Consider the following 72,089-nt stretch of genomic DNA (forward strand, 5'->3'; position numbering starts at 1 on the left):
GTGAAACAAGCAGTATAATATCAACATGAAATGAAATTAAAATCACTTATTGCCACAAGTAGGCTTCAAATGAAGTTACTGTGAAAAGCCCCTAGTCGCCACATTCCGGCACCTGTTTGGGGAGGCTGTTACGGGAATTGAACCGTGTTGCTGGCCTGCTTTGGTCTGCTTTCAAAGCCAGCGATTTAGCCCTGTGCTAAACAGCCCCCTCTAAACATCAAATCACTGCAATTTAACTAACATATATATTCCCTACCTCTTACTACTTCTGAAATTGACCATATTAATTGTGTCCATATAAGTTAGGATTTAATGAAAAACCCAAACTACAGTTAAGTTCTAATACAGACAATGTAAATATTTTATAAAAGTGTTGCCAAGGAAAAATTATTTGAAATGTAATTTCACCTAATCTTTTGTAAGCAGCCAGGTTTCCACTGCCCATGCATGGATCCAAGTATTTCCTAAACAGATGCCCATTTGTACTCACTAAAGACGGTGCCTCAAGTTTTCTTCTGGCATTTGAGTAATTTATTTGTCCTCCGAATCTAGAGGATCTGCAATTTGCCTCTTTGGGAAGTGAATCTTATTCCTACTTTCTATCACTATTTTGTACCCAATGACACCTAAACAATGCAATGGATCAATTCCAAATTACATTCCTACACATGGATAATTACAGCATATATATATATAAGTTGTACAATGAAAGAAACTGTTGGAATAAAATAAAGTTTTTTTATACATTTCCAGATCTGATAAGAATGTGAAATAACAGTTTTTACCATCTGACTGCCGGATCACACTGGCATCTGCACATAAATAAATGGAAAAATGATCAGAATTCAGAGCAGCACAATTCACAAAAGGGCTTTTCATAACCCTGAAATAAAATACCTCACTTGACTGATGCCAACATGGCATTTTAGGATTCATCTAGGTCACTGAGCAAAATTAATAAAACCAGCTTAGAATCACACTGGATAATTTTAAACTGTCAACATTAACTTTTCAAGTTAATAGCAATTTTGAAGTTAAGTGAAGTTTCTGAAATAGATTTTATTAAACTTACCAGTTAGTATGTTGAAGATGAGAAATACAAAGAGCCCAAAACAGACAAACCACTTCATTGTGACTGTTAAAACAAAATTAGACATCCAATCAGTCCCAGCTTCTCCAAATATTTAACAGTGGTTGCAAATTAAACTTTTTACATGGTTTGCAGATAAATTTGCAAACATCAAGTAAAATCATGTTCTCTTCATTAATCTAACCTTCAACTTACCCTTAAAGAGTTCCAAATAGATTATTGCTACTTACGTATTCTGTAATGGGTTGCAGTGATTAAAAGAAAGGTTTAAAACTTAAAAGTCAGCTTCAGACCTTGAATGCGCTGCTGGCTAGTTGTGGGACAAAATGTTTAAATTGGCTCAGGCTAAATTGCAAGACAGAAACGTCACTTCTCTGACTGAAGGAATTTTATAATGTGCCCATTCTGTAAGCCCTGCTGCCATTTGAGAACTGACCAGTTTGATTTTAACCCAACAGCGCCCTCTTATGCTAAAGCAGGAGAGGTACATCTGTAAGGAAAAATAGAATTTGCAGTAACTTAATTTTTTTAATTCATTTACGTGATGTGCATGTCGCTGGCTGGGCCAACATTTACTGCCCATCCCTAATTCCCCTTCAGATAGTGATGGTGATCTGCCTCCTTGAACAGCTGCAGTACATGTGGTGTTGTAGGTACACCCATAGTGCCCAGCAACAAGTTAATAGCCCAGATTTTGCTGGAGCGAGACATCTCACAGTGTACTTCGTTAGTTAGAACTGTTCATGTACGTTTATATTTTAAAGTATTTTGCTGGAGGTGTGAGCCTATAATGGCAGAATGGAATGCTGGTTGGTTTCAAAATGGAAAGCAAGAGGTGGGGAGTAAAGAATAGTTATTCTGAGTGGCAGAGCTGGGCGGTGGGGTTCCACAAGGATCAGCGCTGAGACCATTATTATTTGCAATTTACATCAATGGTTTGCACTTTGGAATCAAAGCACAATTTGAAATTTAGTGGATGACACCAAATTGGAATGGGGGGATAGGCAATGCTGAGGAGGGCTGCAATAAATTATCGGAGGACATTAATAATGTTGCAGAATGGACAATAATTGGCAAATGAAGGTTAATGGAAGTACACGTGAGGTAGTATATCTTGATAGAAAAAAACAGGAGGTCACTTATTACATTGAAGGTGTGAGTCTGGTTAGGGTTGAAAAATGAAAGGAGCTCAACGTACGAATGTACCAATCATTAACACATGTGCCATAGGTTAGCAAGGCAAGAAACATGAGATTTTATTTCTAGAAGGATAGAATTGGAAAGTAAGGAAGTGATGATAAACTTGTATTGCACCTTAGTTAGAATGCACTCAGAGGGCAGCACGTGGCACAGTGGTTAGCATTGCTGCCTCACGGCGCTGAGGACCCCAGTTTGAATCCCGGTCCTGGGTCACTGTCCTTGTGGAGTTTGCACATTCTCCCCGTGTCTGCGTGGAGTTCACCCCCACAACCCAAAGATCTGCAGGTTAGGTGAATTGGCCACGCTAAATTGCCCCTTAATTGGAAAAATAAATAATAAATTGCCCCTTAATTTATAAAAAACAAAGAATGCACTCGGAGTACTCAGAGTACAGTTCTGATCACCATATTATAAAAAGGATATAAAGGCACTGGAGAGTGTGCAACAAATATTTACAAGGATGATACCATAAATGTGTGGGAATAGATATCCGGAAAACATTAATGAGCTGGATCGCTGTTCTCTTTAAAACAGGCAGATGGGTGACCTAATGGAGAACGTTAGAATTGTGATAGAATGGATTTAGAATCAATGGCCGAATTTTTCGGCTGTTCACGTGGGTGGGGTCTTCTGGTCCCACAGACGGGGACCCCCGCCTTGGGCTTCCTGTTGGTGATGAGTGCATTCAATGGGAAACCCCATTGACAACATTAGGCCAGAAGCTCCCGCCACCGGCAGGATGCTCGGTAAAACCCGCCCAATGTTTCCACTTGTGGGGAAGAGCATAGCCAGAGTCCATGAACTCTATTAAGATTCAGAAGAAACTTATTTACACACAGAGTGGTAAGAATGTGGAACTGGCTGCTATTGCAATGACTGAAGTGAATAGTTGGGTTCCAATGACACGAGAAGAAATCCAACATCGTATGTTCAAAATGTTATCCTTATTACTATTTTCAATAATGGATTTCTTGCTGAACAAAAAAGATGGCTGTTACAAGTTACATGACCACAGGGTGGCCCTTTGTCTGAGAGCTACGTCCAGGAGTAACATGAACAAAAGTATGCTTTTTGCAGTTGTGGAATCTCACACCTAATTCTCCAGGTCCCTTATAATCATGAAACCAGGAGACTCACAAATCAAAACTCGTTATATATGCAAAGCTGCTAACAGACTCATATCATGCCTGGGACTGTCCATGCCCATTTCAAAAGGGAACAAAAAAGAATTCATTTGCATCTGATAAGCTTGCCTTGTTAGCAGAGTCAGTGATTCTGCCTAGATAATAACTTCCCAACACCAGATACTCAATATGGTTGGTAACTTTTTCAGATTCCATGGCATTTTACGCTGGTCGGAATTGCATTTCCCACTGGTTGGAATTGCATCCCCCCACCAGGGTGGCACAGTGGCGCAGTGGTTAACACTGCTTTCTATGCCACTGAGGACCCGGATCTGGGGTGAAATTCTCCCGAAGCGGCGCGATGTCCGCCGACTGGCGCCCAAAATGGCGCCAATCAGATGCTCCGCATCTTTGGGGGCCGAGCCCCAACATTGAGGGGTTAGGCCGGCGCCGGAAGAATTTCCGCCCCGCCAGCTGGCGGAAACGGCCTTTGTTGCCCCGCCAGCTAGCGGGGAAATGACATCCTCGGGCGGCGCATGCGCGGGAGCGTCAGCAGCCGCTGACAGTTTCCCACGCATGCGCAGTGGAGGGAGTCTCTTCCGCCTCCGCCATGGTGGAGACCGTGGCGGAGGCAGAAGGGAAAGAGTGCCCCCACGGCACAGGCCCGCCCGCAGATCGGTGGGCCCCGATCGCGGGTCAGGCCACCGTGGGGGCACCCCCAGGGCCAGATCGCCCCGACCCCCCCAGGACCCCGGAGCCCGCCCACGCCGCCTTGTCCCGCCGTTCAAAAGTTGGTTTAATCTACGCCGGCGGGACAGGCAATTTATCGGCGGGACTTCGGCCCATCCGGCCTGGAGAATCGAGCGGGGGGGCCCGCCAACCAGCGCGGCGCGATTCCCGCCCACGCCGAATCTCCGGTGCTGGAGACTTCGGCAACCGGCGGGGGCGGGATTCACGCCAGCCCCCGGCGATTCTCCGACCCGGCGGGGGGTCAGAGAATGACGCCCCTGATCCTGGCCCCGGATCACTGCCGTGTGGAGTTCGCACATTCTCCCCGTGTCTGCGTGGGTTTCACCTCCACAGCCCAAAATGTGCAGGTTAGGTGGATTGGCCATGCTAAATTGCCCCTTAATTGGAAAAACATAATTGGGTACTCTAAATTTATTTTTTTAAAGAATTGCATTTCACGCTGGTTGGAATGTTGGGAAATTGCGCCCAATTTCATACTCGGAAGCTCATTTATTAGGTGAGTAGCTCCCGAAATCACAAGGCAAGACAGGAACTAATTCATCCAGCTTGCTGTCACCGAATTAGGTCAAAGGTCCGGCCGCCATATTTCCCCGAGTGCACATTTAGTTTTCTCCGGCTCAACTGTACTTTTGTAAGTACATTTGATGTCAATGAGAATAGTTTGGCCATTTGAAGGCACCGTACACATTCATACAGGTGTCCTCTTATTGTAATATTTGAGACATCCTCCCACTAACGTATCACCTCCCTTTGCGAGCCTCACATTCATATGATGTTAACCTCATTCAAGGTAGTTACTAAACGCATGTGTGATGTCGGGGAGATGTGTCAAAATCTTTCTTGGAAGTGTGAGCTAGATGAGTTTGTAAACTTATTACTTGCAAGACAGCATCGTGTGAGGGCTGCTCAGCACCGACCAGAGAGAGACCCGGTAGGGTGTATGTATCGTTATTGTAAATAAATCAAAGTTCTTTATTTTGCTTGGTGTGTCCTTTATTTTGCTTGGTGTGTCCTTATTAAATGGCCCTCCTGTACTTCATCATCTGAGGAGTTCTCAGTCTCGTCCATTTCTCCCTCTGGCGAGGCATTTCCCGCTTGCCAGGTTGTGAAGGGTGCAAGAGATCAAAACTCTGCAGGAGACCCTCTCAGAAGTGTTGTAGTTGTGTCTCCTCAGTGCCAAAACACAAGAGCTGACAAGGTAATGAGATCTTCAACCATCCGCTCAATTCACTGTCAGCAGTGATGTGATGGGTATGCCAGGTCTGCGAGGACTGTGTTTACTGCAGCAGTGAGAGAGACAGGCTTCCAACACTTGAAGAAATGCAACTCGATTTTATTGAACTCTTAACTATCATACATACTTTATCTGTAGGTTGACACTATGCTGACTTGACTGGAGACCTGAGGCTAACCTGACCAGACTATCTTACTACCACATGGTGTATGTTCTAGTTGCTGTTCACGGGCTCTAACTGTCTCAGAGGTTGGATCCCAAGAGAGCGGGAAAACTAGTGCCCTCTGGCTTTATAGTGGTCGTGTCCTGTCTAGTGATTGGCTGCTGTGTTCTGTGTGTTCACTGGTCATCCTGTGTGTCAATCACTGCCTGTCTGTCCACCATCATATATCTGCGTGTATATTATGACAAGCAGTAGTTTCACATTAAGGTGATCATGATTGCATCAGGTTCTTTGATGCAGTGTTAGCACAGTTGTGTTGACTTTCACACCCCAGAGTACACTGTACAGTGTTCCACATACAGTCTTGTGAATCATGAAGGTTGAAGGTACAAGTGCAAAAGCAGAACTTGCTGTCGATGTAACTGATTGTAAATCTCTTTCAGTCTAATGGCATGGCACTAAGGGACAGGATGATTGTGGCTTTCTCCCTTCTACATCTCTCTTCTCCTGGAATCTTGTCGCCATCAGTGTAGCATGGGTACATCTTCCACATCAGGTTTCTTTGATGACATTGTTAAATGGAAGCTGACCGTCATCTCTCTCTTCAGGCTCCTGGCCTGTAAAATCCCACCTAAGACAGACGGGGAGGGAATGATTGTCTTCCCCGTGGTTGTCCCGGAGTACGAGCTCCCCCCGCTGAGGGGCAGGTGAACTCCATTTAGCATTGTATAATAGGCCGGCCGGTAAGGCACCGAGCAGAGAGAGACCCGGTAGGGTGTATGTATCGTTATTGTAAATAAATCAAAGTTCTTTATTTTGCTTGGTGTGTCCTTTATTTTGCTTGGTGTGTCCTTATTAAATGGCCCTCCTGTACTTCATCATCTGAGGAGTTCTCAGTCTTGTCCATTTCTCCCTCTGGCAAGGCATTTCCCACTTGCCAGGTTGTGAAGGGTGCAAGAGATCAAAACTCTGCAGGAGACCCTCTCAGAAGTGTCCGCACCTGAATGGTTCAAACAGTGGAAGCGCACCTTTAGGATGTCAGTGGTCTGTTCAATTTTGGATGGTGTGAAGCTATGCATTTCTTGGGGCTGCAGAGTGGGAAACCTCCTCACTGGCCTGCTCATGGGTCTGAACAAAGTAGCTGTGATGAATGATATCTGTATACACATGTACCTTTAATGCGTAGACCCCTTTAAGACTGGGTTTGGAACCCTGAGGAACTCCGCCTCCGGCTCAGCCCCCAGGAAGCTGTATATAAGGTTACGTTCAGTAGGCAGCGTGCAGTGAGCACACTTCTCGGCAGCTGTCTGGTTCTCTGGTAATTAAAGCCTTTGTATTATCAAACTCCTCTCCTGAGTCGTAATTGAGGGTATCTCAGTAGCCATTAACAGGTTCGGAAAATGGGCAGTTGAGGAGACCATTCAACCCAACTTCATGTCTCATTTCATTGCTTACATCTGCACCTGGGTATCCCAGGAATGGGAGCATACAGTGTCCACCCATATGCTTGAGGTCCTCCATGACCTGAAGGCGCTGTAGTGACTTGAGTGCATCATTAAGCCAGAGAAGATTATTTCAATTTGATAAATTTCCATTGTGTTTTGTTTTAGTTGCAGTACCCCTTTAAGTGGCTGTTAATTTGTTTTTAGTTTATTCAAAAGGAGTAGAAACAGACACATCCCCTTTCAGGGTTGATCACTCATATACTTGTTTATTTGATCATTGTTCCTTTCAAAAGAGTTTAAAATGGAAACTACGTAGGACAGTCTTTCCACTTACTTGATCTTTTCTTTTGAAGTGGATGTATTTCTTGAACTTGTTGCAAATAGCTGCTGTGTTTGTTTTCCCTTATTTTGATGTTCTAAAAAGGAACATGTGCGTCTTAAAACTGAATCCCGTTTGCTATTTCTGCCTGTTTTTGCCTTCTGGAAATATACCTATTTAAATTTTTACAAATATTTTTATTTAAAAATTTTCATTAATAATAAACAAGACATATATAGCAAACAGCCTAGAAAACAGCTAATATATGCATTATCATGATAATAAAAAAGCCACAAAAGAAATCCACAACCGATCGTGTAACTCCCACCAGTCCAACAAAATTAACCTACCCCCAACAATAATAATAACTGCGCCCCCTGCCTCCCCCCACCCCAAAAGCTGATGGTGACTAATTCTTTAAAGTATAAGATAAATGATCGCTGTCTCACGTAGAACCGCTCCACCGAGTGAAAGTACTTAACCTTTACCAAATATAGAAATTCCATGAGGTTGCCTAACCAGGCCGAGGCACTAGATGGAATGCTGGATCTCCATCCCAGCAGAACCCGCCTCCGGGCCATGAGCAAGGCAAAGGCAAGAACATCCATTTTCACTCTGGTCTGCAGCCCCAGCGGGTCCGACGCCCCGAAAATGGCCACCAACAGACAAGGCTCCAGATCAATGTTAAGAATTGCTGGCATTGGCAGCACGGTGGTGCAGTGGTTAGCACAGCAACCCTCCCCCTGGGGACAATCCTATTGAACGTCCTCATGATGCTGAGTATAATGCATGGATCAAAATAGCTGTTCCCATTGTCATATGTTTGCAACCTCCATATTTGACTTATTTTGTTCATTCATGGGATGTGAATGTCACTGGTAAAGACCAGAATTTATAGGCTATCCTTAATTTCCCTTGAGAGGGTGGTGATGAGTCAACTCCTTGCATTGCTGCAGTCCATGTGGTGTAGATACTCCCACTGTGCAGTTAGGAAGGGAGTTCAAGAATGCCAGCCACAGTAAAAGATCGTCAATATATTTCAAATTCAGGATGGTATGTGGCTACGGGGGATAATTGCAGATGGTGGTGTTCCCATGCGTTCTCTGCTCTTTGTACATTTTGGTGTTTGGGAGTCACAGATTATCCAAAATAGACGGTTAAGAATTCATAAATAATTTTATGGGAAGTCATTAAGTTTATTAAGAGGCAACAGTTTGGGTATGAAAAATAGGCAGAAAAAAACGTATGACCCGTCACAGGTGAAAGTGGTTTACTGGTCCCGGATCAGACAAAAATATGAGGGTGCAAGGGGTTTCTGATCTCTATGGCTGAAGGTAGCAGTCTCTTCGGGATGGTTAACTAGTCCCAGATCGGACAAATGGATGAATGAGGCTGATCTCCATGGCTGGAAGTGACAGTTTCTTCTGTTTTCTTCCCTCTTCATGATCTAACTAAAGTGTAGGGCTGGTGCCAACCTGGATACTTTGACAAGCTCTCCTCTGTCCAAAGCCTTTTAGAGCAAATCAACATGTTCGGCCGGAGCCAAGACTGGTCCAACACGTGAAGCTCCCTTCCATCCGAAGTGATTTTTCTCTCTCAAGAATCTGTTCATATATCATTTCTGGGAGACGTATGCCAATCATTTATTCAATGAGTCATTCGCAAGGGATAAATATTCAAGGTAATACCTCCTATTTCCATTGGACCCCCATGAAGTCACCTTGTGGCTCACTGATTGCTAGGATGCCTTGTTTAACCTGTGGACAGCAGGTTTACATATGGATCATGAAGGTTGGCCCAGCTCTCTATCAAGATTAGGGAGAATTTGCGAATGATGAGTTTGAGGATATGTGTGAAAACGTGAATATCACAGTTATGAATACGGCTGCGGAAAGTCCATTTAGTAATGGTGTCTGTGAAAGAAATCATGCTGTAATCAATGACATGCTCCGGAAAGTTTTGGCTGATAGACCGAATTGCAGGTTAAATTCAGCTTTAGCATGGGCGGTACATGCAAAGAATTCATTGCAGATGGTTGGGGGGCCTATCAATTAGTGTTTGGTAGCAATCCTAAAATTCCGTCCATTTTGGATGACCAGCCTCCAACTTGAGAAGGGACTACAATTAGCTCTGCCTTTGCTGAGCATTTAAATGCATTACATAGCAGTAGAAAAGCCTTTTTGGAAGCAGAAGTCCCTGAAAGAAACACCGTTTTTCAGCAAGGAGACATAGTACACTATAAGAGAGACAATTTTAATGAATGGAAAGGCCCAGGGAAGATCAAAGGCATGGATGGCAAAACAATTATTTTGCAACATTGCAATCTAACTGTTAGGGTACACTCATCAAGGATAATGGGTACAGATTACAACTTTTCAAATTTAGATTGAGCAGACAGACATGACGAGGAACCAGGGTCATCTGGTATGTATGTGTTACAGAACTATGAGGACCAGTTAACTGATATAGACAGGGTTTCTGTAGAGGAACACAACACTTCTGATGAATTAGAACAGGCCATTTTTCCGAAAGAACAACTGACAAAAGTTGGTACAAAAGTGACATACTTTCCTGAAGAGTCTAGTCAATGGAAGGATGCAACTGTTATTAGTAGAGCAAGGAAGGCCACTGGAAAGAATAAACATTGATTGAATGTACAGCATTCAGGGGAGGGAGTCAAGACAATGGATTGGGAACACGAAGTTCAAAAATGGAGGGCACAGAAACACAGTGCCAGTTCTGCTAGTACATTGGACAGTGAACAGGTCCACTGGAAAAGGTCGAGAACTATTGAAAGGACATCCCACAGCAGAAGGGAAAGATCAAGCAATAGCAGTACAGAACAAGAAACCAGCCGGGCGAGGGGACATAGTTTATCAAGATCTCGGAACATGAGTAAGTCTACAGACTCTAATAGGAATAGAAGCCCACATGCACATGAGGTTTTGGTGGCTTTCAATAAATTAGATGTAAAAGTTATCAAAGATGCCAAACAGCAAGAACTGCATAGTTGGAGTGAATTTGGGGTATACACGGAAGTACCGGATAGGGGACAAAGAGCTCTATCCCACAGATGGATTTGCATGGAAAAGGTTCTTCCGGGTGGAACTTATAAGGCAAAGGCCAGGCTTGTGGCAAGGGGATTTGAAGAAAACTTTGAAGATCAGGATTTAAGGGTAGATTCACCTAAGGCAGGAAAGGTTATTTTAAACATCTTCTTGCCTCTATTAGCCACAAAGGCATGAGAATGCAAATCTATAGATATAAAAGCTGCCTTCTTGCAGGGGCATCAGCTCCAGAGAGACATTATTCTCCAGCCTCCTAAAGAGGCAGCTAACACAGAAGGGGTGCTCTGGAAGTTGAACAGATGTGCATATGGATTAAATGATGCGTCTAGAGTCTGGTATTTTTTGGTAAGGTCAGTTTTGTTAAAGTTAGGCTGTTGCCAGTTGAAAGCAGATCCGACAATGTTTTACTGGCACTATAAAGGAAATCTTTCTGGCATCTTTATGATGCATGTCGATGATTTTTTGTGGGGTGGGACTAGTGATTTCGAAGCTATTGCAATCTCTGGTTTGAGGAAAGAATTCAGGGTTGGAAGTCAGGTTTCTGGTGCATTTAAATATATTGGACTTGAAATCGGACAGACTAAGTTACGGGCAATCTTATTCAACACATCCCAGGTTCGCCCTGCCAAAAGGGAAACGCGAACTGTTGATTTTTTCCATACAAAAACATTGTCTAACAAGTGGTAAAAAATCTCTCGGTAGGACAATAGAGGCAGATGTCACAGGATCAATTAAATTAGAACAGTAGACTCTATGAAGGAAACAGGATTGACTAAAGGGACAGCTTCCTCGTTCATGTTTATCGCATTGATCTTTGGTACATTTGTTTATGACACTTCAAATAGCAGAGATACTAGTCAGGTAAAATTTCCTTTCTACCAAATTAAACACAAAAATGTGATCTGATGAGGAAATTTGGAGGGTAAACTGACCCGCCACGGCTGAATGAATGCACTGGGAATTCAGCTATGCACTCTCCATGATTATTTCCCTGTTACTATGAATAAGATCATCGTGAGTGAGATTGAATATCACACACAGATGTAAAGAAATATGTATTTAGAGGATTTTAGGGGGAACCTCAGTCCAAAATATTGAAAAGTTAGAGCCTTGACTGAAACATCTTAAACCATTATAATTGATGGCATGCTTTTGAATGCCAATGTACATCTATTTTGATTAGCTTTTAATGATAGGGCTTGGTAAACTACATTTTAATTTCTCAGCTTTAATATGCCATGGTTACATTCATTCCCCTAATAAAAGTAGTAAAAAGCAAATGTTGTGAGCTTGATTGCAGTCAGCAAGGCCATTCATTTCTAGGTCTGCACCTGTATGATATATTTGGGGTTGTTGTTGAGTTGGTGCATAGTCACTTTAAGAGTTTAGTCACATAATAGTTTGTGACAACATCAACTGCTTTACAGGCTTTGCCTCAGGCTAGATCAAGCCTCTGTACAGTTAAAAATTATTTGGTAAGGTTGTGGGGCAGAGAAAAGAAAAGCCCATACCAAAAGTTAAAACCGTCACCCAGAGGAGTTCAGGCTGCAGAGCTCACCTCGTGCACAATTAAATTAGAGCATTTAGGTAGAGTGAGACAGAGAGATTTCTTGCATTGCAAGACAAGCTGCTACAATTATATTACAATATAAACTGCACCATTTATATAAGGAAAGCTCCTGAAGGGGGGTTGCGAGCAATTCTTGGTATCAATGGCACAACAGTTTGGCGCCATTGGTCCATTCGTAGAAGAATCTGAAAATTGGAATCTTAGCCAGAAAGATTTCATTACTATATTTTAGCTAACAAGATTTCCAAGAATGTAGTAGTCCCTGCTTTCCTTAGCACTATTGGCAATAAAACTTTAAATCTACTCCGAAGTCTGGTCCAGCCCAGGAGTCCCGGTAGCAAAACATATGCAGAATTAACTAAGATACAGGAGGACTATTATTCACCCAAACCATGAATAATTGCAGCGCATTTTAGGTTTCACAGGAGAAATCAACTAGAAGGAGGGAAATAGCAGTTTGTTGCAACCCGAAGGTGACTCACAGGTAATTGTGAATTTGGTGACTCTGGATGATACGATTACAGACCGCCTGGTTTGTGGGCCAAGGAATGGGGCCATACAGCAGATTTCTAACTGAATGAAATTTAAGTTATAAAACAGCCTTAGAGAGTCGTTTTGATGGTGCTTGTTACTAAGGAATCTTTTCAATAGCTATGTAGCCCAGAAACCACATTGAAATGCTTTCAGACGCATGGTCTTCGTGTCAGGAAAGATAAAGTGTGACTTCTTTCAGACATCAATACAATATTTTGGACATGTGATGGATAGCAAGGGTTTGCACAAGTCATCTAACAACATGGCGGCTATCTTGGAGGCAATTTGGTGGTATCTGATCTCATAAAAATGTGCAGATATATTAAAGACCATCTTTGAAATTTGCTTGCTGTCACTGAAGGAATACCCTTATAGAACCATAGAATCCCTACAGTGCAGAAGGAGGCCATTCAGCCCATCGGGTCTGCATTGACCCTCTGAAAGACTATGCTGCCTAGGCCCAGTTCCCTGCCTTATCCCCGAAACCCCACCTAACCTGCACATCCCAGAACACTAGGGGGAAATTTTAGCATGGCCAATCCACCTAACCTGCATATCTTTGGACTGTGGGAGAAAACCATCATGGCAAAAACTTGGAACAATTACATGAAGGAAACTCAGGTATAGTTTGAATTAAGGAGTTTGCAAGGAGTTGTTTCTGGTGGCTAGGAATTGATACCCAGATCGCAGAATAAGCAGGTCTATGCCAATAATATGTGCGGGTAAGGAATGCCCCGGGTTGCCTCCACTGCATCCATGGGAGTGGCCTAAAATGCCTTGGCAACATCTACACAATTACTTTGCAGGTCCAAACAAATGGCACATGTTCATGGTTGTCGTAGATGCACACTCCAAATGACCTGAGGTGGTCCTAATGAAGTCAACAACTGTGGAACAAACCATGCAAAAGCTTGATGAGATTTTTATCTAATTTGGGAAACCAGAACAAATCATGAGTGATAAAGGTCCACAATTCACGGCTCAGGAGTTTGAGAACCATCTAAAGATGAGTAATATCCAATTCATAAAATCAGCACATTACCACACATCCACGACTGGTTTTGCTGAAAGTTTTGTCCAGTTCTTGAAGCATGCACTGAAATCCTTCAAGGACCAAGGTTCATTAAATTGCCAACTAAACAGTTTCTTGTTGAGGTATCGCTACACCACACATGCAACGACTCAGTTTCCCAGCTTTACTACGACAGAAGAGGAAGCTGAGAACTGCATTTGATCTATTTTTGCCGCAGGAGACATCCAAGATAGTAGAATGCAATCAGCAGTCACAAATCTTAAGAAGAGAAGGTAATTCCTAAAGGCACTTGTTTCGATACGGAGAGCAAGTATTGGCATGTAGCTATACCACCAGCGAGAAGGGGGCCCCTGTGTAACTGTATTGGCTGAAATTGGCCCTGTCTCCTATACAGTACAAACAGAAGATGAGTTAGTGTGGAGGCGACACACAAACCAATTGTTATCTACACAATGTGCTAGTACTGTGTGTGCCAGAACTACCTCAGGATGAACTGCCCTCCATAATACCAGATTGTGTGACTGCTACTTCTGGTCAATCAGCAGTTACCAAAATTGCCAAAGAACCCCTTGCTGCTATTACTCTCCCTTCTACAAAAGAAACTGTGAGGCCTTCCTGGGTAGTGGCATCCTCTGAATGAGAGGTGGTACCTCTCAGGTCAAGAACAACTAAATCCCTAAAGTACACAGGCAACCAGTGTGGTGTAAATGCCCACCAGATTGTCTTTCCTATTAGCTGTATTATTACTATGAAATTCATTTCCTGCCCTCGTATATATGTTTTGATCACCATATAAAAGTACTATGGTTAATTGTTGTTCTGGGACCGTGGGAGGAAAGGAATGTTATATATGTGGGGTTGTTGTTGTGTATTGAGTGATCACTTAAAGATTTAGTCACATGATACTTTGTGACATCATCGGCCGCATCCTGAGTTTTGCCTCAGGCTAGATCAAGCCTTTGTACAGTTAATAGCTATTCAATAAACCTATGATGGTATTTGCATTCAACCCCACGAGCTTCATGTGGTAGTACCAGGTATTGCGGTACCTGAGAGGCTGATGACCATTGGTTAGACCCTGGAGTCTACCATTGGCTGAATTGCGTAGCTCCGCCCTGAAGGCGGGGTATAAGAGATGGTGCCGTCCCAGCAGCCTTCACTTTCTGTATCAAAGCTGCTGGGGAAAAGGTTCTAGCAGATTAAAGCCTTCAGTGATGGGATCACTTCGTCTTGAGTGTAACTGATTGCGCATCACTTCAACTTCATGTTCTTTTATCCTGAGAGTTCAGGACATAACAGTCTGAAGAATGGACTATTAAACAAGAGAAATAACAGTTTGTGTTGAGACTGAAGACAGAGATATGAAGGGGCCCAAGCACTGTCAGTGCCAGGACATATATGTCCGTATTTTTATGGTTTATTTATAACTACGGCATTGGCGTGGCTGCCAAGTAATTTCTGCATTATAATACCTGAATTTCAAATAAACCTAGAGTCAAGGATTCATACTGAAACTTCTGAGTTATAATCAAGTATTTGATGATGGTTGGAGTCATACTTGGCACAAAGAAAAATGGCTGTGTTTGCTGGAGGACAATCATCTCTGCTTCAGGACATCACTGCACGAGTTCCTCAGGGTAATGTCCTCGGCCCAACCATCTTCAGCTGCTTCATCAATGACCTTCCTTCCATCATAACATCAGAGGTGGGGCTGTTCGAGGATGAATACACAATGTTCAGCACCATTCGTAACTCATCAGATACCAAAGCAGTCCATGTCCAAATGCAGCAACACGTGGACAATATCAAGGTTTTGGACTGACAATGGCAAGTAACAGATGCCATATAAATGCCAGGCAATGCCCATTTCCAACAAGAGAGAATCTAACCATTGCCCCTTGACATTCATTATTGAATTCTCCGCTATCAACCTCCTTGGGGCTACCATTGACCAGAAACTTAAATGGTCCAGCTATATAAATATCATGGCTGCAAGATCAGCTCAGGGGTTAGGAATCCTGTGGTGAGTAACCTCCTGACTCCCCAATGGGCGGCACGGTAGCACAGTGGTTAGCACTATTGCTTCACAGCGGCAGGGTTCCAGGTTCGGTTCCCAGCTTGGGTCACTGTCTATGCGGAGTCTGTACGTTCTCCCTGTGTCTGCATGGGTTTCCTCCGGGTGCTCCATTTCCTCCCACAAGTCCCAAAAGACATGGGGTGAAATTCTCCCCCAACGGCGCGATGTCCACCGACTGTCGCCAAAAGCGGCGCCAATCAGACGGGCATCGCGCCGGCCCAAAGGTGCGGAATGCTCCGCATCTTTGGCGGCCGAGCCCCAACATTGAGGGGCTAGGCCGGCGCCGGAGGGATTTCCGCCCCGCCAGCTGGCGGAAATGGCGTTTGTTGCCCCGCCAGCTGTCGCGGAAATGGAGTTTGGTGCCGGAGGCGGAAGGGAAAGAGTGCCCCCACGGCACAGGCCCGCCCGTGGATCGGTGGGCCCCGATCGCGGGCCAGGCTACTGTGGGGGCATCCCCCGGGGTCAGATCGCCCCGTGCCCCCCCCAGGACCCCGGAGCCCGCCCACGCCACCTGGTCCCGCCGGTAAATATCAGCTTTGATTTACGCCGGCGGGACAGGCAATTTCTGGGCGGGACTTCGGCCCATCCGGGCCGGAGAATTGAGCGGGGGGTCCTGCCAACCGGCGCGGCCCGATTCCTGCCCCCGCCCAATCTCCGGTACCGGAGACTTCGGCGGGGGCGGGGGGCGGGATTCACGGCGGCCAACGCCCATTCTCCTACCCGGCGGGGGTCGGAGAATGACGCCCCTGTTGTTAGGTAATTTGGACGTTCTGAATTCTCCCTCAGTGAACCCGAACAGGCGTCGGAGTGTGGCAACTAGGGGATTTTCACAGTAACTTCATTGCAGTGTTAATATAAGCCTCCTTGTGACACTAATAAAAGATGATTATTATTATCTACAAGGGACAAGTCAGGACTGGTAAGAGAGACAGATAATTCTATCAGTAATTCTGGTGTGTCTATGTTTTAATACCAAGTGAGAGCAGGCTGCTTGACCTTCATGTCTGACGTCTAAACCAACGAAGCTCAGTGCAAGTTTGAGGACCAGCACTTCATCTTTCAACTCGGTACTTGGCAATCTTCTGAGACTCAACACTGAGTTCAATAATTTTTGATCATTACATTTGCGCCCAGTTTGTTTCATGGCCTTTTGCTGGTTCAGTTTTATTCTCTTGTTAATCTCTTTACTTTGCATTTGGACAGCTGTTATCTTGACATTCATACCTAATTTAGACAAACCTTTTGTTTCTTTACATCTTCCACTGTCACTCCCTCTGTTTTTTTGTATATTTTATTATTTAATCTATCCTGCCTTCCACCCCTCACACACCTTCCCTCTGTTGTTCATCCCCATCCCCTTTGCTCAAAACCTATCACTTTTTAGGTTTTCTCACTTCTGATGAAAGGTGACAGATCTAAAACGTTAACTCTGTTTCTCTCTCCACAGATATTACCTAACCTGTGGAATACTTGCAGCACTTTCTGTTTTTATTTCATTTTCCAGCATACCTAGTATTTTGTTTTTCCAATAGTATGGGTGGTGTTTTCTGTTTTCCCACAGTCTTAGCAAAAAGCGTCAGCACTCAACGTTTGCAGTACCCAAAATATGCAAAGAATAAGCTGGACACCAAGTCTGGTTGAACATCAGAATATGTTTTAACGGAGGAGATCTCATGTCATTTGGTTTGAATGCGCTTTAATGCACCTGAAGTCCAAGTCATACTGTCAGGCTTGCAACAATATCTACCCAAAACATCTCCATGATAGAGAATCATATCCAAATTATTGGATTTAAAATCCAGGAAGCAGTATATTGCATTGCATTCTTTCTAATTATACTTTTCTCATATTCTGTGAATAATTTATCTTCAAGATAGATTTACTTCATAACACAAAAATTAGTTGCACAGAAAATAATGTGAGCCTGAGAAGCTATTTATTCTTTGTTCATAATAATCCCTGAAAATTCTTCAATCCAATTGATAGCTTTGGTGTTGATTTGGGGTCCATTTAGGAAAGCAGACTTTGTTGGTTTGGTTGAAAGGAGGAATACCACTTTGAGTTCTTAGTTCTTAGAATCCTCTGTGAATATTCATAGAGCTGGGAATGTGGGCCAGTTTTTCTGTGTCACACTGTAAGTGCACATTTTATATTATTGTGTTCAAATGCATTCTTCCAATGCCTAATTTAGTGTAAAACAGATCAGTGTCTATTTCTTTGGAAATGTAATGTTAACGTGTTTAATCATTGTTATTGTTTCTTATTTCTCCTCCACTCTGCAGTTACCATTACCCAGTTGCCTAGCAGCACATCACTTTATGAAGCCTAGACTTCCCATTGCAACCTGTAGGCTTTTGAAACTTGTCACCATTTAATGATTTCTTCTTGATTAGCCTACTTCTTTCTCTGATTATAGATTATAGGAAATGTTTCTCTTTTCCTCAATGGAATATTCTCCACTTCCCTGAATGAGCGAAGCTTCAACAAAACTCAGACGCTCAACACCTTCCAGGACCAAGCAGTCCACCTGTTTGGCACCTTGTCATAGAATCATAAAATCCCTACAGTGCAGAAGGAGGCCATTCAGCCCATCGAGTCTGCACCAACCGTCTGAAGGAACAACCTATCTTAGCCCACTCCCCCGCCCTATCACTGTAATCCCACCTATCCTGCTCAGCCCTGGGCACTAAGGGGCAATTTATATCATGGCCAATCCACCTAACTTGCACATCTTTGGATTGTGCACCTTAATATTCACCCTCTTCACCACTGCTGCACAATGGCAGCAGTGTGCACCATATAAAAATTACCCTGCACAACCTGCTAATGCGCCATCTGTCTTGGTGCTATGGCCCTTTATCTTTTCAGCTGACTGGAAAGTTTTGCATTTTGAACTGAGACAGCGCAAAGTGCTTTAAAATGCTTTAAGATCCAAAGCAACGGAGAAACCCTCCTGGTTGCAAGACAAGTGGCATCTCCGACATCGTGAAAACACCCCGGAACACTCTGGACTTCACAGCTGGGAAAGATCAAAAGTGCCCAGATTCATGGGCGTCATTCTCCGACCCCCCGCCGGGTCGGAGAATGGCCGTTGGCCGCCGTGAATCCCGCCCCCGCCCCCGCCGAAGTCTCCGCTCCCGGAGATTGGGCGGGGGCGGGAATCCAGCCGCGCCGGTTGGCGGGACCCCCCGCTGGATTCTCCGGCCCGGATGGGCCGAAGTCCCGCCCAGAAACTGCCTGTCCCGCCGACGTAAATCAAACCTGGTATTTACCGGCGGGACCAGGCAGCGTGGGCGGGCTCCGGGGTCCTGGGGGGGGGCGCGGGGCGATCTGACCCCGGGGGGTGCCCCCACGGTGGCCTGGCCCGCGATCGGGGCCCACCGATCCGCGGGCGGGCCTGTGCCGTGGGGGCACTCTTTCCCTTCCGCCTCCGCTACGGCCTCCACCATGGCGGAGGCGGAAGAGACTCTCCCCACTGCGCATGCGCGGGAAACTTTCGGCGGCCGCTGACGCTCCCGCGCATGCGCGGGGAAACTGACAGCGGCCGCTGACGCTCCCGCGCATGCGCCGCATTTCCGCGCCAGCTGGCGGGGCAACAAACGCCATTTCCGCCAGCTGGCGGGGCGGAAATCCCTCCGGCGTCGGCCTAGCCCCTCAATGTTGGGGCTAGGCCGCCAAAGATGCGGAGACTTCCGCACCTTTTTGCCGGCGCGATGCCCGTCTGATTTGCGCCGGCTTTGGCGCCAGTCGGCGGGCATCCCGCCGTTGGGGGAGAATTTCGCCCCATGTTTCTTACTGAGATGGTGACAGTATCTGCAATTACCTACTTCACTATTATTGTGTATTCCATCACACACCTGACTTGTACCTTGTAGATGGTGGACAGGCTTTTGGGAAGCAGAAGGTGGGTTATTTGCTGTGGACTTCCCAACCTCTGACCTGCTCTTGAGTCACAATATTTATGTTGCTGGGCCAGTTACGTTTCCACCAATTGTGACCAGCAGGATGTTGATAGTGGGTGATTCAGTGGTGGTAAAGTTGTTGAATGTTATGGAGATGTAGGTGGCATTATCTTTCATTGGTGATGGTCATTGCCTGGCAATTGTAAAGCATGAGTGTTGTTCAGATAGATCTTCCTAACTACCAAGATACAAAAGCAAAAAATAAATCATAATAGTGATATTCAAAAACGATACATCTTGCTTTGGTAAATAAGGAGAGATTGTTTTCAGTGGCAGAAGGATCAGTACTAAGAGGGCTCAGATTTCAGGTAATTGACAAAGAACCAGAGGCAAAGTTGAGGAGGCATTTTTTTACCTCTGCCTGTTATGATCTTGAATGCATAGCCTGTAAGGGAGGTGAAGGTAACTTTCAGAAAAGAATTGTATAAGTATATGGTGAGGAAGAATTGCAGGGCCATAGGTAAACAGCTAAATGGACCTAAGTGAACATCTCTTTGAAAGAATTGACACAGATGTGATGGTTTCCCTTCTGTGCTGGATCGTTCCATGATTCTATGAGCAAACACTGGGTATATTAATAGTTTTATATTCATTAACTGACACCCCAGGAATTATAAATCACCAGTTCTCATTTTTATAAGTTATGTGGAAAATGTCATTTTTCACATGGTTTAGTTAAACACTGTGGTTGTATCTCATACTTGTTTTTTTTAATTCATTCATGGGATGTGGGCATTGCTGGCTGGGCCAACATTTATTACCCATCCCTGAGGGCATTTAAGAGTCAACCACTTTGCTGTGGATCTGGAGTCAACATGTCAGCCAGATCAGATAAGGAGAGCAGATTTCCTTTCCTGAAGGACATTAGTGAACCAGATAGGTATCTACGACAATCGTTTCATACCATCTTTAGATTTTTAATTCCAGGTTTTTATTGAATTCAAATTTCACCATCTGCCATAACGGGATTTGAACCCGGGTCCCCAGAGCATGATTCTGGGTCTCTGGATTGCTAGTCCAGTGACAATACCACTACGCCGCTGCTTCTCCTGTACTTAAAAGGTAACGGCAAGAATGCTACCAGAAATGACCAGCAGTTCTTGGTCACCAATAGCATTGCAATAAACAACAGCCATTTTTCATTTTTTACCCTAATTTTAAGGTTCTTTTATTTTCCTCTTTTAACTTTAACCTTATCACACGTGATTTCCTTAATCAAATAGCAACATGCTTACAAACATCTGTCATGTCCCTCTGTAATTGGGGATGAGATTATGAGTCAAGCTGACATGCTCCTTGATCTGCCTTGTCCCCTTATATAGAAGTAAGAAGTCTCACAACGGCAGGTTAAAGTTGTTGCTCTTTTTAGCCTTAGTTTTATTACCTCTGATTATGTCACCTTTGCTCACGAGTCGCCAGGTATCTTTCTGATACCGCCACGTGGTTCAAGCTCGAGTTATGATTAATAAGTCAGCACACCGTTTAGTAAGATTGAAATCAACGGTCATTTATTATATACAAGAAGTAATGCTTACACAATAATCCTACTATCTATATCGAAACCTACCACTACTGGCCAATACTTAACTTTAGGAAGGGTCCACCAGGTCAGGGAAACAAATGGCTTATCAAATCGGATCTGGCCCGCGGGATTCAAAAGGGTGATACGGGTCGATGGCTAGGAGTCTTTATCGGGTAGCGATCGCTGGAGTCAAACTTACAGTTTCTGGTCGATGTTCTTGCGAAGGTCGCGAGCAGGAGAAGAAGGGAGAGAGAGAGAGAGATCTGAACTTGGCCCCTCACTTTATAGGGCCTAGGGGCTTCCCGCCTCTCGGGGCGGCCCTTGACCCTGAGTCCCAAGTGATTGGACTTGTTCCCAACCACTGGGTTCGATATGCTCCAATAATGGGGCGATTCCTCGATCGGGGGGTGGTCGTTCTCCTGTCTTTGTTTCGGCCACTGCAGGCGCCGACAGGTCTGGCCCGGCATTCAATTGCTAATATGTTGCAATTGTTCCCGGGGATAGCCGATTAAACTGCAGATGTCTGGGTTGATGTGCTGCTAATAGTCTTGAGTATCGATCTGGGCCGACTTCCCCAGAGCCGAATACGCTATTCTGTCTGCAGCTGTCCGTTTGTGTCCTGTTGGCTGCTTTTCCCATCAGCCTTTTCGGTTAGCCATTTTAAATCGGGTTTTGGCCAAATTAATAGGGAATCAGCCATTTTAGATGGCTACAAAGTCCAAGAGGTTTATTTGGAATCACTAGCTTTGGGAGCGCAGCTCCTTCATCAGGTGAGTGTCGAGGTGAAAGCTAGTGATTCCAAATAAACCTATTAGACTTTAACCGGTGTTGTAAGACCTTTTACTGTGCTGATCCCAGTCCAACGGCGGCGGCATCTCCACATCATTACATAGAAGTGTCAGACCCAAGAAATGGAGATTTGACAAGGGTGGTTTGAGGGGCTCAAATGTGTCAGCCCCTCTCCAAGGAATAAGGACTACCACTCCTAGGAGTGGTCTGCCTACACTCCGACATGGCACCAATGGTTGGCCTGCACTGTGCGTGGTGACATCCATTATTTTCAATTTTAACCAAAAAATACCTCAAAAATAATTACATAACTGGCCTGAATTGATTGAAAATAAAATAATTAACAGTAGTTTTGCATGTTCTCAAAGGAACACATTTAGATCGACTGAAATTTGTCTAAAACTGGACATTGTTTATAGCTTTGTGTGCAAAATAAACATGTCTAATTGTCTCATATTAGTGTGATGGAAAGCAAAATATCCTCCCACACACACTCTCCGTGGGCAGCATTGGTGGTCCTATTTTGTTAATGTATTTTCAAGAGCTGAATGGAAAATGTGTAGGACAGTAAGTATACTTGCACAATCAGATAGCGGGGTTATTCTACAGGAAGTGGCTGGAAAGACACACTTTCTTAAATAAGAGCGGCTTTTGTTTTTTTTTTAACAAAAGATGCTGGGTGCTTATTCTTTGTACTGTCCAGTGCAGCAGGAATTGGTGTTCGCACTCTGTAAACATCAAATCAGCCCACACACCAGCGAAATGTGGCGAATGAAGAGATGAAAGATAGAAATCTCGATTCGCCCACACCAATGTAGAAAGTTTGTAGATGCACATCAACACGGCAGTGGGTGAGACGGCATTTTTAACATTTAAGATTTCCACCACATTGCATTTTGTTGACCTGTTGATCAAAATAATTGTTTTGTATAATTACACAATTCAAATTATTTGACAACTTTAGCAAGTTGATACAATATCCAAAGGAAGGTCAGAAAACGGATAATAATCACAAAGCTGGGGGAAAGATTTGACCCAGAATTTACCACAAGATAAACGAGTTTCCGAAGTTAGTAAAGAGCGGGAACAAAATTAAAACAGTTTGGAAATCTCCCGTGTTCATTCAGATTGAAATGAAATTCATTCGCCGATTTCCCGGTAATGATTTTTCAAATTACTTTTACTGTTAAAGTTAGCCGTGTGTGAAGTGTGGGTGGTGAAGTGGGACTCGCTTCAAATCTGGGTGAACAGTTAAAGAATTGAACTGGAGCAAAAACAAATACAGCGGATGCTGGAAATCTAAAATACAAACCGTGACTTTAACTCTTTCTCTCTCCACAGATGCTGCCCGACCTGCTGAGGATTTCCAGCATTCTCTGTTATTCCTTAAGGAATTGATTTGTTCTGAAGCGTCGGTCAGCAGATTATTGTCGCGTTGCCAGTAGTGACTCTGGGATTTATCCAGACTCGGCCAGAGTTTGCACCGTGATTACAGCCCAGTCTTTATTTGCTGCAAACTCAGGGTTATTATGAGAAGGGAATTTTAGACAGTGTCTATCTCCAGGTAAGTGATCACTGGGGATCAGTGGAAATGTATTTAGGGGATTGCGGGCGCGGTTCTCTGGATTGTTGCTAAAGGATAAATGAGATATTTATATGTATCAATCTATAATTGATTATATGTGAAACTCCACTTGGTAAATTCAAGCAGGTTTTAAATGTGAACTGAAAATTAAACTGCAATAGTAATTAAAATTAAAAAGGAATATGGAAAGATCCCTATGTTTAAGTATGCTTTTTGCTGTGGACCTGTTTGGCACCCTTGTGATGCTCGCTTCCAGCAGAGGGTATGCGAGATGTCCTGGGTTCAAATCCCAGGGCACCACCGGTTCAAAGACGATGGGCCGAATGGACTCCTCCAGTGCCGGAGCAATCCTGCTCCGACTGGGTTGAATTCTCCCCGTTTACTTTATAAAAGGAAGTCACAAAAACGGGGTAAGACTTTTTTTATCCTAAATTCTGAACTTTTAACAAACTACTGAAATTGAAATGTATTTTTGCAAGTTGCAATTCGCGGTGAAGGGCAATTTCTAACTTCACCTCATTATATCTGGCCGTCCATATTCGCCGTTCGGGGTAAATGTTTTAAGTGAATCCTGTTTTGATTTGGAATTTATATTTTTTAATGGGACGATTTCCTTCAGTGAATGAACATTTCGGCCGTGCACTGACCACAGCAACCTCCTTATAATCGCCTTCAGAGCTTCATTTAATTTCGTTCACGGACACATATCCTTTGCCTGATGTATTCTAGTTGAAAATTTCTCGGAAGCTTCCATTATCCTTGTCAATATTCACTTCTGCCTGAAGTTTCCGAACTTCGCTAAATGCCACAACGTCTTTCATGTTAAAAAGGACAATTATTGTTTTCTCTCTGACTGCATTTTTGTTGTCAGCCGATCCTGGAAACACTTAAAAGTTGTGATCATAAAACTAATGAGTTTTTAAAAATCGGGTGAAACGGGAGACAGTTTGCTCCACCTCGCTTTCTCTCTCCTGCAGACAACATCTGGAAAATTAGTAGGTTAAGGATATAAATGCTTTTCTTAAAGGGCTTGATTATTGGGAGTTGGATTATTAATACTGAATGGGGATTCCGGGCATAATGTAGACTTTGATAATTAAATATACACTTGTACACACCACCCTGTTAGAATCAGGAGAATGAATGACCTGTAGAATGTAATTGGATCCTGGGTGGATTATATACATGTTAGATTGATCTCCCTGAATTTCTCCCTATATTTCTGTGACTGGTAATTAAAATGTATAATTTGTGACAAGTTTCTTTTTGTAATGAGATATTTCTTTGCCATGTTAATGACTGGGTTAAAAACATAAGAATATCACGCCTGCTCCATTGTTCAATAAGGTCCTGGCAGAACTGAGTGTAATCTTACCTCCACTTTCCTGCCTGCTCTCCAAAACCCTTGACTCCCTTCCGGCTCAGCAATGTCCAACTCAACATTCAACATAATCAGTCACCCAGCCTCCACTGCTTCTTGGGGAAGAAAATTGCAAATCTTCGGAGAGAGGAAATTCTTCCTCATCTCCATTGTGGATGGGAGACACCTTGGGTGGGATTCTCTGACTCCCCGCCGGGTCGGAGAATCGCCGGGGGGCAGTGTGAATCCCGCCCCTGCTGGTCGCCGAATTCTCCGGCGCCAGAGATTTGGCGGGGACGGGAATCGCGGCGGTCGGCGGGCCCCCCCTGCCAATTCTCCGGCCCGCGAAGGGGCGAAGTCCCGCTGCTGTCATGCCAGTCCTGCCGGCGGGAATTAAACCACCTCTCTTACAGGCGGGACTGGCAGCACGGGCAGGCTCCGGGGTCCTCGGGAGGGGGGGGGCGATCTGGCACCGGGGGGGGGGTGTCCCCACGGTGGCCTGGCCCGCGATCAGGGCCCACCGATCCGCGGGCGGGCCTGTGCCATGGGAGCACTCTTTTCCCTCCGCCTCGGCTTTAGCCTCCGCCATGGCCGACGCGGAAGTGACCCACCCCTGCGCATGCGCGGGGATGACATCAGCAGCCGCTGATGCTCCCATGCATGCACGGACTTCCGCCGGCCGGCGGAATCCCTTTGGCCCCGGCTGGCGTGGCGCCAATGGCCTTTCCTGCCGGCCGGCGGCGCGCCAACCACTCCGGCGTGGGCCTAACCCCTCAAGGTGAGGGCTTGGCCCCTAAAGACTTGCCAACTTTGGGGCGGCCCGACGCCGGAGTGGTTCCCGCCACTCCATCCCGCCGGGACCCCCGCCAGGTAGGGGAGAATCCCGGCCCTTATTTTGAAACTTAGGCAAACATCCTCTCATAGAATCATAGACTTTACAGTGCAGGAGGCCATTTAGCCCATCGAGTCTGCACCGGCCCTTGGAAAGAGCACCCCACCCAAGCCCACACCTCCACCCTATCCCCATAACCCAGTAACCCCACCTTTATTGGACACTAAGGGCAATTTAGCATGGCCAATCCACCTATCCTGCACATCTTTGGACTGTGGGAGGAAACCGGAGCACCCGGAGGTAACCCATGCAGACACGGGGAGAACATGCAAACTCCACACAGACAGTGACCCAAGCCGGGAATCGAACCCGAGACCCTGGAGCTGTGAAGCAACTGTGCTACCCACTGTGCTTCCGTGCTGTCCCTCTCAGGATCTACCCTGCCACAACCTCCTCAAAACCTTACATGTTTCAGTAAGATTACCTCTCATTCTTCTAAACTCCAATAAATACAGGCTCAACTTACTCAAACTTCCCTCCTAAGGCAACCCCTTGATCCTAAGAATCAAAATGTAAATTATTTTGAACTGCCTCCAATGCTAGTGTATCTCTTCTTAAATAAGGAGATCAAAACTGTACACAGTACACTAGATGTGGTCTCATCAATGCCATTGTTACGATCCCAGTTGGTGTTACTACTGGATGGGAAGGTTCCAGAATGGAACCTTGGCTCAGAAATACACAACATTTAACTTTTTTGAGAAAACGGGGAGGAACAGAGTCACTGGACTGTCAATTAGCTTCTAACAACCAGAAAATAATATTTATTGAACAAGAAATGTTTGACTACAATGTAATACTCCTTCACTCCTTATCTTCGCAAATGTACACAGATTTCAAGAATAACGCAGGTTACACAATATAGGTAAAGGTAAAGTCACCATGGTCCCAGATTACCATAGGCCAGTGTTTTTCAAACTTTTTTGCCAGGGACCCATTTTTACCAACTGGCCAATCTTTGTGACTCACACCACCCAAACTTCGCGACCCACCATTTTTGCTTACCTTTAATGTGACAGATGAACCTGCTTGGCCATCACGATCTCACTTGCTTTGTCATTAAATTTTATATTTCTGCTAAGGGCTTCAGCTGATGATTTAATTTTTCACTGAAAAAAATAAAGAGGTTTGCCCTCGAACTCACCATGCTTTTAATCTTTCATTTGCCAGTACTTCCCTGCATATAACACACATGAGCTTTGCATCCTGATTTGCATTGGCACAATTAATAATCATCTTTAGACTGCTTTGTTCTTGATTTCTGCTTCTTCTTAATGGGTTGTTCAGCAGAGGTCCTGGAGCTCACACCAGCACTGCTGGCAGCTCCAAAATGGAGGAATCTATCTTGTGCCCAGAGCTTGCAACGCCAGTGTATGGGGCATGTGATTTGCTCTCTGTCGCCACTTCTGGAATGAACACTCCATCAATATTTTAAAAGAATCTGCTCCTGGGTCAGCGTGCTGACGTCAGGAGAGGATGGTCTGCCCCGCTGGGCTCGGGGCCTGTGCACTGCTGAGGGGGCACGCTTGGGTGGGATGGCTAGAATTCTGGCCAGAATTCTGAAAGTCAGTCATGGCTGGCATTTTTAAAAGCCGGTCATGGCCGTTGGGCACTTGTTGCCATGATCAGAAACACCGTGACCAATGGCCCTGTGACTCTTCCGTCGTTGGCTGTGACCGTGAGTTTGAAAAAAACTGCCATAGGCTGTTTTCCCCTTTGAGGGAGAGAGCTGACTGCTGATGATTTAACCTGTGGATCACCACACCTCTGGTGAGGGGTAAGGTTGAGAAGGCAGGCCTTCATGAATAACCTAGACTGAGTAAGGAAGTTTAAGCCACGCTGCTGGCCTTGCTCTGTCTCAAGAACCAGCTGTCTAGCCAACTAAGTTAAGCCGGCACCATACAATATATCTTATGCTCAGTAACCTGTAACCTAACAGGCTAACTGTAGTCAGACACTGAAACACAGTGGCCGATGCCACTCAATTGATCTTCTGTGGGTTCCTCTTCAAATCCCTCCAGATGTTTCTTACACAGTGAGCCAACTCATCTCACTGGAGATCCTTGTGTAGAAGGGTCATCGAGATCAGAAATGTTAACTCTACTTCTTTCCACAGATGCTGCCAGATCTGCCACATTTATCCAGCATTTTCTGTTTTTATTTCAGATCTTCGGCATCTGTAGTATTTTGCTTTTATCTCACTAAACACTAAGTAGATTTAGGGAAGTAGATTTAGGACTGAGTTTAGGAGGAACTTCTTCACCCAAAGGGCTGTGAATCTGTGGACTTCCTTGCCCAGTGAAGCAGCCGAGGCTCCTTCATTAAATGGTTTTATGATAAAGATACATAGTTTTTTGAAGAATAAAGGGATTAAGGGTTATGGTGTTTGGGCCGGAAAGTGGAGCTGAGTCCACAAACGATCAGCCATGATCTCATTGAATGGTGGAGCAGGCTCGAGGGGCCAGATTATCATAGAATTTACACTGCAGAAGGAGGCCATTCGGCCCATCGAGTCTGCACTGGCTCTTGGAAAGAGCACCCTACCCAAGGTCAACACCTCCACCCTATCCCAGTAACCCCACCCAACACTAAGGGCAATTTTGGTCACTAAGGGCAATTTATCATGGCCAATCCACCTAGCCTGCACATCTTTGGACTGTGGGAGGAAACCGGAGCACCCAGAGGAAACCCACGCACACACGGGGAGGATGTGCAGACTCCGCACAGATAGTGACCCAAGCCGGAATTGAACCTGGGACCCTGGAGCTGTGAAGCAATTGTGCTATCCACAATGCTACCGTGCTGCCCTGGAGATGGCCTATTCCTGCTTCTAGTTCTTATGTTCCACACGAGTATTTTCAAACTCAACTCTCAAAAAGACATGCTTTCAAACTTCTTTCAAACAATGCCTTCCATCAGCTGTTTTCATTAAGGATTCACCTCCAGTTTTTCAAACAAGGCTTCCTCTGCACTGTTTTAGCAAGTATCCACCTCCAGGTTTTTCAACTATCCTTTCAAACAAGGCTTCCTCCCCACTGTTTGAAAACGAAATGAAAATCGCTTATTGTCACAAGTAAGCTTCAAATGAAGTTACTGTGAAAAGCCCCTAGTCGCCACATTCTGGCGACTGTTCAGGGAGGCTGGTACGGGAATTGAACCTGCACTGCTGGCCTACTTTGGTCTGCTTTAAAAGCCAGCTATTTAGTTCTGTGCTAAACCAGCCCCTGTTTTAGCAAGGATCCACCTCCAGGTTTCCCAACTCTTCTTTCTGTATTTCTTTGTCTTGATTTGCCACAGCCTCCAAATCTCTACATTAAAATGCAGGTACTCAGTCCCCAAAAGAATACTATTGTTTCGAAAGGCTGAAAATAAGGACACCAACTTTATAATTGCTTCTGATCTCTGGCTTTTCTGTCCAAATTCACCCAGGTCTGCACCTTCAGCTCTGATTTTAGCTTCAGTGACCAAGTACCCTGCCCCAATGGAAGTTCCTTTAACTTCACATATCCTGGAAACTTCTATTTTCTAGAACTAAATGTCCATTAGCTTATCTGGAGCTTGTTTTCGTGCCCATTACTTCATTGTATAGTTTTCCTGCTTCTAGCAGACATGTTCCCTTACTTATCTCCTAGCCCTGACTGTTTGGATCCAGTTAAACATGAGTACACAAAAGGTCTTCGCCCTAAAAGTGGCCCCTGGTTGCTAAGCAACATCTCATTCTTTCTCATGTTTAACATGAATTGAACTAGAGGTTTACCCTTTCCTACACAAAATACAAAATTAAACCCACATAAAACTGTCCTGTACTTTGAATATCCAACAATACAACCATAGATCGATTAACCTACTTCTGCTTTCCTGACACCCTGAAAAGTTGTAATAAGACTTCCTTACTTTTATACTCCATCTCTCTTGCAATAAAGACCAACACACAGATCTTCACTGTCATTTTGCATAATTATTACCAGGAGTTAAATTTAGTTGGGAACACAAATTAGCTTTTTTGGTATTTACTGCTGCACATCCAAAATTAAAAGGTGGAATCTGAAAAGTTTATTATTCTAATTATGTACTTTTCAAATATTTGTAATTATATTTTGTGGAAAGCAAGGCTGAGGAAATATACAATGCCATGTTTCACTGAACATTTGAAATGATCTGTGAATTAGTTGGAATGTAGCCCAAGACAAGGTGAGTAAAAATCGGAACCTGTCACAAAATTAACAGAGCTCTTATTGCTGCACGCAAGCATTTGCCTAACAGCTGCAGATTCTCTGCGGTCCCAACCACAAGGTTTCTCACTAAGCTAATACATCGCTTGATGGGTCGGCGGGGAATCTCATATTAATGACGAAGAAACAGGCGAAGAAAATATATTTTCCCATGTGGTTAATTGCTTTGCTACTGCAAAACACCTTTGCAGACTTGAGACTGGAACATTGTAGCGTTGCATCCCTATTTTAAAAAAGTAAGCAGTCATACCAGTCCTTAAACATTGCAGTACATTCCTTCTTGGGGTTAGATACCAATTTTATATAGAGAAAGAACTTCTTAGCACCTTCTCACACCTCTGCAAAATGTACTGCACAAGATAACAATTGTCACATGATAGACAATATTGTTCTACCTCACCTTTTTCTGTTGTCACATCACTTTTTGTGCTTCTTAATTTTGTCAACGCTATTTTGACTACTTGTCCTCTGAGTATTTCTCTTCCATTTCTTTGAAGTTCCAAATTGATCACAAGCGATGATGTATTCCAAATTGATCGTATTACCTGCGCGTTAATCTTACTTATTCTTTCCCAGGATCTCAAAATTGTACATCTCACACATTTTCTTTGCAGTTTCTGTTTCTGCTCTTATACATTATATTTTTAACCCAAGAAGGGCTGAAAATGACCACTATTTCTCAAATGTTCAGATCTCCCATTCCTCTCAGTCTGGATGGTCTTGTGCACCACGGCCTGTGTTCATCATTACTGTGTCTTTATTGTTAAACACAAAATGCTTCAACATACTCCAATTGGGAAAAAGAAAGATTTCCACAAAAGGTCACTACTGTTATACCTCAAAAAATCTATTTTATTCTTCTCCAGATAATGTTCTTTTAGGGCCAATCCCTGAAAACAAGAAACTAAAAATAAACAGTACACAGCAAAGCTATGAAGAACTTGGGCCTCCTCAATGTGAAAATGCTGACGCTGCTTTCAGGTAAAATACTTCAGGAATTATCATTCTAACTATTGTTTAGAAATATGAATGTTTTCCAATTTAATGCAAAAATCTTTATTTTTGGGTATGGGCCAACTGAGTTACTCTGGTGTTCTTTAAGAATCAATGCTGTGGGGCAGCATGATGGCGCAGTGGTTAGCACTGCTGTCTCATTGTTATCGAGGTCCCATGTTCAATCCCGCCCCTGGGTCACTGTCCGTGTGGAGTTTGCACATTCTCCCCGTGTTTGCGTGGGTTTCGTCCCCACATCCCAAAGATATGCAGGATAGGTGGATTGGCCACGCTAAATTTCCCCTTAATTGTAAAAAATGAATTAGGTACTCTAAATTTATTTTTTAAAAGAATCAATGCTGTGATCACGATTTTTCACCTTTACATAAGCAATTGGTCTCAAGAATCAAAAGCACAATTTCACAATTTGCAGAAAACACCAAATTAATTGACGAGCGTAATTGACACAAAGGGGGAATGCAACAACAGACAGGAAGGCATTAATAAAATTGCATGTGGGCATGTCATTGAGAAATTAACTTCAACATAACTCGGCGTGAGGTGGTGTATTCACAGAAGCAGAATACAGAGGTTGCATACTGCTTCGAAAATAATGCCTAAATGTGGGACAGGAGCAGAGATGGTAATACTTAAACCAGTAAAAGTAGAGATGAGGTTAGCAAGACTATAAAAAAGTTAACAAAGCACTGGAGTTCATTTCCACAGATATAGAACTGAAAAAAAAGCAGTTACATTAAATAGATGTTTGGTACAGAACTTGAGTGTTGCTGAAAAAGAAACATGCCATTGAAACGGTCATCTTCCAATCACCTGGACAGTAACGGGAAGCAACAATTACCGTATCTCTTTATTGATGGTTAATGATGCATAGCTGCCCTGATGAGTGCAAGCTGAAAACGTTTGATAGTAAGGGTGGAGTTTTACCAAAAAATAGAAAAGTGTCAGCATCATTGAGAAAAATGGTGCAACTCGCTTTGCCTAAATTTCACGAAATTTTCAGCCTCTTAAGAAAAGATTTTTATCTATACGTGAATCACGCTACGCTCTTGGCGGCCTTCTGCTGATTCCCTTGCACTGGGGAAATTTGATCAATGCAATCACTGGGATCCCCTTTTAAATGCCTTCCCAGCACTCCACTGCATTTGTTCCAGATGCAATTGGGGGAATGGCGGCCAGGAGGCCAGCAGTGCATTTCTCAGAGGTAGCCCTGACCAGGCTCCTGGACTGAGTGCAGCAGAGGAGGGACGTCTTACACCAGAGATACAGATTATGTTCCTTCTACAAGGTGACCATCTACGCCTGGGAGGCAGTAGCTGTTCTTGTTTGTGTCAACTCCCTGCAGAAGAGAACAGGGTAGCAGTGCCAGAAGAAGATGAATGACCTTCTCCGTGCAACCAGGGTAAGTCTGCCACCACCAGTCTCTCGCTGCCCCCCCTCACCCACCCCTTGCACCTCCAAGGTGATCTCTCACACAGGTACCTTGCAGGTTGCCCCACCTGTCATGAGTCCCTCTTCCCGCCCCATTCCTTGGTGCCCTCCCCAGTCTCTATTCTGCTCCTGACATCCCGCTCCCACTCCAGTCCCACGCATGCCACTCCTCAACCATCTGAACTGACTGGACTCCTGCCTAAAATCTCCCCATCTGTATCCCTGCAGAACAAACTCGACCATCACCAGAGTCTCTTTTTTTAAATTTAAAGTACCCAATTCTTTTTTTCCAAGGAAGGGACAATTTAGTTTGGCCACTTCACCTACCCTGCACACCTTTGTGTTATCGGGGTGAAACTCACGCAGACACGGGGAGAATGTGCAGACGCCACACGGACAGTAACTCAGGGGGCGGGATCGAACCCAGGTCCTCAGCGCCATGAGGCAGCAGTGCTAACCACTGCACCACCAAGCTGCCACAGCCACCAGAGTCATGCAAGAGCTCCTCACCCTCGCCCACACCATGAGGAAAGAGCCTTTGAGCTGGCCAGGGGGGGAGCGGGACTGCACCTGTGCTGATGGCGAAGTGGAGGCCGTGAGCACAAGTGAGAACTGAAAGGACACACAGTCATTCCTCAAACCGCACTCCCAGTGGTACGAGTAGAGATGGCTTGATTTCCAATCACGAGTGACGCCGTCTGCAGCTCCACTTTATCCTGGTCGCCAATATTGTGTACACAGAGGAGTCCACACAAGAGGCTGAAAGAATCTGGTTATTTATTGAGCAAGAAACTATTTACACATCTCATCAGGAGTAGAGCAAGAGCCCTCCACCCAAGAGACCCCAGGGGTGTGCCCATCTGACATCCCCTCTCCCTGTGAGTGATACATCTCCAGCCCTGAACACTGAGGAGGACAGTACTGCAACACCCGTGCTACCCGAAAGCAGGGTTGGACACGCAAGGTCCAGGCCCCCCAGGGAGCACCTGTCAAAGTCATCTCAAGCAAGAGGGCGTGGAAGGCAGCAGACTGTGGACCTGGGGAAACACCAAGATGTAGTAAAAACTGTATGTAACCAAATGGGCATGGGTGAGCAGAGGCACGAGTTAAGATAGGTCACCACAATAAAAATGCACAAGTAAGTAAACATCACTTTGTTCACCAGCAGATCCTCCGCCCTGCCATGCTCAAACCCTTGCACCCATTCGGTGCTTCATCCTGTGCAGTGTGAGAGTGGCAGCGCATGTGGTGAACCACTGTAATAGGAGATGTCAGGTAGGACCTGCACTACAGGTTCGCCGGTAGCTCCTGCCGGCTGGCTCCACCCACGGAGAATTGTATGAATATGCATGACCTCCAGTGCCCTGCCATTTCGCCAGCTGCAGCAGGAGGCCACGCATCTGACTGTAATAAAGCCACAGTTGTACCCAACTTTAGTCTTTGTGCAATTGATCGTGCATCAATTTATTACAGTCAGATTTTCCACAGAATGGATATCAGAATTAAGCCCGATCGCCTGCAGCTGGATCCGCACTCGCCCGACGCCAGAAAAGACTTTACTCACTAGCTAGCATGTTTTGAGGCCTACATAAAGGCTGCGAACCCCAAACCAACTGAGGCTCAGAAGATAAGCGTCCTGTACTCCAGCGTGTTCCCGTTGATCCAAGACGCCACGAATTACACAAAAGCAAGTTCCTTAAGGAACACTACGCGCAGAAAGCGAACACGCTCTTCGCCAGGCATGGACTCGCCACCCGCTCGCAACTACCTGGTGAGTCCATAGAAGACTTCTGGCGGGCCATAATTCCACTCGTCCGGGACTGTGACTGTCAGGCCGGTACGACCCGCGAACACGCGAATCTCCTCATGCATCGTGCGTGGCCTTCGTGACGGGGATTGCGTCGGACCGCATCCGAGAACGATTACTGGAAGGGGCCACGCTCGAACTGGCGGAGACGAAAATCTTGGCGCTGTCCATGACGGTCGCATCCCGTAACGTACAATCGTACCCCTCCCGCCGCGCTGCCCACACTTCTACATCTTCCTACCCCTCCTGGATCCCGCCGACAACCTCCTCAGCTGGGGCCCTGCCTTCCCAAAACGCCTGCACCGCACGCCGATCCGCGCACCCCGGGGGACCCCGCTGCTACTTCTGCGGTCAGCAGAAGCACCCCCGCCAACACTGCCTGGCCCGCACTGCAGTTTGTAAAGCCTGCAGTAAAAAGGGCCACTTCGCAGCTGTGTGCCAGGCCCGCGCAGTCGCTGCGATCGCGCCCGCTATCGCCCCCTCCCCCACGCCAGATGCACAATAGGAGCCGCCATCTTCTCCTCCCGGGTCCATGTGCGACCAATTGGCGCCACCATCTTGTCCCACTTCGGCCAAGTGCGCCACATCGGTGCCTCCATCTTGTCCCGACCCCGCAATGTGCGCATCATGGGCGCCGCCATCTTGTCCCCCACAGAGTCTCCGGACATCCCGACATTGGAACCGCATAAGCTCGCCACCCGAAGCATCCGATGGCTACCCGCAGCTCGCTCGGATGACGCTGGACCAATCTCGCCCGCACAACCTGGCCACCGTGTCGATGACGGTTAAAATCAACGGCCACGCGACCTCGTGCCTGCTGGACTCCGGGAGCACCGAAAGCTTCGTTCACCCATATACGGTAAGGCGCTGCTCCCTCGCGGTCCACCCTGCCAATCAAAGGATCTCCCTAGCATCCGGATCCCACTCCGTCCCGATCCGAGGCTTTTGTACAGTCACCCTCACGGTCCAGGGCGTAGAATTTAGTAACTTCCGCTTCTATGTCCTTCCTAATCTCTGCGCTGCACTCCTGTGGGCCTGGACTTCCAGTGCAACCTCCAGAGCCTCACCCTCAAATTCGGCGGGCCCTTACCGTTTGCGGCCTCGCAACCCTCAAGGTCGATCCCCCCTCCCTTTTTGCCAATCTAACTGTGGATTGCAAGCCCGTTGCCACTAGGAGCAGACGGTACAGCACCCAGGACAAGACCTTCATCAGGTCCGAAGTCCAGCGGCTGCTTAGGGAGGGTATTATCGAGGCCAGCAACAGCCCCTGGAGAGCCCAAGAGGTAGTGGTTAAAACTGGGGAGAAACACAGGATGGTCGTGGACTACAGCGAGACCATCAATCGGTACACGCAGCTCGACGCGTACCCCCTCCCACGCATATCTGATATGGTCAATCAGATTGCGCAGTACCGGGTCTTCTCAACAATTGACCTGAAATCCGCCTACCACCAGCTCCCCATCCAGACGTCGGACCGGCCATACACTGCCTTCGAGGTGGACGGTCACCTCTACCACTTCCTTAGCGTCCCTTTCGGTGTCACAAATGGGGTCTCGGTCTTCCAAAGAGAGATGGACCGCATGGTCGACCAGTACGGTTTGCGGGCCACCTTTCCGTACTTAGATGATGTCACCATCTGTGGCCATGACCAGCAGGACCACGATGCCAACCTCGATAAATTCTTCCGTACTGCCACTCTTCTCAACCTGACCTACAATAAAGAGAAGTGTGTGTTCAGCACGACCCGGTTAGCCATTCTCGGCTATATAGTCCAAAACGGACTTCTCGGGCCCAACCCCGACCGCATGCACCCCCTCATGTAACTTCCCCTCCCTCACTGCCCCAAGGCCCTCAAGCGCTGCCTGGGGTTCTTTTCCTACTACGCTCAGTGGGTCCCAAACTATGCGGACAAGGCCCGCCCACTCATTCAGTCCACCCAATTCCCCCTCGTGGCTGAGGCCCAACACGCTTTTGCCCACATCAGAGCAGACATCACCAAGGCCGGAAATACGCGCAGTGGACAAGTCACTGCCTTTCCAAGTAGAAAGTGACGCTTCAGACGTCGCCCTTGCCGCCACTCTAAACCAGGCAGGCAGACCCGTGGCATTCTTTTCCCGCACCCTTCATGCCTCTGAAATTCGACACTCATCCGTCGAAAAGGAGGCCCAAGCTATCGTTGAAGCTGTGCGGCATTGGAGGCATTACCTGGCCGGTAAGAGATTCACTCTCCTTACGGACCAACGGTCGGTAGCCTTCATGTTCAATAACACACAGCGGGGCAAGATCAAAAATGATAAAATCTTGCAGTGGAGAATCGAGCTCTCCACCTATAATTACGAGATCTTGTATCGCCCCGGTAAACTCAACGAGCCCCCAGATGCCCTCTCCCGAGGTACATGTGCCAGCGCCCAAGTGGACCAACTCCGGGCCCTACACGACAGCCTTTGTCACCCGGGGGTCACTCGGTTGTACCATCTGGTCAAAGCTCACAATCTGCCCTACTCCGTCGAGGAAGTAAGGACAGTCACCAGGGACTGCCAGGTCTGTGCGGAGTTCTACCGGCCAGACCGTGCGCGCCTGGTGAAGGCTTCCCGCCCCTTTGAACACCTCGGCGTGGATTTCAAAGGGCCCCTCCCCTCCACCGACCGTAACACGTACATTCTCAGTGTGGTCGATGATTACTCCAGATTCTCCTTCGCCATCCCATGTCCCGATATGACGTCTGTCACCGTCATCAAGGCCCTCAGCACCATCTTCGCCCTGTTCGGTTTCCCCGCCTACATCCACAGTGACAGGGGATCCTCATTCATGAGCGATGAGCTGCGTCGGTTCCTGCTCAGCAGGGGTATAGCCTCCAGCAGGACGACCAGCTACAACCCCCGGGGAAACGGGCAAGTAGAACGGGAGAATGGGACGGTTTGGAGGGCCGTCCAGCTGCCCCTACGGTCCAGGAACCTCCCAGCCTCTCACTGGCAGGAGGTCCTCCCTGACGCTCTACATTCCATCCGGTCACTATTGTGCACCGCCACTAATAACACACCCCATGAACGTGTTTTTACCTTCCCCAGGAAGTCCACATCTGGGGTGTCGCTCCTGACTTGGCTCGCTGCTCCAGGACCGGTCCTTCTCCGTAGGCACGTCCGACTCCACAAGGCGGACCCCTTGGTGGACAGGGATCACCTGCTCCACGCCAACCCTCAATATGCCTACGTTGAGTTCCCCGACGGTCGCCAAGATACTGTCTCACTCAGGGACCTGGCACCGTCAGGTTCCACCCCAACACACACAGCCCCCCCCCCACCACGCCGCCAATATTGACCCCACCAGAGCATTCCCCCCCTCCCCTTTTCCGCTCAAGAGGACGAAAAGGACTTCTGTATGCTCCCGGAGTTCCCCGATGACTGGCCAGCATCAGCACCGCCACCGCCTCCACCACTGCCAGCACCGACTTCGCCGCCACCGTTACGCCGCTCCCAACGAAGCACGAAAGCACCGGACCGGCTGAACCTTTGACGGACTCTGGACCTTCAACGTGGACTTTTCTTTCCCTACCACTGCACATAATTGCACTAATTGAATATAGTTTCACGCCCCCCCCCCCCCCCCCCCCCCCCCACGCCGGACTCATTTTTAACAGGGGGTGAATGTGGTGAACCACTGTAATAGGAGATGTAAGGTAGGACCTGCACTACAGGTTCGCCGGTAGCTCCTGCCGGCTGGCTCCGCCCACGGAGAACTGTATAAATATGGCATGACCTCCAGTGCCCTGCCAAAATCGCCAACTGCAGCAGGAGGCCATGCATCTGACTGTAATAAAGCCACAGTTGTACCCAACTTTAGTCTTTGTGCAATTGATCGTGCATCAGCGCTAGAATCAATTAGGGTGACCAAAATACTATCGATCCATTGGATCCCGGGTTGGGACCGCCCAAAAGAGCGCAAAAGATCGGAGGATAAGGGGAACTGCGCGACCAATATTCTGTCTCTTTTGGGACCAGTCACTGCCCCACTAACTGCAGCAAATCGACCAGCCAAGTTCAAGGACCTGCGATCGCTACCTGAAGGATGAACCACAGCCTAGACGTACTGGACAACTTCCAGCCACCACACGTGGGGATTCAGATAAAGGACTTAATTAACCTGCACAGAGCCGGTCACTTGAAAGTTAAGTAAAGGTCATTTAAGCTGTTAGGTATAGATTAATGTGTAGCCACATGTAGATTAATACGCATAGAACCAAGCCTGTGTTTAATAATAAACAAATATTGAACTAATATACTGGTTGTGCGGTCATTTGTCCAATAAACGGGACATACTCGCGTTTTGTGGTTCTTATTAATAAAGATAAAAGAGCAACACTATCCACACACTCACTCACTCACTCATTCACATCCTCACATGCCCTCGCCAATTCACTTACTCACCAACCCATTCACGCTGTCATCCGCTTATTCACTCACTCATTCAGCCATCCACTTATCCACGCACTCACTTAGTCATTCACCCCTCACTCGCTTACTCTCTCACTCACCCACCCACTTACTCACCCACCCACCCACTCACTCACTCACTCACTTACTCACCCAACCACTCATCCATTCAGTAACCCACTGAAAGTCTTTAGATCTTTAAAAACTTACTTAAATAAAGCAGTTAATGTGGTAGAAAGAGATTGTGTCCTCTCTTCATACATCTTGTATTGCACATGTCTGTCTTTTGCTAGATTTGCTGCTGCAGCCACGATTGGAAGTCCTGGCTGAAAATGGACAGTTACATTGGGTAGGAGAGAAAGCTGCAGACAACTGCAATTTGACCAGAATATCTGGGCCAATGTTTCCCCTGCAGGTGAGACCAGGAATTAGAAATACATTAGTTACTCATAAATCAAAAGGGGTTTCCGGTAAAAACCTCATTACACACAGTGTTAAGAATGTGAAACTCACTATCAAAAGAAATATTTGAGGTAAGTAGTATAATTGAATTACAGGGAAAGAACAAAGAACACAGAAAAGTACAGCACAGGAACAGGCCCTTCGGCCCTCCAAGCCTGCGCTGACTATGCTGCCCGTCTAAACTAAAATCTTCTACACTTCTGGGTCCGTATCCCTCTATTCCCATCCTATTCATGTATTTGTCAAGATGCCCCTTAAATGTCACTATCGTCCCTGCTTCCACCATCTCCTCCGGCAGCGGGTTCCAGGCACCCACTACCCTCTGTGTAAAAAACTTGTCTCGTACATCTCCTCTAAACCCTGCCCCTCGCACCTGAAACCTATGCCCCCTAGTAATTGACCCCTCTACCCTGGGAAAAAGAGTCTGACTATCCACTCTGTCTATGCCCCTCATAATTTTGTAGACCTCTATCAGGTCGCTCCTCAACCTCCTTCGTTCCAGTGGAGAACAAACAAAGTTTATTCAACCTCTCCTCATAGCTAATGCCCTCCATACCAGGCAACATCCTGGTAAATCTCTTCTGCACCCTCTCTAAAGCCTCCACATCCTTCTGGTAGTGTGGCAACCAGAATTGAACAATATACTCCAAGTGAGGCCTAACTAAGGTTCTATACAGCTGCAACATAACTTGCCAAATTTATACTCAATGCCCCGGCCAATGAAGGCAAGTATGGCGTATGCCTTCTTGACTACCTTCTCCAGTGACCTATGGACCTGTACACCAAGATCTCTCTGAAGGTTCAGTTAGGGTGCTCGAGAGTTACAAGTTAGCTAGGAAGGACCTAAAGAGAGAGCTAAGAAGAGCCAGGAGGGGACATGAGAAGTCTTTGGCAGGTAGGATCAAGGATAACCCTAAAGCTTTCTATAGATATGTCAGGAATAAACGAATGACTAGGGTAAGAGCAAGGCCAGTCAAGGACAGTAGTGGGAAGTTGTGCTTGGAGTCCGAGGAGATAGGAGAGGTGCCAAATGAATATTTTTCATCAGTTTTCCCACAGGAAAAAGACAATGATGTTGAGGAGAATATTGAGATTCAGGCTACTAGACTTGAAGGGCTTGAGGTTCACAAGGAGGAGGTGTCAGCAATTCTGGAAAGTGTGAAAATAGATAAGTCCCCTGGGCCGGATGGGATTTATGCTAGGATTGTCTGGGAAGCTAAGGAGGAAATTGCTGAGCCTTTGGCTTTGATCTTTAAGTCATCTTTGTCTACAGGAATAGTGCCAGAAGACTGGAGGATAGCAAATGTTGTCCCCTTGTTCAAGAAGGGGAGTAGAGACAACCCCGGTAACTATAGACCAGTGAGCCTTACTTCTGTTGTGGGCAAAATCTTGGAAAGGTTTATAAGAGATAGGATGTATCATCATCTGGAAAGGAATAATTTGATTAGAGATAGTCAACACGGTTTTGTGAAGGGTAGGTCGTGCCTCACAAACCTTATTGAGTTCTTTGAGAAGGTGACCAAACAGGTGGATGAGGGTAAAGCAGTTGATGTGGTGTATATGGATTTCAGTAAAGCATTTGATAAGGTTCCCCACGGTAGGCTACTGCAGAAAATACGGAGGCATGGGATTCAGGGTGATTTAGCAGTTTGGATCAGAAATTGGCTAGCTGTAAGAAGACAAAGGGTGGTGGTTGATGGGAAATGTTCAGACTGGAGTCCAGTTACTAGTGGTGTACCACAAGGATCTGTTTTGGGGCCACTGCTGTTTGCAATTTTTATAAATGACCTGGAGGAGGGTGTAGAAGGATGGGTGAGTAAATTTGCAGATGACACTAAAGTCGGTGAAGTTGTGGACAGTGCAGAAGGATGTTACAAGTTACAGAGGGACATAGATAAGCTGCAGAGCTGGGCTGAGAGGTGGCAAATGGAGTTTAATGCATAAAAGTGTGAGGTGATTCATTTTGGAAGGAATAACAGGAAGACAGAGTACTGGGCTAATGGTAAGATACTTGGCAGTGTGGATGCGCAGAGAGATCTCGGTGTCCATGTACATAGATCCCTGAAAGTTGCCACCCAGGTTGAGAGGGTAGTTAAGAAGGCATAGGGTGTGTTAGCTTTTATTGGTAGAGGGATTGAGTTTCGGAGCCATGAGGTCATGTTGCAGCTGTACAAAACTCTGGTGCGGCCGCACTTGGAGTATTGCGTGCAATTCTGGTCGCCGCATTATAGGAAGGATGTGGAAGCATTGGACAGGGTGCAGAGGAGATTTACCAGAATGTTGCCTGGTATGGAGGGAAGATCTTATGAGGAAAGGCTGAGGGACTTGAGGCTGTTTTTGTTAGAGAGAAGAAGGTTAAGAGGTGACTTAATTAAGGCATACAAGATGATCAGAGGATTGGATAGGGTGGAGAGTGAGAGCCTTTTTCCTCGGATGGTGATGTCGAGCACGAGGGGACATACCTGTAAATTGAGGGGAGATAGATATAAGACAGATGTCAGAGGTAGGTTCTTTACTCAGAGAGTAGTAAGGGCGTGGAATGCCCTGCCTGCAACAGTAGTGGACTCGCCAACACTAAGGGCATTCAAATGGTCATTGGATAGACATATGGACGATAAGGGGATATGTCGATGGGCTTTAGAGTGGTTTCACAGGTCGAGGGCCGAAGGGCCTGTACTGCGCTGTAATGTTCTATGTTCTATGACTGTCAATACTCTTGAGGGTTCTACCATTCACTGTATATTCCCTACCTGTATTAGACCTTCCAAAATGCATTACCTCACATTTGTCCGGATTAACCTCCATCTGCCATCTTGCCGAAGTTGATAAATGTATGAGGGAGAAAGGTACAACAGGATATATTGGTGGTGTTCGATGAAGAAGGCTGAGAGGAGAATTACTGAAGTATAAACTACAACAAAGACTTGTTGAACCAAATGTCCTGTTTCTGTTCTGTAAACACTATGTAATATTTTGTTGTACTTCTTTTCCATCCCAGTATTCCATTTGCTTACATTGTGTGAGACAGAGATCTCAGCTGTACCCAATACCATCATTAATGTTGCCGTGGGAGAACAGGTGCTGTTCCCTGTACATAACCAATGTGGAGCTACGTATGAAGTAACGCTTCTATCAAAATCACCAACTCATTCTAAACTTGCTTCCTGGAATTTCAACACATCTTACAACCAGCCACTGTATGAAAACAGACTGAAAAGGAGCAGGAATGGTTCTGTGATGCTGCACAATGTACAGATTAATGATACTAAATTATATGAAATACAAATCGATTGCTACAGCACAATGACAGCTACAAGAGAACAATCATTTGATTTGCGAGTGTTTGGTAAGTTACTTTAATATTATAGCTTTAAAATAAAACTAAGGTTTCCAAACTCAGTGCGAGTCTGAGACAATTACTAGAAGGTATAATATTGTGTTCACCCGATGAGGAGGCCCCAAATCTCCAGTCAAAACTCCAGCTGAGATGAGGGATACAGTAGAGAGGGAGGAATGCAGAATGTTCACTCTGTGGTGCCCTTCTCATTATGTCAGATCTGTTATTGACACAGTAAAGTTCATCAGCATCTGAAAACATGGGTCAACATTTTGCATTTTCGTCTAGGTTTTCCAGCTTTAATATTAACTCACTTAAGCTGCAGGAATTTATAGAATTAACTGGAAATTAACCGTGGACAGTGATTGAACTGATAATACATTTACCTCAGGGTTTGTGTTTTGTGAGCAAGATCGATCAAGCATTTTCAACATTCCAGCTATAAACATTTCAGATTTTTGAACTTTGCTGGAACGTAACTAATTATTTATTTGCCAATAAATGTAAAATGGTGACATTCAAGAAATACTAAACATTTGCCTCCTAACAAGTGTCTCTATTTCAGAGCCAGTTTCCAAGCCTCTGATGATAATAACTTGTTCAACTTCAAATATCACTATGAGCTGCACTGTCTCCATGGGAACAAAAGTTACATATCACTGGGAGAAACAATCCTTGGCTGGAGCCATCATTAGAACCTATAATGGGACAGAACTAGTGATAGACCACATCCATGAACAGGAACAATACATGTATAAGTGTATAGCAACAAATCCAGTCAGCATGGCAACCAGTACTCCTCGGATCGGAGAAGAGTGTAACGTGAATCCTTCTAAAGGTTAGTGATTGTAAAATCTGTTCATACTGCAGGTGCTTGACTATTTCAGTGATTTCCTGTCCAGCCTCGACAGACAGATTCCATTGTGCAAATATTAAAGTCTTGCATCTTGTATAATGTATGTGCTTCAAATCTTTAAAATATATATAGAAAAAGAAACCATTTAGTCATACCTTGTCGCTTTAACTGTGCACAATAATGTGACCTCTTCAGCTAAAGGTTTACAAGAAGCAAAGATTCACAGAAACGTCCTTCAACAATTAGTCTCTGACTGAGCTAAGAATGTATATACGTAGATCCCTTCCGCAGTAAGAACCTTAAAAAGTGACCGATAAGGGTAAGAGTAGCCCAGGCTTACAATCTAAACATCACCATAAAGCTCCAAATCTCAGATGACCCTTTGGCAGTGAAATGGAAAATTAGCTGTGATTAATTTTTTTTAGATGCACAGGACTGAAGTTGTAGGTTAGATCTCCTGCTCCTGATTTTCCTTGCACTTCCTGGAAACTGACTTTGAAATGTTCTCTCTGCTGATGTTTCAAACTTAGGAAGTAAATTATTCACGTAACTACAAGAAATGATACCACTCATTGTATCTCTGCCTATATCTATTAATATATGCACATATTAATAATTACTTACGCATCGCTCTCCACCTGGCTGACGGTTCCAGGGCTCGTCCTCCTCCGGAAGCATGCGAGGAGTCATAAGTTGAATCCCCTGATCGAACGGGTCCTTCTCCTCCATACTAACCCCCAATATGCCTACGTGGCACACGTGGCGGGAGGACACAGTCTCCCTTCGGGACTTGGCACCCGCAGGTTCCCCAGCGACCATCACCACTACCCCCGACTCTACACTGTCTCCCTCCATTGACACTCACGACACTACACCATCTCCCTCCGTTGCTACTTATCCAGAAGATGACACGCTCCTGCATACGCAGGCCTCAACACTTCAACCGACACCAGTGTCCTCACCACAGCCGGGACTGAGGCGATCACAGCGGAAGGTCAAAGTCCCCGACAGACTCAAACTCTAATTCAACCCGTCCACTTCACCCCCGCCGAACTCTTTTTTTTAACAGGGGGTGAATGTGGTGAACCACTATTATATTGTACATACTGTTCTTACTTATTGTACTTACTGTTCTTATTGTTTGTTACATGTCTGGGTTTGTCCCTGCTGGCTCCGCCCCTTGGGCTCTGTCGTCATTGATGGTACATCAATTTAATCATCTAAAAGACACCTGTTGGCAGCCGGTCCCAGAATGAGGGCAGGGCTGGAGGTTAGCTACCTTTATACTTGAGCCCGAAGGGCGGAGCCAGCAGGGACAAACCCAGACATGTAACAAACAGTAGGAACAGTAAGTACAATAAGTAAGAACAGTACGTACAATATAATACGGTGGTTCACCACACTTTCCAAAAGTCTGCCTCGTTATAGGTTTGTTTAATGGCCATTACAGTGTTTCACTGCGTGATAAACTTCAATCCCTCTGATTTCTTTTAGGTCAGAAACTGTCCTGGATGGCTCGTAACATTGCTGCTTCAGGATTACTGTTAGCCTTGATTACAATCGTATATATCTGCTACAAAATAAAACCAACTGCTGGCGAAAAAGGAAGCAGTAAGTATGACCGTTATTATCAGGTAAAAACTATAAGAGTTCAGCAGAAATTCAAGAATAGTTATTATCTATTCCATGCATTGAAAGATTTATGGACAGAAATAAATAACTCCTGAAAATATTCAGAAAATACACAGTTGTTCAAAGTACTTAGTTATTTCAGGGCTAATATTGATCTTGAACTGGATTTAAAACCATGTAGAAATTATATTTAAAATCCAACATCAGGATTATTTGTTAGAATATTTAACAGTAATTGTAATAATAATCTTTACAAGTAGGCTTACATTAATACTGCAATGAAGTTACTGTAAAAAGCCCCTAGTCGCCACATTCCGGCGCCTGTCCGGGTACACAGAGGGAGAATTCAGAATGTCCAAATGACCGAAGAGCACGTCTTTCGGGACTTGTGGGAGGGAACTGGAGCACCCAGAAGAAACTCACACAGACACAGGGAGAACGTGCAGACTCCACACAGACAGTGACCCAAGCAGGGAATCGAACCAGGAAACCTGGAGCTGTGAAGCAACAGTGCTACCCACTGTGCTACCGTGCTGCCCATGACCAAACATGAAATTTATTTTAATAACATAAAGTGATTCCAAGATTATTATCTCTCAATTGTCCTGTCTTTCGAATATCAATCCAATTCTTCCTGAAATGCTCATGCTCTGCCTACCTGGGAAACCTACTCTACACATTCACGTTCAACCTCTGCCTACAGCAGTTAAATCTAAGATCCTAGAATAGTTGTAGACCATTCAGCCCCTTGAGCCTGTTTTCCATTAGATCAAGGTGGGTCTGTACCACAACTCCATATTTCTTGCTACCCTTACCTAGTAAAAATGCATTGATCTTTGTTTGGAAAACGTCAACTGGCCTAGTGTCCGCAGACTTTGGGGGAGAGAATTCTATATTTTTACAACTTTTTATGTGAAAAGAACTGTTTCTCGGTTGCCCTCCTGAATGGCCTAGCTCTAATTTTAAGATTAGGTCCTCTCATTCTTGTTCTCCTGCTAGAGGAAAAGTACTCACTCTATTTATTCTTCTAATGTCTTAAATACCTCAACAAATCAACCCTCAATCTTCAATACTCAAGGGAATACAGGCTAGGTTTATGTAATCTACCCTCAAAGCTCTTACCTGTCAATGTATCCACCCTCTTCTAATCTTGAGCCAATTTCCTGAATCTCAAGTTTGGCGCAATCTCTTATATCAGGATTCAAGTCATGCATTCCTCTACAAACTTTGGAAACTAGAATAATATCTTCTCTGATCTTTCTCTTCTCCAGAGTAAACAATCACAGATGCTCCAACCACTCTTCATAGCTCAGGTGCCTTAAGCTAGCTACCATCATTGTTTCCCTTTCCCGCAATACATCCAGCATTTGATTATTCCTTGCCATGCTGGGCTGCATGCATAGTTCCAATGGTGTGGTTATACTGGGAATTTGTACAGATTCATTATCATCCAATGGGAATTGTGCTCCATTACTCCAATGGGAATTATGTTCCATTACACCTATGGGAATTGTGCTCCATGACTATGACTATAAGTTGTGTTTAGTTTTCTTTCCTGTTGCTGTACATGACACTGTTGGTTTCAGTGAGCCATCTCTCTAAACATCCAGGTGTTATGCCCATCCAGTCTATGGCCATTAGGGTAGAACCTCTCCTCAGACCAGGCTTCTCCTCGCATAACTTTGGCAGATGATTGGCTTATAGCATGGAACATGGAACAGACAGTCAGATCCTCCATTGTTTCCACCAGTCATACAGTGAAGTTACAGCGGGAGATCAGAAGAATCTGATGGAAATATTTCCCAATTTAATTAATATTCCCAATACTTATTTCTTTCCTGTAGTTTCAGCACTTGAGCATATTAAATCCCATTTTCACCCATTGGTCCATTTTCCCAATCTGTTTAGAATCTTCATAAAATGCTAATCTGGTCTTTTCCCTGTCTAGAGTTTGGCGTACTGTGCAAATTTAGCTTGGTTTCTGTTCCTAGTTGATTAATTACACTCAGGATAAACAGGAGTGGTTTCAGGACTGATCCCTGTAGTGACCCTTCGTCATGTTGAAACAACTCCCATTCACAAGCATCATTACTCTTTCCGTTTAGACAGTACGATGCACCCACTGTTCAGACTAGTCACTTATCCTAAGCTTCCCTGTGTTGTGGATGAATTGTTCCCATGGCAGGGTAACAAAGCCCTTGTTGAAATCCAAAATGCAGTAAAACTTCATATAAGAACATAAGAATTCGGAACAGGAGTAGGCCACCTGGCCCCTCGAGCCTGCTCCGCCATTTAATGAGATCATGGCTGATCTTTGTGGACTCAGCTCCACTCTCCAGCCCGTACACCATATCCCCGAATCCCTTTATTCTTTAGAAAGGCATCTATTTTTTTCTTAAAAACGTTTAAAGAAGGAGCCTCAACTGCTTCACTGGGCAAGGAATTCCAGAGATTCACAACCCTTTGGGACTCCGTCCTAAATCTACCTCCCCTTATTTTGAGGCGATGCCCCCTAGTTCTGCTTTCCCCGACCAGTGGAAACAACCTGCCCGCATCTATCCTATCTATTCCCTTCATAATTTTATATGTCTCAATAAGATCCCCCCGCATCCTTCTAAACTCCAATGAGTACAGTCCCAGTCTACTCAACCTCTCGTCATAATCTAATCCCCTCAACTCTGGGATCAACCTAATGAATCTCCTCTGCACTCCCTCCAGTGCCAATATGTCCTTTCTCAGGTAAGGAGACCAAAACTGAACACAATACTCCAGATGCGGCCTCACCAACACCTTATACAATTGCAGCATAACCTCACTAGTCTTGAACTCCATCCCTCTAGCAATGAAAGACAAAACTCGATTAGCCTTCTTAATCACCTGTTGCACCTGCACACCAACTTATGAACACAAACCTGCGACTAAATAAATTCCAGCATATGTGAAGGCAAATGTGTCATCTGAACATTTGCCAATTGGTGCTGTTATGGACATAGTGAATTGTAAAAGAGCAGACAGCAGTGGATGTATCACCATTGCAACAAGAATCAGTCCTGCCAGCTGGAAGTCATTTTGGGCACACACCAGCATTAGACTCTGGACAGCGAAAGACTACAAGCGAAGTGTCAAACTATCTGTCACTGGACGAGTAATCCAAAGGTTAATCCTCTAGCGACACAGGTTCAAATCCCACCATGGCAGCTGGTAGAACTTGAATTCAATTAATAAATCTGGAATTAAAAGCTAATCTCGGTTCTCGGACCATGAAACCTTTGTCGACTGTTGTAAAAACCTATCTGGGTCACTAACGTCATTTGGGGTAGGACATCTGCCATCCTTACTTTGTCTCGTCTACATGTAATTCCAGATCCACAGCAATGTGATTGACACTTAATACCCTCCAAAATGGCCCAGTAAACCTCACAGTTCAATCAAACTGCTACAAAAGAGTCAATAAGCAATGAAACAAGTTGGACCCGCCCCCCCCCCCCACCCCCACTCTCAGCATTAACCTAGGCACCAGAAAAGATAATGGCATACCCAACCCTGTAGACCCTATAGATCATTACTCTTCCATGTTGAACACTACTTGGAAGATGCACCAAAGATGACAGACATAATAATAATAATCTTTATTGTCACAAGTAGGCTTACATTAATTACATAGATTGTACTCTGGGTGCAGTGTTGCTGACTGAGCAGTCTGGTTCTAAAGGACATAGCTGCTAGACTGGGTCTGTAGCAGGTGCTGAGGGAACCAACAAAAGGGAAAAACATACTTAACCCTGTCCTCGCCAGTCTACCTGTCACATGCATTTGTAACAGTAGAAGTGAGGGCGGCACGGTGCAGTGGCTAGCACTGCTGCCTCACGCTGCCGAGGACCCGGGTTCGCTCCCGGCACTGGGTCACTGCCCATGTGGCTTTTGCTCATTCTCCCCGTGTCTGCGTGCGTCTCACCGCCACAACCCAAAAGATGTGCAGGGTATGTGAATTGGCCATGCTAAATTGCCCCTTAACTGGAAAAAAGTGAATTGGGTACTCTAAATGTATATTAAAAAAAGAAGTGAACTCCTTGTGGAGACAAAGTCATGCTTCATGTTGAAGATACCCTCCACTGTGTTGTGCAACACTGCCACCATGCTAAATGGGAGAGATTTTGAACAGATCTAGCTTCACAAGACTGAGCATCCAGGAGATGCTGTGGGTCATCAGCAGCAGTAACATTATATACAATCTGCAACCTCATGGCCCAGCATAACCCCCACTCTACCATCACCATCAAGCTAGTGGATCAATCCTGATTCAATGAAGAGTGTCGGGAGTAGCACCAGGCACCTAGCAACCTGATGAAGCTGCAATACAGCTGAAGCAGCATGCGATAAGACAGAGCTAAGTGATCCCACAACCAACAGATCAGATCTAAACTCTGAAGTACTGCCGAGTCCAGATGTGTTAGACAATTAAACAACTCACACGAGGAGGACTTTCCACACATATTCCCATCCTCAATGATGGGGGAGACCAGCACATCTGTTCAAAAAACAAGGTTGAAGCAGTTGCAACCATCTTTAGACTGAAGTGCCGAATGGATGGTACACCTCTGCCTCCTCCATAGGTCCCCAGCATCACAGGAACTAGTCCTCAGTCAATTTGATTCACTTCACATGATAGATAATAAGGAACGACTGAAGATACTGGATACTGCAAAGGCTATGGGTCCCGACAATATTTCGGCAATTGTATTGAAGACTTGTACTCCAGAACTTGCCGCGCCCTAGGCCAAGCTGTTCCAGCATCTGGCATCTACATGGAAATGTCGATAATTACCAAGGGATGCCCTGTCCACAAAAAGCAGGCTAAATCCAACCCGTCCAATTACTGCCCCATAAGTCCACTTTCGATCATCTGTAAAGTGATCAAAGGAGTCATCAACAGCGCTATCATTCGGCACTTACTCAGCAATAAGCTGCTCACTGACGTTCAGTTTGACTTCAAGCAGTGCCACCCAGCTCCTTACCTCTTTACAGGCTTGGTTCAACCATGCTCAAAAGGGATGTGCTGAGAGTGACTGCCCTTGACATCAAGGCATCATTTGACCGAGTATGGCATTAAGGAGGCCTGGCAAAACTGGAGTCAATGGGAATAAGGGGGGAAACTCTCCACTAGTTGGAATCATACCTGGCTCAAAAGAAGATATTGTGGTTGTTAGACGTCAATCATTTCAGTTCCAGAACATCACTGCAGAACTTCCTCGGGATAGTGTCTTAGGTCCAATAATCTTCAGCTGCTTTATTAATCACCTTCCCTCCATCATTAGGTCAGAAGTGGGGATGTTCGTTGATGATTTTACAATGTTCAGCTGCTTTTGTGACGGCTCCAATATTGAAGCAGTCCGTGTTCATATGCTGCAAGACCTGGACAATATCCAGGCTTGGGCTGATAAGTAGCAGGTAACATTCACATCACACAAGTGCCAGCCTATGACCATTTCCAACAGGAGAAAACCTAAGCATCACCTCTTTACATTCAATGGCATAAGCATTGCTGAATCCCCCACTATCAACATCCTGGGTTTTACCTTTGACCTCAAACTGAAGTGGGCTAACAATATAAATAAAAGCAGATGCTGGAACAAAAACAGAAAATGCTGGACAATCTCAGACAGCATCTGTGGAGCTAACGTTTCGACTCTGGATGACTCTTCATCAGATGCCTTGACATATAAAATCACATCTGTCCTTTAGGGAAGGGAACCTCACCTGATTTGGCCGAGATGTGGACATTTTTCCAATCCCCAATTGTCCTTGAACTAAGAGTCTGCCACATTGCTGTGAATCTGGAGTCACATGTAAGTCAGATCAGGTAATGACAGCAGAGTTCCTTCCCTAAAGTACAGATGTGGTTTTACCACAATCGACAATGGTTTCATGGCCATCATCCATATTTTTATCTGCCGTGGTGAGATTTGAACTGAATCTCCGGAGCATTACCCTGGGTCTACTCCATTACCCCTGCAGAACTACTCCAGTGACAATATCATTCAGGCATTTCCTCCCCCTGCCAACCTAGTCAATAACACCCACATTCTGTGAAATGGTAACATTTTTTTAAAGTTGTGGATTGTGTTTATAGACCAACCTGATGTTGGGAAAGAAAATGGGTGTTGTTCTGTTAATAAGAGTTTTTAAAATTGACAGATGAGAGTGGAAAAAGACACAGCTCTCCCAGAACTGTTCCAACCTCGCTTTTCAGTGTCAACTCATCTGGTTGCATCCTGACTGCTCTCTGACTTAAAGCATCATGCCTCAGTGCAGGCTAACAGATTGTCTGTGATGTAGATATCTTGGCTACAAAGAAAAGTAAGGTGTTACGGACAGAATGTATATGTTCTCTTGCTTCCAGTAATCAGTATGCTTTGTGTGAAAATAATTCTGCATTTTATTACCTTGGAATGTGCATTCCAATTAAATAATTTAGCAGCAAGCATTTGGGAGGCTACAAATAAAGGATACTTATTCCTAGCCTGAATTAACACATCACCCAGTCAGTTTTAACACATATATGAACACATAAATTGGATTCAAATAAAGATAGTGCACTTTTACAGATTACAGTTAATTCAGTCTCTGGTTTATGATTTCCGGTCTCCTTTTTGGCAGGCCTGTGGTTTCTTAAATGGACTGAATGATTTAAAGTTGAAGTGAGTGTTGTATAGCCTAGGGTTCACAGGACATTGTGAGGATTCTTGCAATTGAATATTTAGGAGATTGGTTCTCAAGTGAGCTTTGAAACTGGAGCGGGTTAAGTACTTTGGCTGCTTGATGACGGTTCTGATGGATCTTCTGGGTCCTAAGGTAATAAAGGTGCAGTCCCTGGGGCCAGTTTTGTCACATGACTCCTAGGTTAACACTTCTGAGGCCCACCCAGTCTAGTTTGGATGGGGGAAGTCATTGTGATAGGATGTGAAGATGATAGTGGCCATTAAGTTTTGATCTTCCCTTTTATCCAGCGGACACTCAGTCAGCTGGAAATTCCATGGTCTTTAGATGTTGGTCCGTCCTTAAACAAAGAGATATATTCATTTCACAGATGGCTGTGTGGTCCCCTCACCTATGCCCATATTTAATTCGGTGTCCGCTGGAGACTTGATACTGTCTGCAGTCCGAATTCCAAAAAGCTACATGGTTTGCGGCAGCCATCTTAACTGGGTGCTTGTATCCAATTTTTAAAGGTTTTAGCTGAAAGTTTAGAACATAATAACCCTGTAGTGGGCATGACAAAGGATATCTGTGCAACTGGTGGCAATCTTTTCAGCGAGCTTGAGCCAAGCATGTGGTTAACTGTTGTTATAGAGATAGTTTAAGGAAGACATTTGATTTCTTTAAAAGTTACACATCTTGGTAATACAGGAGGTGTTCTTGTGTTGTTGTAATGACAATTTTAATTCATGCATAAATCCTAAATGTTGTTCAAATTCTGATGCTATTTTTAGAGTGTATTCATAATAAATGATTGCTTTCTTTTTTAAAAATGTTGGTTTGTGTCTGAAATTCTTTTAGGTAAAAGAGTCTAAATGAAATATAAAATGGAATCATGGGGAGATACAAAGATAGTTCTTCAAAGTAAAGTGTGAAACCACTTTGCACCTTTTTAACTCCTGCAGACATGGTGCCCCATATTGGTAGATTGCAATAAACAGGAGAGAAGTGCAGGAGTGAACGGAACTTCACATTTATGTATTCTCAATGTGTTACTTTTCTCGACACTTTACTGATTATTATATTGAGAAATTTGAACCAGGGAGGTGGCAGCTCAGATAACACAGGAAATGGCTTGTTGGTGAATGTCTGTCACCTGGCCTGTGTGGATCAGCATTTATGCTGGTTTGCTGTATTTGTCTACTCGACAAGTGATCCCATTTCCACTTCCATAGTATCGCATCAGTTGTAAAGCACGTTGCCATGTCCTGAGGCCGTGCAAAGCCATTATATTTTCGACAAGATCTAGCTACCTTGTGGGGATTTGATTTCTCAGAGACACCATTCCCATCGGTCACAAAGACAAAAGATATACGGTTCCCATGTGAGAAATTGGGCTCATTAACTCCCACTTTTTTGGGTATGCCGACAGTCCCTGAAGCTCCAAAAGAAAGTTTATTAGCATGCGAGCACAGGTGCAGCGCTATATGCCAGATTGGTGGCAGGTGTTAAAGTGTGCGCAGTTAATGTGACCCGAAATAGAGCTGGGAGATCATGACAGGAATCAACGTGCCTTGCTGACTTGACGCCGTGATGCCATGCTGGAACTCAGAGCTCCACTTCCTCAAACTTGCACAGATGAACATGCATTCCGTAGCAGGAACGATACCCAGCTAATACTATTTAAAGGTATGAAGGTGTTCAAAACCATGAGGGGATTTGGACAAAGTAGCTAAAGAGAAACTGTTCCTATTGGCGAAGGATCATTATCTGAAGAGATTAAAAAATCACAGAGATTCAGGAAAAAACAGGGGAATGGCAAGAGGTGAGTTGCTCCTGCAGAGAGCAACCACAGAGATGACAGGCCGAATGGTCTCCTTCTCTGCTGCAACCATTCTATGATTCTATTGACTGCTTACAGGTTACTTTCTGGGTGATTTCTTTCTGGCTGTTGCTACGATTCTACAGGGGTTTGGCACGGGTTGAAGTGGTTCCAACTTGCAAAAGTCTGAAGGGAATGATGTGCCAGGTATTGAAGGGTTTTGCTAACTTCAAGGTTCCTGCACAAACGTGTTGCTTCCAGACAAATGGACATGGCATCAATTGGAGAATGAACAGAGGCCACACCGAGCAGGACCAGCAGTTGGAAAAGGTAGGAAGACAGGGAGGACAGCACGGTAGCATTGTGGATAGCACAATTGCTTCACAGCTCCAGCGCCCCAGGTTCGATTCCGGCTTGGGTCACTGGCTGTGCGGAGTCTGCACATCCTCCCCGTGTGTGTGTGGGTTTCCTCCGGGTGCTCCAGTTTCCTCCCACAGTCCAAAGATGTGCAGGTTAGGTGGATTGCCCATGATAAATTGCCCTTAGTGTCCAAAATTGCCCTTAGTGTTGGGTGGGGTTACTGGGTTATGGGGATAGGGTGGAGGTGTTGACCTTGGGTAGGGTGCTCTTTCCAAGAGCCGGTGCAGACTCGATGGGCCGAATGGCCTCCTTCTGCACTGTAAATTCTATGAAAAGACTCTCAGGCAGACCTATCTACATGCTCAGGGAGCAATTCTTCTATGTGAATCTCAATAAGGTACAAAGTATGAGAGGTCTGTATAAGTAGGTAAAGACGTCGTCACCAATATCTGCCACATCCTGCAGCCACAGCTGCAACTTCAGAGCAGGGTATGGACTGTATTGACAGCGGCTGTGAAGGTAGCTGTGGCAATGAACATTTATGCATCTGGCTTCTTCTGGACTGGAGCTGGAGATCTTTGCACCATCTCACAATTTGCTGCTCACTATTGCATACAGGATACTGATGCTCTCGGTTCAATGACAGCTAACTACATTTCATTCTTTCTTGCTAGTTACAATTAGGTAGAGTGAGCACAAGGCTTCACAAGTTTTGCAGACTTCTCCATATAACAGGGTGCCATAGACAGCATGCACATTGTTTTATGGGTGCGATATGTCAAATCTGCTTTATAATGCAACTGAAAATGATTCCACTTCCTCAACATCCAGCTGCTGTGTAACCATACACTGAGAATCATACAGGTCAATGCCCAATGTCCCAGCAGCAATCTTAATGCTTTCATTCTGGTATGCCAGCTGAATTTGAGCCACCAGGCCTACAAGGTAACCAGGACCAGTTCCTGACCGCCGGCGTGCTGAAACAGAAATGTGGCGCAGCGGGGCGGAGAATCCAGCCCCACATGTCTGATGATGCCAGTGTATCACCCATGCAGGCATGTGCAACAAGCATATAATGAATGCCACACTGCCACATGAGCAATGATGGAGCAGATCACCGACGTGCTGAAATAATGCTTCCACTGCCTGGAACATCCTGGAGGAGACATACAGTATTCAGCAGAGTGGGAGCCAAGCCTCAATGTGGTCTGCTGCATTCTGAAAAGTCCTGTCATAATGAAGGCACAGCCCTTGCCACCAACTGTACAGTGAGCTGCTGAGGAGCAGGAACATGGGATGAGTAGAAGGAGGAAGGGACAGGGAGGAGGCAACCTAGATTGCTACTTTCTGTTGGAGTTGTTTGTAAAGAACTTATCCAACAGAGGCCTCCATTCACCAATTTCAAATCTTATCATGCCCATCAATAACCATCAATTGGCCACAATGCAAAAATAAAACCACCACCAAATAAACATTGCAAACAATATTTATCATGGACTTCCTGCTATACTGCATACAAAAGTTTAACAAAGCACCCTTGACTTACTGCCTGTCTTCCATGTGCATTTGCCTGTCTTAGTGCTCCTATACAGTGATACCCCAGTGGCTGAAACATGGCGGGTGGAAGACTACTGAATTTCCCTGGGAGAGACAGCAGGTGGCCTGACAGTATGGCTTCGAGAAGCTCTGGCAGAAGAAGGCCCAGCTTGAAGCTGCAGTATCTCAACATTAACAACAGCAATCTGGGCTGGCTGACAGGAACCAGAAAGGAGACAGGCAGAGTCGCAAGGATGGGAGGATGAATGCTGTTAGCCCAAAAGCAGACTGTAGGTTCATGCTCCATGATAGTTTTCCCTCTCCCTCAATGTTGATGTCTCAGCAATTGCAGTAACCTGTTAGAGAACAGATTTACAGACTGTCGTGATACTGTATAAGCTGCTTTGCAGTCCACAGCCATAAGGCAGCAGCCTAGCCTGGTCCCTATATTGCAAGAAGCGACATGCATTCATAGGTGGGGACCCGTTCTCCGCAAACAAAAGGAATATGCTCAGCATGCACCTTTTCTAAATTTTCCAGAAACTTTGGGAACCTGTAATTCCCCACTGCTTTCTCCATATAAATGTCTTGACCAATCAGAGTCATCTAGCCAACGAATTAGCACTCTTTCCTCCTGTCACATATATTAGAATTTTTTCATAGAAATCCCTACAGTGCAGAAGGAGGTCATTCAGTCCATCAAGTTTGTACCGGCCCTCTGAGGAGCACCCTACCTTATCCACTTAACCTGCACATCTTTGGATTGTGGGAGCAAACCGGAGCACCCAGAGAAAACACAAGCAGACATGGGAAGATTGTGCAAACTCCATACAATCATTCGAGGTCGGAATGGAACCCGGGTCTCTGGTGCTATGAGGCAACAGTGCTAGCCACTGTGTCACTGTACCACACCCATGATTTCTGTGATTGTTTGTTGTGATCATTTGAAATTAGGCATTCTTGGGTTTGTCCTAATGAGTCCTAGATGAAAAATTTCAGACACATCTTTTCATCGATACAATGTGAAGCATTGTATGAAACGATTGTCTGGTTGCCGAGCTACATATGCATTTCTTTCTGTCTTTATTTGAGGAGTGCTGCATTGTCAGAAATGATGAATTTCGAATGTTACATTAACCCCAGGCCCTCTCTGCCCTTGCCTGGGCGTAACAGATCCCATGGCGCAGTTTTGAAGAAAAGCAGAGGACTTATCCTAAGTGTCCTGGCCTATATCTTAATCAACATCACAAAAACACAGATTTAAAAGGAACATGGGGTGGGGGGGGGGGGGGGGGGCCTGGCCCTCCCAAACCTACAATACTATAACTGAGCAGCCAAAGCAGAAAGAGTTCAGGGATGGGTGAAAGAACCGGAAACGGACTGGGTGAGGATGGAGGAGATCTCCTGTACAGGGACAACCCTCCGAGCCCTAGCCACGGCAGCACTCCCATCCCCCCAGCCAAGCACTCAACAAGACCAGTGGTGGTAGCCACACTGCAAACCTGGAAGCAAATAAGACAGCACTTCAGTCTCACCAAAATGTCCACTATGGCCACCATTTACAGCAATCACAGGTTCGCGCCAGCCATGTTGGACACCACCTTTAAGAGGTGGACACAGGACGGGGGGGGGGGGGGGGGGGAAGGCTGACTGCTAGGGACTTTTATCCGGAGGACAGACTAGCAACGTTAGAGGAACTAACAGAAAAACTACAACTACCCAGCGGGAATGAACTGCGACACCTACAGGTGAAGAACCTCCTCCGCAAGGAGATGACATCATACCCACAGACCCCGAGACATTCAATATTAGAGGAACTATTGGACGTGGTAAATCTAGGAGGGGGAAACTGCAGGGACCTGTACGGACGACTACTAGAAGGTGCCCGCTCCCCACTGGACAAGACATGGGAAAAATGGAAGGAAGAGCTAGGGATTGAAATAGGGTGGAGACTCTGGAGCGAAGCGCTGATCAGGGCCAACTCCACTTCCACGTGCGCAAGGCTAAGCCTCATGCAGCTGAAAATGTTGCACACATAACAACGAACCAGAACCCGAATGAGCAGGTTCTGCTCAAAGGTGGAGGACAAATGTGAATGGTGCCAGCGAGGCCCAACCAACTACACCCACATGTTCTGGGCATGCCCCAGACTGGTTGGGTTCTGGTAGCCTTCTTTGAAGCAATGTCCAAGGTTGTGGGGGTGAGGGTGGAGCCAAGCCCGAAAGTGGCAACCTTCGGGGTATCAGACCAGCCAGAACTATTTGTGGGAAGAGAGAGCCGACGCCCTTGCCTTTATCTCCCTAATCGCCCGCTGATGAATCCTGCTCGGCTGGCGATCAGCAGCACCACCCAAAGCTGCAGACTGGCTGGCCAACCTGTCGGAATTTCTCCAGCTAAAGAAAATCAAATTCACCATTTGAGGGTTGGAAGAGGGTTTCCATAAGACATGGAAGCCATTCACCAACTTGCTCCAAGAGCTGTTTGAAGCCAGCAGCCAATAGAGCAAGGGGTGGGGGGGGGGGGGGGGGACACTAAGGCATCAAAGAACAGGAAGAGGAAGGAAAGGAGGGGGGGGGGCGGAGGATATGAACAGCCGGAATAGACAATGGGGGGGGGGGGGGGCAAGAACAAGGCCACAAAAGCAGGGCCCTGCGACAGGGGCGAAGGGTCCCAGGTCAGAATGGGGGTTGGCCAAGGCCGAACCACCCAGTACCAACCCCTACCCCTGGGTAGAAAAGTCCATTCTAACCAGCAAACAAACATAACATGAGGCCGTGGAATGCCTTACCTGCAACAGTAGTGAACTCGCCAACATTGAGGGCATTTAAAAGTTTATTGGATAAACATATGGATGATAAGGGCATAGTGTAGGTTAGATGGCTTTTGTTTTGGTGCAACATCGTGGGCCGAAGGGCCTGTACTGCGCTGTATCGTTCTATGTTCTATGTTCTATGTTCTATAACCACTTACATGACCGAGGGCCCTGCCAGGGTCGGCACAAGAAAACAAGTGCAACCCTACCAAAATGTATATAAAGTAAGACACCAAGGGAAAACCTAAACAGGGGAGGGGAGGAAGAGGGAGGGTGGGGCTAACCAACAGGAGGGAAGGGAACTATTTATATGTAAAAACACGATGATCTCATTCTGTAAACTATGTAAAAACTGCAATATTTCAATAAAAATATTTTTTTTAAAACAAAAACAGATTTTCTGGTCATTATCACAATTACTGTTTGACTGACTTTGCTTTATGCATCTTGGCCGTCGAATTCCTGCATTAAAACAGTGACCACTCTTCAAAAAGTGCTTTGTTGTGCTTTCAGATGTCTGGTAATCATGAAGAATGCTACATAAATCCAAGGCTTTCTTTCTTTTTGTAAACATAGGGATATTAGCGATATGAAGAGCAGCATTTTCCATTGCACGCATAAAGCACTTCTAGTTTAGGTCTATTTTCAAGTCCTGGGCAACCACATTTGCAGGAAGTGACATCAGCTGGAGAAAGCTCGAGCTCTGGGTGTTCTGAGCTTGAGCAGCAGCTAGAGTCCCTGCGGTGCATTCATAAGGCTGACAGCTACATGGCCAGTGGCAGAGACGGAATCGTTGATCGCCAAGTAGCCAACTGAGACCAGGCAAGTGGTGCAGGAGTCCCTTGGGTGTGTCTCACTCTTGAACCGGTATCAGTTCTGGAAACTGGTGGAGATGATGGTTCCTCTGGGGAGTGCAGCCGGAGCCAAGTCAACAATAGCACGGATGGTGGTGAGGAAGGAGGGAGGGAGAGGAGGAAGTTTGGGAAGGCAACACTGATAGCGTTCCCATTAGGGGAACAGAAAGGTGTTTCTGCACCACAGACAAGAATCCAAGATGGCATTCCAGCTGTCAAGGTCTTGGATGTCACTGAGCGGCTGCAGAACACCCAGAGGTGGGGGGGAAGGCGAACAGCCAGAGATCATAGCCCATATCGGAGCCAACAACAGATGTAGAAAGAGGGGCAAGGTTCTTCAGGCATATTTTATGGAGATAGAAAAGAGGCTAAAAAATAGGACATTGAGGTTTGGAATTTCCAGTTTACTCCCAGATTACACAGCCGTAGTTAGTATAAAAATGGGAAAATCTGTGCGGCTGAATGTATGGCTGGAGAGATGGAGCAGGAGATAGAGTTTTAGATTCCCAAAATATTGATACTGGTTCTGGGGAAGTGCAAGCTGTACAGGCAGAATGAGCTGGGCTGGCACAGTTTCCTTGTCAGACAGTTTATTTGTGCTGTGGGAGAGGGTATAAAAACAAATTTGGCAAATGGTTGGAAAGCAGGATGTAGCATCAGAAAGGAGAAACAAGGTGCACAATGAACCTTGAGAGGTAACAAGCACTAAAGTAAGAAATAATAAGGTATCACATGAGGACAGACTAAGAGGGACTACAGCAAGATCAAATTCATTCTCACGTGCATGTATATGCAAGGAGTGCGGTAAATAGGATTGGTGAGCTGCTGGCACAAAGGCGCACTTGGGAATATGATGGTGTGGCAATAACAGAGACTGGACTTCAAAAAAGGCAGGACTGGGTATCAAATAATCCTGGATACAAGATGTTCAGTAAATATAGGGTGGAAAAAATCGAGGAGGGGTATCGGTTCTGTTTAAAGAGAAGATTGCAGTGCTGGAGAGCGAGAACTTCCTACTGCGACCAAGTGCTTTTAGGAATGATAGTCTGAGACAACATAAACAGTCACTCGATCATGCGTAGATTTGTTAAGGACAAATCACGTTTAACCAAACTTATGACTGTTTGGTAAGGTCACAGAGACAGTTAATCAGGATGTGGTCTATATGGATCTCCAAATGATATTTGATTAAGTGCCACATAACAGGCTTATCACAAAATTGAAGCTCATGAAATAAAATGGACAGTGGAAGCATGGATACAAAGTTGGCTGAGAACTAGAGGTTGTCTTCGGAAGTACAGCTGTGAAGCAACAGTGCTAACCACTGTGCTACCATTTTATATTTCACTTTGCCAGTGTCCTGTGAATCCAACCTCAAGTTACATTGTTCTGCAATGGAAGACTGAGAGAAACACGGGGCTAGGGGTTATGCTACCCCTCCGATGAGTTTGAAATTTGGGACTTGTTAAATCCAGAAGTGGTCTGTCCTACCACAATTCTACCAGCAGTGGGGGCTGGCATCAGGTGGCCTGCCTGCCAGAGGACAATTATTGCCTATTTAAGGACCTCATCCCCTAGCTACTGGGATTTAAACTGCAGTGGGAGAGGCCAATGCCAAGCAACAACCTCGTGGGCAGGGATATGGACCCCCCTGGGTCCATTCAAGGGTACTCCCAATGTTTTACCAACCCCCCAAGGTTGTCCCCCACCCATGCATTCCCAAACCCCAATCTTGCATCCACCCATCATCCTCAACCACTTTTCTTGGGCCTACCAGTTTGGCACCCTGCAAGAACCCAAAACAATTACCCAAATCCCAATCCAACACCATGCACCTCTGATCCAAAGTGCTGAAGATCTGCCGGCTTGTGATTGACTAGCACATTGCTGAGGTGGGACTTCCTGTCATTGATGGCCTCCAGTCTATTAATGGCCAATGGCTGCAGGGCAGCCAGTGTTCTCCTTGGTGGGCTCCCCCCTCCTCGACTTGGAGAAGGGGCAGGAAATCTAGTGCCTTGTAAATTCAGCCCAATGTCTCAGGAAATCAGATCCTAGGGTAGAAGGTACTCTGCAGGCAAATATTAGCTCAAAGATGAAAGTTATCCAGGTATGTCTTATCCCTAAAAACCAAGACAAGTCGGACATGGCCAATTACAGCCTGATACTCTACTCTCAATCAATAACAAAGTGATGGAAGTGTTGTCAACTGTGATATTGAGCAGCAGTTACTTAGCAAAAACAGTGCATCTCCATTTGAGGCACTCCCAAGATCTCCTGCCTGCCTTAGAAGAGACGCCCCCCCTTTTCTTGGCACTGCTGAGGCTTCAAAGCTATGACCCTCTGATTGGTAGGTGCCTGCAATAATCACCATGGTCGGGAGAGGATGGGACAAGAAACCCACTCTCCTCCCCATTGAAGCTAATTAAAAAGCTTGATCAGGGCTTGCCCAAGGAGGTGAGTAGAATATGTAAAGGAGCATACAGGTTTCAGAAGCTGCCAGTTTCTGAACAGCTGAGAAGAGGTGGGTACAAATGTGCCAGTCATGGAATCCCCAAGGCATCATTACAACCCCTAAAGAGGGTAAGATGTGCAAAGAGAGAACTAGGCACTTAACGAGACCGTACCCTTGGCGCTGTACAGGTGACAGTGGCAAGTGGGTTTGGGCACATGGTCCATCATCCCAGGACAGAAGAACCAGGGGCATGGCTATCTGTTCAGAAGGAAGGCTCCAGCTGGCAACAGGGGCACATCTGACTGATTTGCGACTCCATGGCAATACGGAACAACACCTTCTGCGCAGAAAGGGCAGAATTCTGAGCATCAGGGTGGAACAGGGGAGCAAAATAGGGCAGGAAGGCAACAGAGGTCAAATCCTCAAAACAGGATCAACCACCAAAGACAGAGTTACCTGGAGACGGCTGAGTGCCACAGGAGACTGTACTTCTCCAGGGTGATCATGACAGATATCCGTGCCCTCGACACCAAAGCCTTTGCACCTCACAGCACTGGCCACCATGCCCTGTCAGTGACTGTCAAAGTCACTCCGGCCTTGAAGTTAGTTGCTTCTGGCTCTACCACTGACAGCTGTGGACCTTGGTAGGATCTTGCTCATGACTGTACACCATTGCATTTTGCTGGTCAGTAATGTCCCTTTTGCCAGAGGTGGATAGGACATTCATTCAATGACACATATTGCCTCACGGGTACAGATTGTATTCTGCCTCCGTCACCACATCCCCTAATGTACAGGGAACTATTGACTGCACCCGTCTGGCCGATAAAGCACACAGTAATAAGCCAGCGAGATTCATCAACAAGACAGGCATCCTCTCCCTCAAAGTTCAACTGGTCTGTAACCACAAGAGGTTCATCTTCCAGGTGTGCACTCACTTTCCAGGCAGCTGTCAGAACTCCTTCATCTTCCTCCACTCCTGGTTGCCTCAGATCTTCAGTCCAATCCCCAAGATGCCTGGATGGATCCTCAGGGACAAGGAAAATCACTTGAAGGCATTGGACCCGCTACAGGAGTCCCAGACAGAGGCACAGAGACAACCCAACCAATGTCTTTTGCTTACAGAACAAACCCCATTAAGTAGGCCATTGGGTTTCTGTCGATGTGATTTTGGTGTCATAGCTGGACGTGTGGTGAATTCAATACACTCCTGCAAGAGTCTCTGCTATTGTTGTTGTCTGCTGCGCTGTCCATAACATGGGCCGAAAGAGAGATGTGGACCTTGAGGAGAGTCAGGCCCTGCAAGGTTAGATCTCATTGAGGTAGGAGAAGGGGCACGTGAGAAAGAGACATGGAGGTAGAGGGAGATAATGCTGAACAGTGCTGGCCCACCCACATATATCCCACCCACTCTGACTGTAGTGGACAGAAAACCCATATCTAAATAAAGTAAAGGCTCACCGGCTTTAAAACGTGAACATTAATCGGTTTACCACCAGAGGTGGACTTTTGACCCCAAAACACCCTAGTTCCTGTTTCCTGCCTCTGTGGCAAAACTGTAGCCTGAATCTCTGCCCACTGCCACTGATAAATATCTGCACAACTTATGACCTTCCAAATGCATAATTCCAGTAAGGTAAAATTGCATTGCAGAAAGGGACACTGCTTTTGACAAGATAAATCTAATCTTCTTTATACTTATTTTGTGAGTGCATGAGTTAATCTAAATCCTCTTGAATTATATCTCTCTGTCTCACTTAAATTACATACTTCTCTTGACACGAGCCCATGGGCTGAATTCACTGTTTCGGAGGCTAAGTGTTGACGCCAGCAGAGGAACTGTGGCATTTTACGACGGAAGAATCGGCGCTGAACCCTCACCGATCCTGCGACCAGTGAGGGGCTAGCAGCTGCGCCGAGTGAAACTCCCGGCTGCCACGACACAAACGGCTGGAGAATGGCCGGGTCTGTGGCCGCGCACGGCGGTGACTTGCAGCGGTCGCGCTTTAAAACATGGTGCCGGCTGTGCGCGGACCCGACCTGCCAAATACTGTCCTCCTGGCCACCCCCCATCAGTCCCCAAGCCCTTGCGAAAGCTTCCCCAGCCAGCATCACAGTCTCTGGCCAACTGTGGCGGTACTGGACACAATCCGCGGCCGCCATGCCGGGTTACCGACGGCTGAGACCGCAAGTGATCCCCATGCCATCGGGAACTCGGCCCATCGGCGGCGCTGACCCGCGGAGGCTCCGGAGAATAGAAGGTCAGGCCCGCTAATGATATGCCAATGGTGCTTAAACACCACATGGCGACCGACACATTTATGCCATTTTCGGGGTGCCGGTGTATCCCGATTTGACGTCAAACCAGCACCCACCGCAATGTTTGCGTCAGAGGCTATTCTCCGCTCAATTGCGTTTCCCGATTTTGGCGTTGGCCGACGGTGATTCCCGCCCCATGTCTTTTCTTGCTATCAATAAAAAAGTGATTCCCAAGAACGTCTTTCTGAAGATATTGCAAATTTTTCCTTCTGCGAATAGTTCACTAATCAACACACATTTTTACTGTGTATTCTCAATGATTTTCTTACGAATTTTCTTTGCACAATGACATTTTCGATCTCTAATTATCCCAGTAATTCTGGATGCATTATCACTGACCATTAATTTTTCTGACCCCCCCCCAACCCCCCACCCCCATGCCCCCATTCCCCCCACCACCTACCCACCACCCGCCCCACCCCCATAACTCCCCACCACCAAATTGTGTTATTTCAGCCTGACCTCCGATCCCAGCTGCAGCAGGGATAGGTCAACTCAGCCATCCCTGTGCAAGACCGGCGAGTGCAGGAGAAAATCGGTGGAGAGAGAACATGTCCCTTTTATGGCATCAGCTGCTGTATTCAAGTAAATTTTTAAAGGTCTGAAGTATTTCAGTTGGTTTTTTTGAATAGTAAGTAGGTGAAGGAGTGAGTGAGTGTGTGGGTGTGTAGTTGGGTGAGTGAGTGGGTGAATGGATCAGTAGTTCAGTGAGTGGGTGAGTGGTGAGAGTAGGTAGTCAGATCAGGAAAGTAATTGGGTCGGATGGGAGGGTTGTTATGTCGGGTTGGGTCGTCAGGTTTGGTCGGGGAGTAGTCAGGTTGGGTCATGGGTAGTCATGTTGGGGAGGGTAGTAATGTCAGAGGGTATTGGATTGGGTCGGGGGAATAGTCGGGTTTGGGAGGAGTCAGGTCAGGTCAGAGAGGTTGTTGGGGTGGGTTGGGTTGGGAGAAGTAGTCGTAGGAGACAATTTGGTTGGGTTGCAGGGTCCTAATGAGAGGGTTGGTTGTGATTCTCAGAATCAGTTACACTGAATAATCACTGAGTTATACCAGAGATTACACAACATCACATTTCCAGGTTAAACATCCAAGCAAGTCAAGCATATCTAGCCCAAGTCCCTGACACTGGGCGGCGCAAATCAGCTGAGCGGAAGTTTAAACATCCCAGGCAAGTTTGTTCCTGGGGGGGGGGGGGGGGGGGCACCACGAAAGCATAGTGGTTAGCACAGTTGCTTCACAGCTCCAGGGTCCCAGGTTCAATTCCCGGCTTGGGTCACTGTCTGTGCGGAGTCTGCACGTTCTCCCCGTGTTTGCGTGGGTTTCCTCCGGGTGCTCTGGTTTCCTCCCACAGTCCAAAGATGTGCAGGTTAGGTGGATTGGCCATGATCAATTGCACTTAGTGTCCAAAAAGTTTAGGTGGTGTTACTGACTTATGGGGTTAGAGTGGGGGTGTGGGCTTAGGTAGGGTGCTCTTTCCAAGGGCCGGTGCAGACTCGATGGGCCGAATAGCCTCCTTCTGCACTGTAAATTCTATGATTCTATGAGAGGGAACCAGCAGTGAACTGCTGGTACTGTGTACATATTGTTGTAAATAATGTTACTTTCTGTTTGACTCTACAGGCTCATGCTGGATTTTTATGGCCCTCACAAAATTAACCTTCACAAAAAAGTGATCCATGCATGGAATAGAACATAGAACATTACAGCGCAGTACAGGCCCTCCGGCCCTCGATGTTGCGCCGACCTGTGAAACCACTCTAAAGCCCATCGACACTATTCCCTTATCGTCCATATGTCTATCCAATGACCATTTGAATGCCCTTAGTGTTGGCGAGTCCACTACTGTTGCAGGCAGGGCATTCCACGCCCTTACTACTCTCTGAGTAAAGAACCTACCTCTGACATCTGTCTTATATCTATCTCCCCTCAATTTACAGGTATGTCCCCTCGTGCTAGACATCGCCATCCGAGGAAAAAGGCTCTCACTGTCCACCCAATCCAATCCTCTGATCATCTTGTATGCCTCAATTAAGTCACCTCTTAACCTTCTTCTCTCTAACGAAAACAGCCTCAAGTCCCTCAGCCTTCCCTCATAAGATCTTCCCTCCAATACAGGCAACATCCTGGTAAATCTCCTCTGCACCCTTTCCAATGCTTCCACATCCTTTCTATAATGCGGCGACCAGAATTGCACGCAATACTCCAAATGCAGCCGCACCAGAGTTTTGTACAGCTGCAACATGACCTCATGGCTCCGAAACTCAATCCCTCTACTAATAAAAGCTAACACACCGTACGCCTTCTTAACAACCCTCTCAACCTGGGTGGCAACTTTCAGGGATCTATGCACATGGACATCGAGATCTCTCTGCACATCCACACTACCAAGAATCTTACCATTAGCCCAGTACTCTGTCTTCCTGTTATTCCTTCCAAAATGAATCACCTCACACTTTTCTGCATTAAACTCCATTTGCCACCTCTCAGTCCAGCTCTGCAGCTTATCTATTTCCTTCTGTAACTTGTAACATCCTTCCGCACTGTCCACAACTCCACCGACTTTCGTGTCATCTGCAAATTTACTCATCCATCCTTCCACGCCCTCCTCCAGATCATTTATAAAAATGACAAACAGCAGTGGCCCCAATGTATCTCTAGGTAGGATCATGAAGGCCAAAGTCTTCAAATCAGTGAAATAAATGTTCATTCACGCATTACACAACAATAAGATCAGAAGGGTAACCTTACTTTCACTGGGAATTCAGGCATGTACTGTTCATGATTGTCTCTCCATTAAAGTGGATGGAAGATCAAAGTGACTACAGATGTGATTCAATGGAAAAACCTCTGGGCACGTTTGGCGGGATGTTCCTCGACGGTCGCATTCGCAAGATTGCAGCTCGTATTCAACGGCGCTTAGTGGCAAAAATGAGCCCCTACTTGAGTCTCGCTATTGCTCCTGAATCGCCATCTGATTCATCAGACCTGCGCCTCAGCGCCTTACCGCTAATGAGGGGGAGCTGCTTTTAAACACTCCCACACCACTCACTCCCAGAGAACACATAAGCATGGTAGTGTGTAGACCTGCTCCTCGCTTTGGTGATGCCAACCTGGCCAGGCTTCTTGACACTATAGATACAAGACAGGATATCCTGACATCAAGGTAGTTGGAGGCCCAGCAGCAGGGTTGGCAATGGGGCCTCGGAGGCAGTGGCAGATGCTGTCAGTGTGGGCAACATGACCTGGAGGACCGCCATCCAATTCAGAAGAAGACCAATGATGTCCACCGAGTTGCATGGGTAAGTTACCACCTCTCTCCTGGCATTAGTTCCATCTGCCATCCCTCAAATTCCCAAACTCCTCCCTCCACAGATCACTAGCTGACACCATACACCCTCCCCACACCAATCTTCAGAACACCCTGGCACCCACCAGCACAACTCTTTGATGTCCAGGTGGAGAGTCCATAAATACCACTGCTATTGACCTCTCTGACCTATCAAGCATGTGGTTACAATGTCCTATCTTTGCCCGCAGGAGAAGAAGCCTATAATAAATGGGAAAGGACCAAGACAGGGTCGGAGTCCCAGAGTTCCAGGTCCTCACCCACTGTCAGAATATGGCCCTGAAGATCGTGGAGTTGACCAAGTAGCGAGCAGTCACCAACTACACAGTTGGCCTGCGCCGCAGAGGTGAGGATTCACTATCACTTCACCCAGATGTCCTCTCTCAAGTGAGTAGTTCATGAAAGGCAAAATGATCCTTCCCTCTCACTGACCATATGACCATTGTCTCGCAGGATTTCCATCTGATGAGGCCGGATCATCCGGAGTCATTTCTGCCTCCTCCGCCACCCAAGAAAACTCCTCAGAGAAGAGCTCCGAGAACATCGATGACATGCCACAGCTATCACCCCCACCTTCCAACAGCGCAGAGACACAGGCCTCGGAGGTGACATGAGTGGACAGGCTTTTGGGGCACAATCTGGTGAGCACCACACAGTTGCTGATGAACATCAGGTGGAGGCAAGCACATCCAAGGAAGACAGCAGTCGGAATTTTGGGGCTCAGCTGGGTCCCAGTCAGATGCCGAGCCTCTGGACAAGGTTCTCCCAGAGGTGATGCAGATGATAGGCCAGAACAGTGACATTCAGGAGGGGATTCAGGTACATTCCAGCAAGTGCATAGCCGATTGATGAGTCCCAAAGGCTTTGGTCGCAGATGATGTTGCCGAAGCTGCGTGGCACCGAGGTCAACACTGCTCGAGTGGCGACCAAAGTGGAAAGCCTGGAGCATGATGTCCATGTCGTGAGTGGTGGTGTCCAAGGCACGGTTCAGTCCTGTGATGACCATAGCTGAGGGTCTCAACGTCATCTCCCAGTGGCTGAGGGGATGTGCCCCAGTCACAGATGGATATTGCCGAGGCACTCCAGAGCATGGCCAGTTGCTGAGGGATGTGTCCCTGACACAGATGGACTTTGCTGAGGCACTCCAGAGCGTTGGGGCAGGCAATGGGTAGCCGCCAAGGCTGGTAAAGTCAGATGGCTCTGAGGCTTCTGGAGCTTACGCTAATGGCCCCTCGACCCCATGGAGTTGCCCAGGGCCCTACGGGCATTGTCATCGAGGAGAAAGCACCGTAGGCCAACCCGAAGCCTTTAACCAAGGAAGTGACGGCGGTCGCCAGTTCTCCAAAATCCGCCTCCTGACTCCGCTGCATCTCAAGGGCAGCGTGTAGAACAGGGTGGTGTGCCACTGCTATTGACTGATAAGATGACCGGGGCCGTCTGGTTCCAGGCCCTCCAGAGGGCATCCGCCAACGGCAATCAAAGGCCACAGGGCTTGGAAAGCAGCAGGCTGTCTCCACCTCTGATGTATACCCTGGGGGACACATCTAACCGTAGCAGGAAACCATGAATGATCAAGAGGTCTAAGGAGCACCTGAGTGGGCACTGGGGAATCACTATCTGTAGCTAGGGGGAATGGAAATGTCCAATGTTCACTATTAAAACATGTTACACCTGATACATGTGAAGCCTCTGTCACGTTAATCTTCACGGTGTGCCTGCTTGCACTTCCGCACCCTGTTTCTCTCTGCTCCGCCCCCCCCCCCCCCCCCCCCCCCCCCCCCGCCGCCAGTCACTGTGGTCCAAGATCAATGCCCTGATGCAGAACCCATTCAAAGGATATATGTGAGTGCGCTGTCAGCCGAAAGACAAGAGTCAGAATTTGTTATTAACTGAAGAGCACCTGAGTTATCATCATTCTCCAGCCTTATACATTGACCCGCTGACAGGTGATGTTACATAAGCCCTTGGAGGGTCGAACAGGGTGGTCGGGAAGGGGGCTGCTGATATGGGGAGGGGGGAGATTTGGGGCGAGAGGAGGGATTGGGGGAGGGGGGGATTGGATGCGAAGGAGGCAAATGGGGGGGGAGGGGGGGGAGGTTTGTCCTATGTGAATCTGGTGTAGATGAGGACCTCCATGGTCCTCCGGCTTGCGGGACCCTTGCTGCCTCCTATCCTCCGGCCTCCGGCTCCTCATGCAACTCCTCCCTGGCCTCATCTTCCAGCCCCTCCTGGTCCGCCTTCGACGAGGCCGCATGTCCCTTCTCCTCCTCTTCCAGCACACTGCCCCGTTGCTGTGCCAAGTTATGGAGGGTAGAGCAGACCACCACAAAGCGGGAAACCCTCTGCGGGGTGTACTTCAGAGTGGTCCAGGCATGGGGAACCGCATTTTGAGCAGTCCGATGCACCGCTCAATGGCAGCATGGGTGGCAAAATGGGCCTCATTATATCAGGTGTCCGCGTCGGTCTCAGGCCTCCGCACCAGTGTCATCAGCTAGGACGTCATGGGGTACCCATTGTCCCCAAGAACTAACCTGTCATCCTGTGGTGGCCCTCGAAGGCGCCGGGGATGTATCTGTCATGCATGCTCCCTGGGTAGCAGGCACACAAGTGCATGATACGGAGGCTGTGGTTGCACAAAATCTGAGCATTCAAGGAGTGAAACCCCTTCCTGTAAACAAAGGGCAATCCCTGATGCCCCAGTGTATGCAACATGACATGTGTGCCATCTATTGCCCCTGGACCTGGGGCATCCCGGCGATGGTGGAGAATCCTGCAGCCCGGGCAAATTGATGGGCTTGGTCCAGGTTGGATGTGACGTAATTGGATGCCCGAACATTCAGGCATCCGTGACCTCCAGCCCTTGAGCTGCATGTGGAAAATGGAAATGGCTACTCGCCCCCTCAGCTCCCTTCAGCAGCCATTGCTCCAGCTTCAGCTTCCCGTTTTAAACAGCAAGTCGGGTAATTCCCGGGAAGCCGCGGCAGTCGACTTCCGTCTCACTAATAAGATTGAAATGAATGCAAATGAAAGTTAATGATATGCTTGCATTTTTTTGGGTGTGTTTCGGAACTTGCCATTGGAAGTGGGTTGGGTGAATTGCAAACTAGTACGCATCCAGCACAAATCCAATTTTGGCCTTTCCCACTAATTACCCCGGCACGCCCAGATCAGCGCTGGGTGCAATGTGGTGGTTGAATCGTACCTACATTTGAAATTCTGATACAAACTCCCTACTGGAATGACAATTTTGCTCAATGAACAAGTTGGTTTTTTTGCTCAAAATCTAGCTGAATATTTTAGTGCTGCACTTACACCACAACTTTAGTGAGGCTGCAAACTAGTTTGCATAGTTCAATGCTACCAGGATTTCAGTATAAGTCCACATTTGATTCATACTGAAACTTATGTGATATTGTAAAGTATTTGAAGCATGGTGTAGCCCCCATTAGATCTTGATCTCAAACCTCCTCTGCTCTGCACTCACCTCAACATCTCAAAAACCTGACCTTTGTAGCCTTCAACTCCACATTTGAATTTGTGTTAGTTTGCCCTCCTCTCAACTCTACAATTACAAGCAGTTCTGTTACACGGGAAGTTGTTGAATTAGGGCACTACAGACAAGTTGATAACTGGTATGTATGTTACATCTAGTGGATATGTTGTGTTCAATCTATAATCTTTGAATTAAACTGATTCCTGTGCAGGTTATGATTCAAAAACTATAGTTGACGTGTACCTCCATATTCAGATTGTTAAAAAGTAACCTAAATTACTTGTCATACATGTGAAATTCTAGTAATTGTTTAACTAATTTTAACTGCTTGTTCTACTAACACCTTACATTGTCCTATGTAAGATGTGGTATCTCACATTAACAACACCCATCTGGGGTTTTTCCACCCTTTGTCTCCTCACTTAAGGTGGACCACATGACAATGGAACCAAATCTCTTCTGGAAAAGGGGCCAGTTAGTGTGTGAAGGTCCTCATGGAGCTGTGTTGCTGGTCTGTTACTCGGGAACCACAGGTATGTTTGTAGTTTTCAGTTATGGAATTCAAATCAGACATGGGAAATGACTTCGGATTTAGGTTCCACACATGTGAAAAATGGTTCAATTGTCTTCAATATACTGCCTGAGACGTAATATGTGAATTTTCAGTGCAACATTGTTTGTGCTTCCTTGCAACATGCACACTTTTCGGGTAAGGGAAGATTTTACCAGTAGTTCTCCAGTGGGCTTTTTTTTAGCACCCAGTCAGAGTCGGTGATGGTATCTGTTTTCCTGTAACATTAAGAAATCTTACCCCTTTTGCTGCTCTTATATCACCGTTGCCCAATATTTTGGGAGCAATGCAGTCTCGCCTTCTTCATCTGCTAACTTTTAAAACTTGGCAACACTTCTCCAGGAATGGCCTTCGCCTCCATCTTTCCTGTTCGAAGATATTGTGCACCATCTCCAACTCGTTTTGCCTTCAGTGTGCATCTGACCATTGACAGCACAGTGTCATGTGAGAATACCTTTAAGACATGGATGTTTAAGCAATGTACCTTTAAGAAAACAGTGATGTCAGAGAGCGGGTGTAGCTGGGCTTTAGGTCAGCCATTTTGGCAGTTTTTAGTTTCAGTTTTGAAAAAGAGCTGGTGTGTGTCTGCGTGTTTCCAGAGAGCTGCAGTTTGGAGGAAAAGAGCTGGGTGTGTATCTGTGTTTTGCAGTGAGCTGGATTTGCTGTGATGTCTGCCATGAAAGACTATCATTTGATCATTTGGGTGATTTAAACTCATAATAGTAAAGCCTTTAACCTGATGTGATTCTGTTTAAAGGTGTTAAGTCTCTTGGAAGTTTGAAGGAACATTTTAAGGAATTATTTACTGTTGCAATATTTTCTGAGTTATCTTTGAAGTAAGGGATCCAATGTTTATTTAAGATGTTCAGTTGTGTTCATGGAATAAACATTGTTTTGTGTTTAAAAACTCACGT

General features: G+C 46.1%; 2 protein-coding genes across 3 annotated transcripts in view; one reads left to right on the forward strand and one right to left on the reverse strand.

Annotated features, from left to right (window-relative positions):
* otos (otospiralin) overlaps positions 1–1,462 on the reverse strand; it is a 2,604-nt gene extending 1,142 nt beyond the window's left edge. Inside the window, exons 1-3 of one of the 2 annotated variants that reach the window (XM_072473500.1) lie at positions 1,321–1,462; positions 1,073–1,135; positions 786–812 (exon numbers count right to left, since the gene is read on the reverse strand). In XM_072473500.1, the coding sequence (XP_072329601.1) occupies positions 786–812; positions 1,073–1,130 (85 nt within the window). In that variant the 5' untranslated portion in view covers positions 1,131–1,135; positions 1,321–1,462. Of the gene's footprint in view, positions 1–785; positions 813–1,072; positions 1,136–1,285 lie in introns of both variants that reach the window. The other variant, XM_072473501.1, reaches the window with a different exon arrangement.
* A 21,183-nt stretch (positions 1,463–22,645) lies between these two features.
* On the forward strand, positions 22,646–52,444 carry LOC140389948 (hepatic and glial cell adhesion molecule-like). Its single transcript, XM_072474631.1, has 7 exons — positions 22,646–22,731; positions 23,222–23,444; positions 30,816–30,930; positions 42,089–42,436; positions 42,993–43,265; positions 44,778–44,894; positions 51,111–52,444. Exons 3-7 carry the CDS (start codon positions 30,882–30,884, stop codon positions 51,200–51,202), a joined length of 879 nt encoding a protein of 292 aa, XP_072330732.1. The 5' UTR covers positions 22,646–22,731; positions 23,222–23,444; positions 30,816–30,881; the 3' UTR covers positions 51,203–52,444.
* The last annotated feature ends 19,645 nt before the right edge of the window (positions 52,445–72,089 follow it).

The sequence above is a fragment of the Scyliorhinus torazame genome, chromosome 14 (genome assembly GCF_047496885.1).
Source record: "Scyliorhinus torazame isolate Kashiwa2021f chromosome 14, sScyTor2.1, whole genome shotgun sequence".
Taxonomy (NCBI): domain Eukaryota; kingdom Metazoa; phylum Chordata; class Chondrichthyes; order Carcharhiniformes; family Scyliorhinidae; genus Scyliorhinus; species Scyliorhinus torazame.

What these genes read in the sequence shown, in the direction of transcription:
- LOC140389948 (XM_072474631.1), top strand. Translation starts at nt 30,882, where the DNA reads ATGAAGAACTTGGGCCTCCTCAATGTGAAAATGCTGACGCTGCTTTCA. An exon ending in AATGCTGACGCTGCTTTCAG is followed by an intron (nt 30,931 to 42,088) that starts GTAAAATACTTC and finishes TTTCCATCCCAG; the next exon opens with TATTCCATTTGCTTACATTG. An exon ending in TAACGTGAATCCTTCTAAAG is followed by an intron (nt 43,266 to 44,777) that starts GTTAGTGATTGT and finishes GATTTCTTTTAG; the next exon opens with GTCAGAAACTGTCCTGGATG.